We start from the raw sequence: 72,089 nt of genomic DNA, 5'->3' as shown, positions 1-72,089 counted from the left end.
CACACACACACACACACACACACACACACACACAATTGGTCTCATCACACCTGCCTTACAGTATTGCACATGACATAAGATAATGCATATAGTCATTCAAAACAAGGCAGATTACCTAAATAACAACCATAATGGTGACAAGGACAGATGTAACATAGAATCAGTGTTGCTAGAGGCATTGAAACACAAGCACTTTGGTCAAAATCAACCTATCATCTCACCTGTCCTCTAGTCTGTGAACTTCCCAAATACCTCCTGAGTACCGCTTTACTTAGTGTTCTTTTTTTTTTTCTTTCAATCTCTGACTTATCTCTGATCTCCCCGTTATTGGCTCACAGTGATTCCTTGCTTCGACTTCACAGGCACTTCTTCCAACTGGTTGTCTCCATCTGTGTGTTTCTCCTTAACCAACCATAATTTCCTTCAGAATTGGGTTCAGAAATGGGTCATCTAGAAACCTACCTTTTCCCTAGTGGCTAAGCTCCCCCTGCCCCTGTGAGCTCTTACCAGACAGCACTGCACAGTTTCTCTAATGTGACTGCTGTGTCACAAGCATTTCATATATATTTAGCATGTAGTGAGTGCTCTGCTCATCCTTCCTGCTCACATTCACACCCATATGTTCTGCTTTTATATTGGGTATGTCTCACAAACTCTCACTTACTTATCAATGTTTATACATCTTTAGAGTTTGGCTTGTCCCTTGCTTTCTTCTCTAGTGGAATCAACTGTTCTGGAATACAACAAACACATTATTACAGTTTATGTATTTTATCGTCCATGACTAACAATATGAAAGGTGATCTCTTTGTGAAAGACACCTTATTTTCTCAAATATTAGGATTTCTAATTTAAGGAATAAAATAATCTGTTTCAGTTTCAAAGACAATCCTCGAAAAATTATGTCAAAGGTCGTCTTGATTAACCAATCCATTCCAGACACCAGCTTCGTCTATTGTTGTAAGGTATTATATGAGGTACAGGTTCTAGTTCTGATTGTTTCACTGAGGACACAGAGTGAGCATCTCTCAGGACCATGGTTGAATGGCAGGACCTACAACCCTGAAGGACATACTTGAAACCTGGTAGCATTCTCCGACTTGTAGTACAAGTCAGTTGGAAAATAGTTGCCTTCCTGTTTAAGACAATCAACCACCCTGGTTTGTCCAGGATTTTTTGATTTGGGAAATTCTACACCTGTGCAAGGCAGAATGCTTGTCACCTTGTCTTATCCCTTTAAGGCATCAGTTCTTCTTAATGTACAGGGTCATATAGACACATTCATCCAATGTTTTTGTCGGTGTGAAGAACATGATGTACATAGAGTGCTTAAAGGTGACTTGACCATGAAAGCCATTGTTACTGAGCTTCACCCAATCTAGGTTTAAGTGAGCTCAAACTTACTTGCCTTTTTCTTCTCTTATTTTTTTTTTTATGGAAACACATCCAAAGAATGAAATTGATGCCTTTCAAAATTGCCGGTTTTGTTGTATCAATAAATAATCAATGTGCATTATTTGATATCACCTAGCATTTGTGAGTCCAAACTGAATAGAATGGATGTGTTTCAGTCATTTTAAAGGAGTGGTCCCTGAGCAGATGGTAATAGCAATGCCCAAGACCTTTCCTAAAATGTAAATTCTTAGTCTCTAACACATTTATTAGTTTAGAGACTAATAAATCAAAAGCTGGTTCTCTGGGTAATTCTGACATGTAGGCTAAGAACTGCAGCTCTCCTTGTGGCTGCCTTACACCACAGTCCACAGCCAAGGTCTTCTTCACATGGAGGTGATCCAGTGAAACAGCAGCTATAATGGTATGGAGACAGAATACAATTTTAAAGGCATCAATCATTTTTACCAAATAAATTGTATACAATGGTTAGATTTTCTTCATCATCTTCCCTTTCTTAAACACAGTGCTTAACTACTGATATATTAAAGATTGGCCTGTGAATAGTGTTGATAGTAGTTTCAATAAATAATAAATATCTCCTATGTAGCTTACATAGTACTACCTCATATTCACTGTAACCTTATGTGATTAAAACAGGTAAAAAATTTTCTTGTTAGCTTACTATTATATTCACTTTAAGCTAAGAGTTTTAAAACATGTCAGATAAATGTGGAGTAAAATTGCCAGTGAATATAGCCAAAATTGCCAGTTACGTGGTGAATGGCTGATAACATGGTTTACAGCTCTGCAAGTGTTTCCCAGTTTGGATGCTTAGCTACTGTGTTCCCTGTTTGAGATTCCCTGAATAATCTGCTTCTTCCCTCTCCTCAAACCAATGGCTTCTGTGAGTGAGGACTAATTTAATTTTCAGCCTTGGAAATAAAGCCAGCAAGGAAATGTAAACAGAGTCTGTTGACTGGAATAAATATATCTTAGACACAAAGTCTCTGTCAAGATGTTCAAAGTCCAAAACTATCCTTCCCAGTGTGAGAGTTATGCTATAGTTTAAACATGTAGGCCTTTAGACAATCATGGTGAATGTCATTAATGCTGAATTATCTACTTCGAAAAGTCAAGCCTTAGTGAGTGTGGTCATCTCTTTTCAATGGATAAGGAGTCCTGTGAAATGCGGTCTCCTGGACAGGACACATCCATTTAACTTGTAGATTCACGTCAGGTGGAGTCACCTACAGAAGATCCAGCCAGCTTCAATTCTGGCATAGATGATGTAGGTAGATGGTGAGGCAGATGATGGCCACACTCCTTATCTAGGAGCTATTGGTAGTTAAGCTGTTGGAGCAGGAAAAATTACTCTTTTGCAGAATTCTCATGCTCCAGTGGGTGACCCCATATCCATGAGTATATATGTAGCTCTAATTAGACTTGGGGTACAAAACACACATATGCACACGCCAAGTTGTGAGGGGTAGATACTGAGAGGAATATAGAACAAGTCAGAGGGGCAAGTGGACAGCTTAGATATGATCATATTTCATTGTATACATGTATGAAATTCTTAAGACTAAAGAAATCTTTGTTTTAAGAGGATTGCTTAGTTTATAAGAAGGCTTCTTTGAAATTCTCATTCATTTCTTTGCTCTTAAAGTACTCTTTGAGTTTATAAGGTTGTGTATTTCTTGAAACGCTAACATGCCTAGAAGTCCATCAAAATCCTGGATTAGATTTTATCTGACAAAGTCCAATCAGCTTTTAGTTCCTTATTCTTAAACAGAAACAGAGAACTGAAGATCACCAGTATTTAACATTAAAAAAGATACAGCCTGAAACTAACAAAGCATAAACAGGCAGTGTACACAGTGTGACAAATATCATTAAGGCTTACTCTTTCCTGGTTGTAGTCTCAGTGCTTGGTACACATAATTTTCTCATATATCTCCTAATATTCTATCCAGTGAATACCCTGTTCCATCTCACTGAGAAAAACCAAGGTCAGATTACTTGCCCAAAATTAATGGCAGGAGACAATGCTGCTGCTGGCTTTGGAATGACCTGCAGCCTGAGCTCTCAGCATTACACCAGAAACTAAGATCCCATATACAAATACATAGAAGCAATGATTTTAGAGGCAGAAGTAGAGAATGCACCCATGAAAAATAGCAGTGTGCTCTCTGAAAGGAACGTTCAGCAGGACAGAGCTCTCTGAATTTAAAAAAGGAAATGAAAAAAGAAAGAAAATACAGTACTAACAAGAAAACCAAAAGAATTAAAATATAAGAAAACTTTCATAAATAGAATTTAAAATAGAGATGTAAAATATGGTAATAACAGACATGTGTCTAAGACAGTCTGCAAGGCTATTGACATGGACCAGACCTATGACTGGAAAGATCCAGTTAGCTGTTCAGAAACTAGACATCATCATGTCGTGTAGTAATAGTTCCACGAGGAAAAGATGAACAGAGACAGCAGCATTATCAAAGAAAAAAAAGAGAGAGAAACTGTAAAATTGAACTGAGGTCACCTTAACGAATTGGAAGGGCTGATGCCCACATGTATATGAAGAAAGACTCAGATTGGGTCGTCATCAGAACGCTAGAGATAAAAGAACAACTCAAAAACATTTTACCTTTTTAGAATCAGGATCGGATTTCACTAAACTTCTTCAAGAGAAACCAGGATCAGGATTACATCCCTGTCTCCAGGATTCTGTGGGAGTGTGAGTTCCAACCCAGAAGTTCTGGCCACGTGAAACCACAGCCAAGCTTGAGGGGAAACTGCGGGTGCTTTCCTGGATTCCTCCAACACGTTTGCCTCTAACAGCCCCACAGAAAGAGGCTGCTCAACTATTTGTTTCTTCAAAATGGGAAAGTGAATGGAAAAGAGATGTATGGGATTGGAACCACAAAAAGGTTAATTAGAGATGAAGGCAAATGAGGTCTTCAGAATAAGCACCAGCATCATTTACTGGACTACGGACAGCTGCAGGAAGATGATCTTGGGAGAAGGTACCAGGGACAGTTCACTGAAGTAGATCTGAATTTACTAATAGCTTAAACTACCTGACTAATGATAGATACTGTAAGGAAACAAGGCTACTTTAAGGTCTATAACACACACACACACACACACACACACACACACACACACCACCACCACCACCACCACCACCACCACCACCACCACCACCACCACCACACACAAGCAATATCAATTACAAGACTGTACGGTTCAGATGTAAGTGATAGACATAGTCATAACGACGGTAAACTTTGACTTAACCCCAAAGTGTGCTATAAAGAATGAGAAAGTAAAAAAAAAAAAAAAAAAAAAAAAAAAAAAAAAAAAAAAATCTTGTTCTTGTACATAGCAGGAAGAGTGTGGCAGAGCCCTGGATATAAATTGTTGTCGTTATAGATGAAGGTCAACCATTCATACTGATGCCCCGAATTGGAAATCTAATAGAATAAGCAGGTAGTGGAGGCATCTGGGAAAGCATATAAACAAATCAAGGGTTTAAAAAACATCTTGCTTTTGACTTGGAATGCTGGAGCTCAGAAGTGATTCTCTTAATAGTCTTCATGTACTGGTTTAATTTTTTAAAGCTAGGATGTATGTGGCAAAACAAAACAAAACTCAAATGGAACCCAATGAAGAGTATTTATCTCGGTATCCAAAGGCATGACTATGAGTAGGAGCCAAGCCTTGCTTTACTTAGTACAAATGTCAGTTTACCAAGTGAAACCACGTAGCCAGGCTTTCCTTTGTAGAACTTCACCACAAGCGCATGCGTACTATCTGATCCTTGCGCCCTGCCCACAAGGTCTGCCTGCACGCTTATACAAAGACTGAAGGAATAGCCTACAGGGTCACCTAGGTGTCCTTGGTGAGGGTGGGTCCCTGGGAAGGAGTGAGGCATGCAGGGAAATAATATCCACAGGCCAACATCTTTATTCAAGTGTTGACCAGGCCCTTATTTTGGAAAACTGCTGAATCACCTCTGTGATTTCAGCCATTGAACAGACACCCCTGGATTTAAACACTTGTAAGCGGCAACCATAATTCACGTTGGAAAGATTTCCGAGCCTCTTTTTCTAAACTTATTTGCTTTGAGAAGATACTGGTCCATCAGGTCTAACCCAGCAGGTCATGATCTAAATGACTCTAAGAGAGGGGAAAGAAGGTAAGAGATTGTTTTAAACTGTAGTGGCAAAGGGGGCTTTTCTTTTTCTGCCTATTGAGAAGTTAGTAACATTTGATAGCAGCTGTCGGCACGTTCTCTTGCTGTCTCATCCGGTCTCCTGAACATAACTGTACAGCTACACTCACTCACACCAAAGATTTGAGGTTTTTTTTGTTTTGTTTTGTTTTGTTTTGTTTTTCTCCTGCAGGCCGACAACCTCAGGGTGTTTCTGGCCTTCTGCGGCACACAGTCTTTTTCATTCTCCTCCTGCTTTATCTCGTCATCCCTACTGGTTTTCAAATTTCTCCTATCTTTAACTAGATCAAGCATCATTTTTTGATCTCTTCCACTTCCTCCACCTAAAATTTCTGTCTGAGTAACTTCTGGGTGAAATATGAGCTACTCTTTAACAATTTCAACATTTTCATGTTGAGAACACATTGCAGAAACCTTAAATATGGATAGCAAGTGACTTGTAGAAAGAAAGCCTGAAAAGGCGATCAGAAAAAAAAAAAATGTGCTCAGGTGTTTGTGGTAGTGTTAGGGAAGAGCTGAATCGGAATGTTTTAAATGTTTGTCTATGGTAGAATTATTTAAATGTTTGTCTATAGTATACAGAATAAAGCAGCTAAGTGGGAATCGGTAACCAGTCTCTTTGACTGGTATGTTATTAATAGGAGGAGAGTGATCCTGTAGTGGGCTGAGGTTCTAGGAGCAGTAAATTATGGAAAGGTGCTAAAAGACCCACAGGAGAAGCAACGTTATAGTGGTGAATCTGAGCAAAAGCCATAGAAGTCTCTGATGGTCAGGACTTTTTCTCTCCTCATCAAAATGATGGAGCCTATTTTTAGGTAAAAAGGAGAGGGCAGAAAGCTCTCTCTCCCCTGCTGTTTTCCAAGTGATCTCACCTCAAAATAATCAACACACCAAAGGACAGTATGTCTGGAGCCCTCTCTGGAGGATCCTGTTTAACTTTAAATATATCTGGGCTTCCCTAAGGTCTGCCATCCTGCTGTCTCTATGAAGACACAGGGACATTTTTACCATAGTTTTCTTTGCGGGCTTAGGAAAACAGATAGGATCTGAATCTGTTTCAGTTAAATGTACATATATATTATGGCAAGTTGATATTGATTTAAATTCCCTGTACATTTTTCTTATAATTTCTTTAGTATGTCAATATATCATCGATAACAATTGGAGGCAAAAGCTAAGCAAAATTTGAATTATGAAACAACAATTCCAATTTTTTTAAGGGAGGCTAATAGTTAAAACCAGATATGATGGCCCATGGCTATAATATGTGGCCCATGGCCACATAAGAAGATCAAATAGGGGGCTGGGGATTTAGCTCAGTGGTAGAGTGCTTTTCTAGCAAGTGCAAGGGCCTGGGTTCGATCCTCAGCTCTGGAAAAAAAAGACAAAGAAGAAGGAGAAGGAGAAGGAGAAGAAGAAGGAGAAGGAGAAGAAGGAGAAGAAGGAGAAGAAGGAGAAGAAGGAGAAGAAGGAGAAGAAGGAGAAGAAGGAGAAGAAGGAGAAGAAAGAGAAGAAGGAGAAGAAGGAGAAGGAGAAGAAGGAGAAGAAGGAGAAGAAGGAGAAGAAGCTGAAATAGGATTACTACACATTCCAAGACAGCCTGGGCTACATAGTGAGTTTCAGGACAGCCTGGAATATTATGTGAGGATATTGATCCCTTTTGTCACCTCCCCACACAATTATGCTAAATGCTTTTCTGTACATTTTATAGAAATAATTTAGGCAAAGTATTGAAAGTGTAATATGTTGGGGACAGCAAACAATGAAAAGGACTGTCTGCAGTAGGCCGGGAAGTCCACAGCAGCTCCTTGTAAAGAGGATGGTGTCTGGGACCCTGAGAAGCAGGAGACACATCCCTCCAGGGGACCCACCATCTGAAATAAGGGTCTGCCTGCAGTAGGCTGGGGATGAAGACATCTCAGTAGCCTGCAGCAGCTCTTTGTTTAAAAAAAAAAAAAGTTGTTCCCATTTCTCCTAATCTTAGCCCTGGACGATGGTTGTATAGATTTCATTTGTGTGTGACTGTTTTTCAGTTGGCCTTGGTGTGCATAATTATTCTATTATTCTATTATATCTGACTTTCTTACTTCTCTCTCCTTCTGCTGTTGAATTCTGTGAAACTAGATGTTCCTTGATGTAATGATTTTTTTTTTTTTTTTTTGGTTTTTCGAGACATGGTTTCTCTGTGTAGTCCTGGCTGTCCTGGAACTCACTCTGTAGACCAGGCTGGCCTCGAACTCAGAAATCCGCCTGCCTCTGCCTCCCAAGTGCTGGGATTAAAGGTGTGCGCCACCACCACCCGGCTATGTAATGATTCTTAAACAATTAAAAATTGAGGCACAGGGCACAGCACAGCACAGTCCTAATGGCCCAGGTGCATGCTGTGTGTTCTCATCTTGGAAACATTGCAATAACTGCACAATGATAGTTCCAGATTAATGCTTGACTTGCATAGAAAGTTTGAAGAAATTATTAGAAAATGAAATAGAGCCAACACTGGGACCCCAAGAAAGGAAAAATCTATTGGAGTTATGAAATAAGTTTTGCATAACATTCCTAGATAAGTAAGTATAGAATACTTAAAATCTTATACTAGTAAAACTAAGTCAAAACACTGGGACTCTTAGGAGAGTCATTGTGTGCAATGCACAGAAGTAGAAAACTAGTGGAATTATTGAGTTAAGAATTAATTTGATTCTCTCTGGCCACTGCTTGGCAACTTTGCCCATGTCATTTATCATTAGAGCTTCACAGGAAAATGCAAGTAGCTGACCTCAGAGCTCTGAGCTCTGAAGTATAATAAGTTAAAAGCTAAAGTTTAAATAATGATAAGTTTGCAATTATTATTATTTTGGCTACAGGCCTGGGAATAGGGAAGCTTGAAACTTTGGGGAACAATTGCAATTCTTAATTCTTTGTGGGATGTGGTTATTCTTTTGAATTTGATTTGGCAATGATTATACAATGTCTTTTTTTTTTTTTTTCTATCTGCTTTTGGAGTATCAATAAAAGACTGGGACAAGAAAAAGGTGGAAAAGCATGAGAAGAGCGAGTGAAGAGAGAATATGAAGAGTGAGTGAAGAGAAAATGTGAGGTGTGTATGCAGAGTGTATGTGTGAGTGAAAGGAGACTGCATGTGGTGTGTGTGAGGTATATGTGAGATGTTTGTGAAGAGTCTGTGTGAGAGTGAGAGGAGAACACACAGGTGTGTAGGAGTGTGGGAGTTCAGGAAAAGAAAAGCACACAGAGAAAAGAATGCAGAGAGTGTGCAGCTTCTAGCTGCAAGCAAATGAGAGAGAGAGAGAGAAAGCAGGGTGAGAGAAAAGAGAGAGAAACTTTAAGACTTGAAAAATTACCTGTCAGCTTTTACTCAAAAGTGGTCTGTGTATATTTATTATGTGCCTTCCAGATATTCCTGCTTCCAGTTGAGAACTCTGATCCTGTGTTGAGGTTGGACCCCAACAGTAATGAAAAATACCATCATGAATCATTTTTATTGGATATTTTATGTATTTACATTTCAAATGTGATCTTCTTTCCCAGTTTTCCCTCCACAAACCCTTACCCCATTCCCCTCTTCCCCTGTTTCTATGAGAGTGCTCTCCCACCCACCCACTCCCACCTCACTGCCCTGGCATTCTCCTACACTGGGGCATCGAGCCTTCACAGGACCAAGGGTCTCTCCTCCCATTGATGCCAGAGAAGGCCATTCTCTGCTACATACTCACATGGGTCCTTCCATGTGTACTCTTTGGTTGGTGGTTTAGTCCCTGGGAGCTCTGGGGGATCTAGTGAATTAATATTGTTGTTCTTCCTATGGGGCTGCAAACCCCTTCAGCTCCTTCAGTCTTTTTCCTCACTCCTCCATTGGGGTCTCGGTGCTCAGTCCAATGGTTGGCTGTGAGCATCCACCTCTGTATTGGTCAGACTCTGGCTCTACTATCATGGGACTTAACCAGAACATGAATGCTCTTTGAAAGATGCAGTGTTTGCTTCTCATAAACAGAGGTGAGAATCACTCTGAGGTTTCACTACATGTACATGTTGGAGGGGAAAAGCTTACTGCTCTATGCTCCACATGTGAACTAGTGGGTGATCTGTCGGAATGCTGGAAATACAAGTGTGAGTTTTAAGTTTCTTCACCATACAGAGCTTTTTTTGAAAAACTCTTGTGCCTGTACCACAAATGCTCTGCTCATCAGCAGAAAGCAGCATAGCCTGAGAAGGAACACTGCCCAAAGGAAGATCAAAACTTCTGGAACATGAAAAAGGTATCTGCTGAACTGAGAGACTCAGACTTCCCAACATGAGAATGTGAGAGGCCTCAGGATGCTGGGAGTCCTGTGTCAGTTTCTAGGTCTAAACACAGCTCAATCGCCAGTAGCTCACAAAACTACCTCTATAAACTGTTGGGTATTTTTTTTAACACTTTGGAGTAATCATTGCTGATTATTAATAAGAACAAGTAGCTGGGTTTAGGACCGTTCTAAGCTCTGTGGAAACCAGTTTGGTTTCCTTGCAGAATAAGCAAGCCAACGAAAATAACTGGCTCTATTCATTTATTAGTCCAGATGGACAAAGCCGGTTTTATTCTAGGCATAATGCTTATCTGTGTGCCTGACCTGAACTGAAGCAGAGGGGAAGACAGAAGGAAACCATGAAAGGCAGAAACTGAAAAAGTTGGCCCATTGCCCCCAAAGCGAACTGTGCTCCAGAGCAAAGAGAAATATTACCCTAGTGCACTGCAATGAAGAGCGTGGGGCTCCCTTGTGCTTTGGGCCTTTGAATATAGGAAAATTAAAAGCAATTATCCTGCTCTATATAAGACCATTTTAAAAAGAGTTTCTATTTAGTTTCTCTCTTTTTCCAACATGAATGAAACATACTTCCTCGGAAAACTAAGTTATCATTTGAGACATTTTATTAATTTTGAGTCATTAAAAAGTGACCTTTTAATAAAACCAGTTTTGAGAAATGGTGCTTTGTTAATATGAACATCATGTCAAAGTTGCTTTTATTTGGTCTTTTATTGACCATTGTGGAATTGACCTGAAAAATGGCTTTTCTCCATTTGCTATGTTCTTGCTTTAATTAAGCATTTTAATAAAAAGATATTAGCATGGTGAAAGTTGAAGAATTTTAAGGCTGTGAAGCTGCCTTAGCTGTGTGTCCACCCACGAAGTAATAATCATTGTTGTACTTCCTTCTTATCTTTCTAGAAGTTTCCCAGGCTAACACACCCTTTAAGTGTAATGAATGAATCATGAGACACACAAGCATAAGTATGTTTATGTCTCACAAACAGGAATTTTCTGCCTTATCCCAATTTTCTTTTGTAGTTTTGACAATTTGAAAATCTGTCCGAGGTATCACTTGAAATAAAACTATTCAAAGTAAACTATTCACTCTAATTACTCACTGTAATTATCAGTGTAGCTATACCATAGTTTATTATATTAGTTCTGCACTGAAGGGGAGTTGGGCCATTTCTATGGCTCCTTTGTTTCAACAACAACTCTTCACTTAACATGATGACTGATGATGTATGTTTGAACACATATGTGAGTATGTGTGGTAGGATAAAGTTCTAAGAATGAAGCTAAAATAAAAACTCTCCCAGTTAGATTTGACACAACTTTGTTCCTTGAATAATTTTATAATAAAGATATGAAAAGTCATTAAGTTGACTTATGTCACATAATAGTAGTGATAGGCATTGATTTGAGGTGAATAGGATCTTTCCAGTGTGTTAAAATTAGAATATAGATGCTTTCCCACCATAAACAAGATGTTCACAAATTTAAGTCCTTCAGAATAACATCCAATGTACATTTTCTGGAAGAGTTTGTATGCACTGTGATCATTTCTAGACCACTGAAGTTCTCAAGACCTTCAGTCCACTTCTGTATTTATTGCTGACTACCCTTCACCATGATCATATGACTTGAAAACAAGAACTCTGTGCTAGCAAAGGCTGAGGGATGAGATAAGATGACAGCACTGTGTGTAATGAAACATCCCACTTGGAACCTGATTACAATTTAAGCAATATTAACCACATCTCACATGACGAAGTTAGGTCATGTGAGATGTGAAAGGAAAGGCGTGTTCTTACATCACTTTCCTCACAAGAAAGCTGGGTCATGCAGAGATGATGTAAGCAGAGGTACATTTCTCCAGTGCTTTGTATCTAACAACAATTATGCTTTCCGGGATGAGGGAGAGAGGAGACATGACTCTAGACTCTATTACTACTTTCTATGGATGTTGTCTTCCCAGGATTCCCTTTTCCACAGAGCTCTCTCTCTCTCTCTCTCTCTCTCTCTCTCTCTCTCTCTCTCTCTCTCTCTCTCTCGGCAATACATAACTTTTATGGCCCTAGCCTAACATTTGAACTTCCTGGAACAAGAACTTTCATCTCCTACCCCTCCTCCTATCCCCAGATAAATTCCTCATGCATGATTCATGGTAGAGTTGAGAATATTAGATCCTGTATGCATGTCATATGCTAAGTCAATATTTATGCAGTGGATTGTCTGTGTACTAACAGCAGATGCAATGGAGCACACTGATATGCTAGAAGGTCAGAAGATAGAGAAGGGCGGAGCACGAGTTCCCCTCCCATACCACTTTGCTCATGGCATTAAAAGACAAGAGGATTTGGGCTGCTTGAGGTCTCTCAGTCAGCTTTAATGCTAAGCCCATGTCAACTATGGGAACATAGGTTAATATATTAATCATCAATGTCATGGGACTGACACATTTCACATCTTCTTGTCAGAAAAAAAAAAAATCCAGATAGAGGTAAAAGGTGTTAAAATACCTATCCCATCGGCAAAATAAGAACACCAACAACCTATCCCTAAGCACTGTTGGACTAGGTTGAATTAAGACTTTATAGTTTCTAAAAGTAGACGGAAATTCGATATTCACCCATCCTCTACCCTTCTCAAAATACTCCTTAATAAGGAAAGAAAATTTAAGTAAAAACAAATGCAATGAAGTTCTGTGAAATTGCCTTTTTTTCATTTATGATAACAAAAACAATTAGTACCGGGGCAATGAGATGGCCCAGCAGGTCAGAGTACTTCTGCATAAGCCTAACATCCTGAGCTTGATCCCCGGGATCAATAGTAGGAGGAGAGAATGGACTCCCGCAAGCTGTTCCCTAATCTCCTGAAACATACACACAGAAAATAATAACAAAGACAAAAGTGTAAACTAAAAATCAAATGCCAGATTCCTTTAGACATGTTTGCAGGAACTTTCACTGTGGTGTCCTAGAAAGACTTAGTGTGAGGCAAGAGCTCACCCAGCCATGAGAGGAAACTTACTGCTTGATACTTCCCCTGGTACTGTACGGTGACTGTGACTTCAACTTATTTTTCTAACAGCTTCTTTTAATCAGTTCTTCACATACTTTCATGTTTGTTTCTGCAGGGCATGAGTGTGTGGGGTGTATGTGTATGACAAAACAACCCATTATTCATGCCTGTTACCCATCCCAGCATTACCCCTATGTCATTTCTTTTCAAGGAAATAGTCTTAATTAGCTGCAACACAAAAAATATCTTCTATAAAGTTTCCCATTACAGACACATTGGTAATATCACAGCATATTGCCTATTATAAAAAGGTCAAAATGGAAAAAGAGGAAGCAGGGAACAAAGGGAAAGAAAGTTGCATAAATGAGGAAGTTCAAGATACAAATAATGGATTGCTTTTCTTACTGCCACACTGTTGGTCTTGAGTTTGACTAAAGACAACAGGATTGCAGTGAGTCCCTCTCCATACTGTTATATTTTCTTACTAGGCACAGACATGAAATCGTAGGCAAAAGGGGTGTGGAGTAGAGGAAGGCTGGCAGTTTCATAAAGGAAGTATTTGCCAAGAGAAACCTTAGCATAGATTTGCATTACATCATCACAGAGCCCTTGATACTTCTCCTTCTACTATTTCTCACACAATTTTCCCATCTTCTGCTCCTCCTCCTGCTTCAGAAGATAGTATGAGGACTGGACCCTAAAAGACACTAGTCCAATAAGAGTTGTAATAAATGGTTCATGTTTCCTCAGTACTGCCTGCACATCTCTTTGTATCTAGTACAATATAGGAACTATATATACTATATATAGTTCCTAAAATAGGAACTACTGATAAACTAAATTTACAACTGAGCAAATGGAAGCATAGATGGATGAAAAAAAAAAAAAAAAAAAAAAAAAACACTTGACCATGACCCCAAACCCATGGTGTAGTTAATAGCCTCATTGACCAAAAAGACAGTGCAGTTTAAGAACAGGAGAAGAAGCAATTTTGAATGAAGGTTATCGGTCTTGGAACAAAACGATCCAGACATAAGTTTCAACTTTTTTTTTCATTAATTTTATCAAGCTAATTATGGGCACTATGATTCATCTTGACCTAAATAGACTACAACTTGAACCAACTCAGAGACGTGACTCTGAATTGGTCTGGGAGGATATTTCCAGGAGATGTAAAACTGGGAGATTTAATTTTTCCTCAGAGTAGGCAGCACTTAGGGGCAGTGGCTGGATAACTGGAGGTCCACGAAGAAAGCAGTGTTGGTTCCTGGCCCGATTTCCTTTCTTGCTGGTGAATGAGTCCATTCCATTGTTTTTGCTGCCATTTTTTTTTCTTGTCATCAGAACCCAGGTTTCTCAGCCTTCCAACTCGAACTGAAGACTAGATGTTCTCTAGGAACTCTCAAGGCCTTCCGTGTCAGATTGGTAGTGCTGATGAGTCCAGCTTCGTGGGTGGAGCAGCTACAGGGTTCTCTGCCATTCTCGCATTAGATAGCCACTGTTGACTGCTATGGTGGTTTGAATAAAATGCCCTCCATTGGTTCATAGAAAGTGGCACTATTTGGAGGTGTTGCCATGTTGGAGTATGTGTGGCCTTGTTGGAGGAAGTGTGTCACTGGGGGGGGGGGGGTTTGAGGTTTCAGAAGCCCAAGCCAGGCCCAGTGGGATTCTCTCTTCCTGCTGCCTGCCCATTGAGAAGCAGAAATCTAAGCTACAAGTTGAATATAGTTAGATAAGAATTTTGACGCAGTAAAAGTGTTGAAGATTATGCTATTCATATCCTTGGTCTTTCTCTGGGTTGCCTGGCCTCCTTGCCAGCCTTCTTAGTGAGAGGATTCCATGTGACTTGTGATGAACAACGAAGGATGGAAACTTAAATAGCCAGAATGCGATTTCTTAGTAACCTGACCAGAGACTATGTGTTCCAGAAAGGGGCTTTCTACTCAGTCAGGACTCAGACCAGAGTCAAGTGTATCTGTAATAAGTACACCTTTCATTTTAGGTCACTGACATTTTAAGAATTTTTGTTTTTAATGCCTGAGCTATCCGGAGTGGTCACTAGGAAAGGACTCTATAAAGGTTGGAGCTGTGCAGAGGTGGAGCAAAGTCCAAGCTTGAGCTAGGAAACCAATTTGAGTCATGACTATTTTTGGTTTGCTTTCTTTTAAGTGCGGAATGGAGGTGGATTGAAATCTTGGATGCATGCTTGGACCCTACACATTTTCCCCCCATATCTGATATTCCCTGCCATATTAATTGGACATGCAAGTAGGTAAACATAACGTCAGTTTTGAACACCAATACTATAACATCACAGCAAGAGAAACAGGCCAGGGAAATTAGGATAGAGTCACCTCAGCCTACTGTTCAAACTGAGAGACTTAACCTAATAGCTGCCTGAAAACAGGCTTCTGAAACACAGCTCAGAGTTAAATATTTACATGGTTTAAGATTAAGAACCAAAGGGCTTCAGGGTAAGATTAGAATCTAAGAGTAGCTGAGAAAAGTCGTCCAGTCATTGTCATGACTCCCCAGGACTCTGCTAACCGTTGACGAACCATGCCAAACCACCTATTTGGCTAGAGACCCGAGATGACAGGGTCACAGCACAGGATGATACTGTGCTCAAGGATTAAAGGGACTGAAGAAACACTTCATGATCCTCCCTTCTTGACTTTTCTGTCTCTTGTTTCTATTGTTGCCTTCTTTCTCCTTTCTTCCACCCTTTTATCTTAACTCCATCCCTATCCATAACCTCACATAGATGGAAGGAGCACTTTGACCCCAGAAGCAACCCACCAAAACAAAACAAAACAAACAAAGCTTATCTGATTTCTCAAGAATCCAATCTTGTTTTCGATCCATTTACCAAAGACACCAATAAGAAATATAAGAAGAAGGTAAGTTGGAGAAGGGGGTGGTAGTAAAAAAGCAGAAGTATAAAAATGAGGGGAGCTTTCTTTGTGCTCCCACGAACCGAATCAGTGAAGCTGTAGTAGTATGTGCCTTGTGCACAAACGTGACTCACCCTGGACACAGAGGAGTTCTAGTTCAAACCTGATTGGCTTTTTAGTTGGTTTGGACTTTTCCTCACTCCAGCTCAGGCTGCCTTCAAACTCACCATGCAATTCATGTTGGCCATGAGTTGTGGCAATCCTTCTGCTTTGGTCTCCTAGGGCAAAGGCTCAGCTTTCAGTTTTCTTACTCATAAGATAGGTCTCATGACTGGCTGGGTTGCGGGGAAATTCAATAAAGTGGATCATGCTGTCAGCATGCAGTAGTCATCAGATAAAAGATTAACAGCACACTGATTGTATAAAATTTCAGCACATCCCAGGGGGTGAGGGAGAGATGAGGGAGGGGCTGTGTGAAGGGGGAGTGGTGGAAGGAAAGGGCTGGTGGTGATCAGAATGCAAAGTGAATACATAAATTAATTAGTTAATGGAGAAAGAAGTTTTCAGTATATCTTGAGTTGTAGCTACAGCTTCTTCATTGCTTCTAAAATTGCATTAAAGTGAGAATCATTTTATTTTGTTATTTTTTCCTGCATATACAGCTTTGCTGTACACAGAAGACATAAGACATAGAATCCAAATGCACTCGTGTATTTCTCTAGTATTTTTTTAGTGGGTATATTTTGCTTTATGGACTCTGGGAACTGATAAGAATTAAACTATGAAATCAAAATGGAAATGCCATTATAGTGTTACTTTCTTTATAAAATAAGGAAGAGAGATCAGAGTACATTCTGTACCTGGTGTAAAACTGCAGGAAAGCATGCTGCAAATCCAGACAAGCGTACCCATCAAAACTGGAGTCTGCCTCCGGAACTGAGGAGATAAATTCCACTGTTCAAGTTATCTAGGCTACAATGTTTTCTTAAAGAATCCTATTCTGAGCTGAATAAGAATATGTTTATCTGTCCATGTGCCTGCGTGTCTACCATCTATATTTGTCTATCTATCTATCTATCTGTCTGTCTGTCTGTCTGTCTGTCTGTCTATCTCTATCTACCATCTATCTATGTCTATTGATCTCATTTTAAACTTCAAAGTTTGTAGTGAGTTAAAATGTCCTTTAACATAATTATACGTCATATTTATTTTCATATTGTAAAATGCTAGTTAATCTGTTGAACATTTTTAAAAACTGGATTCCTTTTTGAGAATTTCATATATGAACACTGTATTTACATAATTTTCCCCTTTCTCTCCCTCCTCCCACTTTTCCCAACCCCCCATACTTTTAAAATACATCTTATTATTTAATTATTGTTTATATATGTATACATGTATAAGTATGTATGTTTATACAAATATTGATAAATAAAGTGTTTTTAAAAAAAGAAAGAAAGAAAGAAAGAAAGCCAATACCAACACCCCTAATACAGAAAAAAGGAGTAGGCTACAGATCATCCTGGCTCTGCCTAGTAACAGAGCTGATGGAAGCAGCTACACATTTCAGACTAGTTACATGAGAAAACAAACCTCTATTTCTGTCAGTATTTGAGGTCATTTTTTTTTCCCAACTTGCAACCAATACTCTCCTAACAGACACCAGGAAACCAGATTGCCAGAGCAGTGAAATTTCAGGATTAAAAGGCACAGGACATAGAATTTCACTGACATGAGCATGAGTGAAAAGAGGAAGTTTCTCTCGGAATCTTTTTCTGGTTTTAAAATAAAATAGTTACTTTATCAAACAAAATCCTCACAAAGACAGCTGCAGAGTTGAATATAGGAGGGAAGCCGGACCACCTAGAATTTGCTTTTTGTGAGACAGGAAGTTACTATGTAGACCACAGACATCTGCCTGCCTCTGCTTCCCAACTGCTGAGATGAAGTGTGTGCCACCTCTATGCCCAGCCCGAAAGGACATACACTAGGAAACATAACATCCTGTATTTTGATTTAGGAAGGAGCTACATCTAAGAAAATAAAATATAAAGTGGTAGCTTTGTGTGGCTGTCTAATGAAAATCAAGTTATTTGGGGTAAACTTTTACAGGAAATATTGGTTTTGTGATGCTGGCGATTAGTACATCCATTCTACCTGCTATCTGCACGTCTTTCAGTATCATGCAAAATAAGCATGAGAACATTGCAGCTAATTTTATTTTAATTGGCTGCAGTCCAGTTTCTTCTTTCTAATGACTCTCTTCTTTCTGTAAGTGGTCTCCATGCTAACTGGATTGTTTTGAAGAACTTCCCTTGTTGTTAATTTTTACTGAGACAATACTACTCTCAAAAATAATAATTCAGAAGTCTGCAGTTTTGGTTTTATAAGTACCCATGCTTTATATTTCCAAGCCTATAGAGAAACTTTAAAGCAATCTTGCTAGTTTGCATCTTTGATCTGGGGGTTGTGTGGGTTGGGTTGGGTGGGTTGTACAATATAGCTGGACACTTCTTCACCCTGGTCTTCTGAGTTCCTTGTAGACTGGGATTCCTACATTTCTAATTCACATTATTTGTTCATTAGAAAATGTTCTAATTCAACTAACATTTTGATCCATTATATTTGTAGATATCAGAGCCAAATTCAAATGTACCAAAAACATCTCTCAATATGTGTGTCTGTTTAGTCATGGCAGCAATTTGGACTGTGTAACTAAATGTGTAAATGTGTTTGTCTTTCCAAAATCTGACTGACTCAGAATTCTGACATAGACTCATGTTTTAGTGATCAAGAAGTAATTATAATGAATTGATTCACTTGTTAATTATTTATCTCGCATGAGGAATGTAGATTATTAAGGGAAAGTGGGGATGGGGAACTCCTGAGAATAGAAGGGGATCCAAGGGAGAAATACTGTTCTTAATGTTTTTAGTAGTGTTGAAGTTTGAACCCATTGTCTTGTGTAAGCCAAGCATATATACTCTGTCAGTGACTTCTAGCTCTAGTCTCCAATAGCCATTCTAATCAAGACTGAGATAAATTTTTCAAAATCATGATTATTAGTAACTACTGCTTAAAATGTTTTGGATATTGCAAACATGACTAAGTTCAGAATCATTATAACATTCTCTGAATAAAAATACAGTACATTGTTTTAAAGTAAGTTTAAAATAGTCATCAAGTCTAAAGCTCTTCTAAAACAAAGTGCTTAGGGTTATTTTTGAGTTTATAATTACATTTGTCCCCTTCTCTTTCCTCCATCCAAACACTCTCATGTGCCCCTCCCTGCTCTCTCTCTCAAATACATGGCTTCTTTTTCATAATTGTTGGTATATGCATATACCTAAATATACCTTTCCCAGCCTATATTTTGTTACTTGTATGTATGTCTTCGGGGCTGGTGATTTAGTATAGGACAGTATAGGAAGTGTTCTCCTCCTCAGGGAAAACTATTTCCCTCGCTCTCAACATTCCTTAGTTGCTTGTTGTTTTTTTTGCAGAGGGTTGAATCACCATGGACTTTCCCCATTCACTTTGGCAAGTTTATGGATGTCATCCTTAAGTGTTTAGTTTTTAAAGGAGGTTTATTTAAGAAACAGTAAGCAATGCGCCTGCGTGTTTTTTGAATCTTGGGTTTTTCTCTTGGTTGATACACAGCTACCACTGTCTCGGCAGGAGAAAAACTGGTTTCTTCTTCCATCTTCAACCTATACAAAAGGAAGTTTTAACAGGCTGGCCTTGCTCCGTCCAGTGCCCTTATTTATCACAATATCTGGCATATGACATACACTACATAAATATTTGTTAAATGGATGATATTTCTGTTCTCAAACCTACACAAATCTCTCATTCTCTAACATTTATCAACGTTTTTCCCTCTAGCCTCCATACATACCCCCTTCTAGCCCATCAAGAACTCTAAGGGCCTTACCTGATATCCACCCCCACCCTTTAATGCAAGACATGCCTACTATAAATCCTGATTATTTCTCCCCTCTCCTGTGTCCACATCCCTACTTTTGTAAAGACTCATCCCTTCTGCCATTGGGAGAGTTGTGTTTTGTACACTGATTTAGTATGTCCTCTATGGCACTTGCCTCATTTTGCTTTGCATTACATGTTTCCATTTTTGTGTTGTCCCTCATAATCTGCATTGTGAGCTCCTTGGGGAGAGCGATAGTAAATGGTTCCATGCCACAGTGCACACAGTAGGCATTTTATTGTGACTCAGGAATATATATATATATATATATATATATATATATATATATATAAAGATATATATATATATATATGTTGCTGAGTGTTCAGATTATGATAGATCATTGCTGTGAGAAGGAAGGTACTAATGTAAGGTATATCTTATTAAAGTTGCAGGGTGTGGTTTTGGATATAGTCTTCTGTAGCAATCTGCATGGGGTGGATTCTCACTCAATCTATTCATTTGCTTTGCATCTTTGGGTAACTTGCATCATTTTCTAAGCTTCATCTGTAACATGGTACAATATTGCCTACCTTCAAGGACTTTGTGCAGCTTATGGAGTAACATATATAAAATGCTTAGTGCCCATGAAAAGCATTTCTTAACATTCACTCAGTGTCATTGTGATTTGAGTTTAAGATGTTGAAGTTATTAAAACTGACATTCTTGTTTTGCAGTACTGGGTCACAGAAACCATCTCTGTTTTGACTAATTCTCCAACAGCAAATTAATAACCACCACCAAATAATTTAGCATCTGATATAATCTGCTTTGAAAACTCAGATATTTTCTATAATTCTCCATTTAATTAGCAGTAGAGAATTATGTGGCATAATTCTAACTATACTATTTAATACTCAATAAATACTCAACTAGGCTATTAGCAATGATTGTTCATAAGTATTTCTGGTTACTTATTTGGTACTTATGAAGCACATTAGTGAATGCACTGCCCTGTTGAACTGAGCTGATGGTAAAATACCTGCTCTTAGTGCAGTAGACCATAAAAGGCACAGACATTAATCAGAAAAGCATTTGAGCTGGTTTGAACTGCTCAAGGAATTTTCAAGATATTACCATTTGCTTGGCTCTAATTAAATAATCTGGAGTTCTTATAACATTGAGAAGCTTTGGAAAATAGTGTATTTACCCAAAGGGAGCATAATAAGAGCCCCTCCCCCATTTTGCATTTTGCCAAATGTTCTTTTTTAACGAACAACGCTTTTCTTATAACTGTGCACTGATTAAAGAAACTTAGTTAGCTATAAATGAGAATCATGTACTTCTGGTGCTACTGTACCCAGAGGATTTTAGTTAAGTAAAGTCTAAAGCTTTAGGATATTTGAAATATACTCAATAGTGTAGTTGGTTCTCCACCAACTTAAGTGTGTAATTGTTACTGTAGGGGAAAAAAATCTGCCAAAAAAGTTATGGTAGAGATAAAACCACACTAAACTATTTTCCAGTGTTCTGATTCTGATGATTTTGGGGAGTTATGGCTGGAGAAGAACAATCCATTCTTGAAACTGGTTTCTTGTTTAACACCCAGATTAGAATGTCTCTACCCAGGCTTTGAATCTTTAAAGGACCAAGGACGAGGATTGGAAAAGGAGCAAATGTCGACTCCGGTTTTTGAAATGAAGACATCCGCGTGTGATGGAAGACAAGTGAAAGATCAATCATTTGTTTTTCCATCTGTTAAGACACAACGAAAACATTCTTCCCATTTTTTCGTTAATGTTTTGTTTCCTGGCAACAAATGACAAAAATTCCCAATCAACCACAGCTTTCACAATGTTCGCTTATTTTAAAAGGCTACTCTGGTGCTATTGTTTAGATTTCTGGGGGGAAAACTTTTATTCAAAATTTATTTCTCATAGACATAAATGTCTATGTATGCATATCATCTCTATGTAATGCATACATAGATATGTACAGTTATGACCATGAGGACTTACTCCGTGACCATCCAGAAAACTATTGGGCATCATCTGATAAATAAGTTATAAATCAGCAATTTTAATCCTAAGTATTTGCCCAAGACGGCTCTTTCATAGACTTTGTAACCAGAAGGTAAGTATACAGCATGTTCTTAGTCTTTCTTACAAACATGTGTAACAGAATTCTTAAATATTCATCAAAAGCAGAGTGATGCAGAAGAACATACAAAAAAATAGCAGTTTGATAAATCACAGCCATCGGCAACAGTATCAACAGCAACAGCATGTGGAAATCTTGTATATATTGAGGGGGAAAATATTACATGTACAATGCATATGACTGATATATGAAGCTCAAAAGTGCATGAAATTAACCCACATAAAAAATGTGGCCAAATTCTGAAGGAAGGCAACAAGAATGAATAACATAAGAGTAAGCAAAAAACTCTTGGTCTACATAGGTCATTCTTCATTTTGCCATGATTCTTCATATAGTGTATGCATTTTATGAATATTCCTTAGGAAAATGTTCCATATTTGGTAAAAGTATAAAAAGGATATAAAGGAATCATTGCCACTCATATCTAAGCAAAATGCTTTTAAAGAGATTCAACATTTAAGTTACTAGGGCTGGAGAGTTGGCTCAGCACTTAAGAGCACACTGCCTGCTCTTCCGGAGAACTTGGGTCCAATGGCAGTTCACAATTGACTGTAAGTCCAGGGGATTTGATGCCCTCACACAGACACACATGGCAGGCAGAACACCAAGGCACATGGAATAAAAATAAGTAAAGTTTTGAAAATATATCTAAGCCATCAAGTCATGTCTTCTCCGAGATAATGGAGATGTTTAATTACTGTGAGAGAGAGGAAAAGGTCAGATGAAAACGAGTAAATCCAGTTTGTTGTTTGTGATACCATAAGGGATCACATTCCACATAGCAAACTGACAAGTTGTCTCTAGACTTCGGTGTCTGACAATCTTCAGACATCAAATGTGATCTGGAAATCTCAGTCCACACCATCATTTTATACTATATACCTATGGAATCATTCCACAAATGCAATATGTAACCTCTGAACTTCCACAAGTGTTTTTGTGTTATAATATAATTAGATTATAAGACTCACAATTTTATTTTTACATCAATGAATTTTACCATCTCACCTTAGTTTGGCTGCTGTCAAGAATACTTTATCTAACAATTACTCTTTCTCAACCACAGTTTATGTAATACGTAACAGAGACTATTTTTGTATCAAAATTGGAGTTGTAAATTTGTGTTTATATATTTTAGCTATAACTAAGTACACAAAATTATTTTGTTAAACATTATAAAGCCCAGGGAAGAGATGGTACATACCTTTCATGAAAGCATTCAGGAGGTAGAGGCAATCAGATCTCTGTCAGTTCAAGGCCAGCCTGGTTTATAGGGAGACCGGGTTAGAAAAAAACAAACAGCCAACCAATCAACCAACCTAAAACTCAACTTAACCAAACACAAATCAAAAAATCCTCAAAACAAGAACCACCCCCAAAGTTATAAAGCATTACTTTGTAACATATTAGTGTGTTAAAAAATTATACACTGTCTTACCAATTATATAAAATATATGTTTAAGTCTTCATTCTTTTTCTATGGTATGTTTATATAGAGATACATATTTACATGTATATTCAAATATGTATAACTATTGATAACCTCTCTCTCTGTCTCTGTCTCTCTCTGTCTCTCTGTCTCTCTCTCTCTCTCTCTCTCTCTCTCTCTCTCTCTCTCTCTCTCGGTATGTACGTGTATGTTTGTGTGTTTCTAGGTGTCAAATCTAAGGAAGTGCTATTCTAAGGAAGCATGTTCTAAGGAAGCACTCCACCACTGAGCTGAATCTCTAGTCCTTCAGGTATAATTAATGTACTAAAAGAAACAAACTGTCAAATGGTGCATTGTACTGACATACATTTTTACTTCCTTTTATATGTCTGGATCCTATATTCTTTTGTACTTTCAGTGTGGAAATCAGTGTATTTGTTTTTTGTTTTGTTTTTGTATGCTATTATGCTTCATCATATCTTATGTTTAAAGGAATATTTATATGACAAAATTAATAATTTTTGTTTAATATATTTGAATGTATTGTAAAATGTGTCTGTAAAAATAAACTTATCTGGCTTAACTTTTCCCTAAATTCTTACTGAATGACTCAAGTAGAAATTGAGGAAACAGAAACTTCAGTGAGTGTTGTGATGACTACCTTTGGTTGTCAACTTGACATACCTGTGAAGAGGGAGTCACAAATAAAAATCTGCCTCCACCAGACTGGCTTGTGGGCATGCCGTAGAGTATTACTTGACTGGTAACTAATGGAGGAGTGCCTAGCCCACTGTGGGTGGCGCCATCCCTGAGAAGGTAGTATGGGGTTGTATAAAAAAGGAGACTGAACAACCTATGAAAGGGAAGGCAGTCAACAGCATCCCTCTGTGGTTTCTGCTTCAAGTTCCTGCCTTGCTTTCCCTCAATAATGGACTACAAACAGTAAGAGGGAATAAACTCTTTCCCAAGATGCTTTTGATCAGTGTTTTATCCTAGCAACAGAAAGATAGAAATCTAAGCGTAAACTAGAGGCGCCGATGTACTCACGATGCTTCCACTTTTCTCATGCTGTTACTTGTGTATCTCTACAACAGCCCTGCACCTCCTCACCTGAAACATTACAGATGTGAATTCCAGGGACAACATAAGACAGCACAGCAATTATTCTTGGCACAGTGTCAGTTATCAGCAAACATTCTTTTTTTCTCCCACACTCTAGTTCAAAGTAAGAAGTAAAATTTTCTTGGAATATAAGGTTATGGCAAAATATTATATGCCACTTCCTTATCTTTTAAGGCACTTGGTGTTATTTTAAGCAATAAGCCTCAGCGTTCACTAGGCACTCTACTGCCTCTTAATGTTGGTCTTCCCATACAGCTGTCTCTCTTGCCCTTGGCATTTGAGAAACAAGAGGAAATAATTGTATCAAGAAAGGCTGGAAAGCACACAAGTGTGTTGTCACCATCAGTGTCAGAGTACCACTGGGGAAGGCTCATGTGCCTGCGCTGAGTCTACCATCCTATCTTTGTGAAATGCCAATGCTACCACGCCCAGCCTACAGCTGGGGACTAATTGTTCAACATGCATTTCTTTTGAGTCATTTTTTTTTTCCTCTGTGAAAGTCAACAGGATCATGAAGACAGGACCAGACATAATAAGATTAATGTAACATTATGCTTATGTCTGTTCTGTATGTGTCTGAGTACATGTTCATTCATATAGATGCAGGTGGAAGGCAGAAGTTGATATCAAGTATCTTCCTCACTAGCTCTCCATCTTATATGAGCCAGAGTCTCATTCAGTCATTTAGCAAACCCCAGAGCTCCTCCCGTGTCTGCCTTTCTATTAGTGGAATTACAACTGCAAACAGAAGCACTGGGCTTGGGCTTCTGTTTTTGTGTTTGTTTTTAAGGTGGATGTTGGGAATCCAACTCAAGCCCTCAGTCTTGCACAGTACAGTAAGTACTCTATTGGTTCAACCATCTCCAAAGCCATCTATGCCTATTATAAGGATTTTTTTCTCACACTCATCTCTACTCCCTCATGTGGTAGCCAAATCTTAGCAACCACATTTCGTAAATACCCTGTAGTGGGAGCTCTATGAGAGCAATAGGGACTTTAAGCCATCACGGGTGTCCAGGCTGTCATATTCAGACTCTGGTCTCAGTGTGGCTTTGGCCATGTCTACATAGTTTATTTTGTTTTGTGTTACCACACAAGATGAATGTTTTCTCAGTTTCTTGTGCTTCTTATAAACCAAAGATTTCTCAAGGCACAGATAGTAGATCTTAGACTTTGCAGACCATGTGGTCTCTGTCACAATAGCTTAAAACTGCCACTGTAACATCAAAGGAGCTGTAGACAACAGATAAATGAATGGATGGGCCCCTCTTTCAGTAAAACATAATTTACAAAACTAATTTTTCCAGGAATTGGATGTATTTGCAGAGCTTGGTAGGGGCACATTATGTTGTGCTATCTGAGATGCTTTCTGCTCTTAATCAACATTCGGCAATGCGTAACATTAGGGGCTCACTTGTTGCCAATGTAGGGTCAACAAAACCAACTACTCTTTTTGTCTCTGTCAGCATCCTCTTGCCTGTCTAGTTACAAAGGTCAGACTCATCTTATAATCATCTTGGTCTATGCAAGCTGTATCCTGGGTAGTTGAGTAATGACATTGAAATCATGAGATGTTACAGCATGCTTCCTGTGCTGTGCTTACCCTTCTCCTAATTCAATCTTCTGCCTCTTAGAAGCCTTCTGTTTGTATTTGTTGAAATACCAAACTTAAATAGTTTAAATGAACTCTAAGATGTGCTGGCTTAAAACAGCAACAAATTAATATTTCCGATGACTTTGTGCACTGGTCAAATGGTTCTCCGATTGATTGTCTAAGGTTATTCCCAGGTTGCACACAGCTGGCACTTGGCAGGGAGATGTGTTCAACTGGAACTTCTAGGATAGAGGGAGGTCTCTCTCCCACATCTCCCATTCTCTGCATCTCTTTCTCTCCCTCTTTTACATGCCCCCTCCCACCACACACACATACGCATGCTCTTTCACTCCACACTGCTTTGTGGCATGACCAACTCAGATGTACATTCCAAGGAACATTAACAAAAGGTAAAATGTTTCTCTTAGATTCTGCAAGTCATAAAAGTACTTCCACCATATTTTACTGGTTGAAGTAAATTAGACTGATACTAAAAGGTCATAGTCAAGAAAATGAATTGCACCTCTTTGTGAAAGGAACAGCAAAGTTAAAGTATGAAGACTGTCTTCCACACATTCAAAGGCAAATTTTTAGGTTACTTTTCATCCCTGGGGTTCTCTGAGGACAGTTGGTGCAAGACTAAATGCCTGGTGGGACAGAATATTATATTCTATGGTAAGAAAGTATCTTGTAAGACAGGATCTGAGTGGAAGCCCAGTTTCCCTTCAGCCAGCTGAACCCCACTGGATCACTTCAAGTAAGGGGAAGTGCTCATTCACTTGCCAAATCCTGAGTCCACATGAGTTCTTTACAGGGTTTCATGACTTTCCTTGGGGAAATGTACAGATATGTCTATTCATTCTAGATAGGATACCAACAAAGTAAAGAAACAACTTCAGACCCAGCTTTAGAAAACCAATGAATAGCTGGAGTCACTAATAAAAGCATAATTGAGAAATTACTTCCAGGAGCATGGATAACTTATCAGATTCATGGCCAAAATTCAAAATTAGCATGGGGTACACACATAAAAGCTTCATCAGTAGAATCTAGTCAACACTCCATTTTCTGTATATCCTAGCACTTCAACATACAGTTGAAGACAACATACAGGCTTATGTGCAGCTAGCAGAAGAGCTCAGGAATGTCAATCAGTTGGATTAAGTGAGGTTATAGACTGGATTGTCACAATTCCTCTGATTTCAAGACAGTAATGGCTGGATCATTCCTTGGAGAGTAGAGCTCCACAATACATACTGATAACATTTTTTTAAGACACACATGAGACCATCCAGACAATAGCATTGATTTGTTGTCATGTCGCTGTGGTGAAATACCTGTCAAAGGTAAGTTAAGGAAGGAAAGAAGGACTGGAGTAAAGAAGGGAGGGTGGGTTTATTTTGGCTCACAGTTTTAGGGAGTACAGTCCAATCTGGCAAGGATGGTACAGTTGCAGACACAGGAAGAAAAGAGCCTAAGAATAATGAGTACTGTCACTTGGCTCCATTTCTTCTCTTTGTTCATAAACATTCAGGATCCCAGCCCATAGAATGGCACTGCTTCTTACATTTAGGGTAGGTCTTTCTACTTCAATCAATTTAATCTAGAAAATCCTTCAAAGACATTCCCAAGGACTTTCTTCCCATGGTTATCATCAAGTCCATCAAATTGACAAACAAAGTTAACCATCAAAGCCACACAGACCTTGTTGGACACTGTGTTAGTCACTGTATGGTTACTGTTAAGACATATCATGACCATGGCAACTCTTATATAAAAAAAATCATTTAATTGGAGTTCACTTCCAGTTTCAGTGGTTTAGTCCATTATCAAGGCAGGAAGCATGGCAGTGTGCAGGCAGACATGGTGCTTAGAGAAGTAGCTAAGAGTTCTACCTCTAGGAAGCAGAAAGAACTGAAGGGGCCTTATCTGGCATCCATGGGAGGAGAGGCCCTTGGTCCTGTGAAGGCTTGATGCCCCAGTGTAGAGGAATGCTACGAGGTGAGGCGGGAGTATTTAAGTGGGTGGGGGAGCACTATCAAAGAATCAGGGGAAGGGGGAAACCAGGAAAGGGAGTAACCTTTGAAATGTAAATAAATAAAAATAATAAAAGAAAGAGACTCAGCTTGGGATGAGTTTTTTGAAACCTCAAAGTCCACTCCCAATGATGGTGATTGCCTTCAATAAGACCAGACATACTAATACTTTCAAATAGTGCTGCTCCTTGATCAAGTATTCATATGTATGAGCCTATGGGAGGCCATTCTCTTTCAAATCCCCACAGACACCATCCTTCTATGAACCAATGAAACCCAAGATCTTAACTACAAAGTTGAAGCAATTGTGTAAAATCTGTACAGAGTTGAAAATATTTGATGCCACTCCTGGTTTAGCTCTTTTTCTGTGTGCTTTCTGAAATGAAGCCTCTTTGATTAGACCTTGTTGTGGAAAGTGTCCCAAACATCCACCCCAGCTTTTCAGGGAATAAGCCACGTGGCTAATTTATTTATGCTTTACTCTTCTCTTTCTCTCCTATAATCTAAGGTCCTTAGCATCTTCCCACCGTACCATCCAACCCCCACCCTCTATCTAAATGAATACTATCTAAGTGAATTACTGAGTCAGTATGTTGCGCGCGCCTCCCGTGTCCCCCCTCGCCCGTGGGAGAAAAACATGAGAGGCAGAATTCGGGTAGTTACCACAGACCAGGCTTTACTCTGTATCAGCAAACGTGGAAGACGTGGAAGGGCTGAAGACAGGAAGAGGCACCGCTTAAATACACCCTAGAGTGACGTATTCACTTCTGATTGGCTGTTCGCTCACTACCCAATATTATACCTCAGGATTGGCCAGTGACTTTGGGGGGCTTTCTGCCTTTGCAGCTTCGCAGTTACTTGTTTACTACTGGGAAGACACGATGCCAGCGCCATCTTGGAATGGCGAATGTATAACCACTGACCACGGCTTCCTACATCAGTAAGTTATGCTAAAGAAAGATTGAGGCAACAAAACAATTCCCCAAATTACCTTGCCTTCTTATTTAACATGCTGTTTTCTGTATTTCTTTCTCTACTCTTACAATGTCATTAATAATAAACTATCTGAAAATATATTAATAGAAAATATTCGAGGAAGCTTGAATGTAGCTAAGTTGTAGAGTATTTGTTGCCTGGCATATGAAAAAGTCCTAAATTCAATACCCAGCATGCGCGTGCACACACAGACACACAGACACACACACACACACACACACACACACACGCACACACACTGATATATATCTTGCTATGAACAATTTTGATTATTTTTAAAAGTAGCTTTTCTTAGCTTAAAAAAAAATCTTTCTGTGGTGAGTATGAATTCTTTTGCAATGAAGAATACTCACTGTACAGAAGAAAGGTCAGTCTAGAAAAAGTGCAAGCCAGAGATAGATCTCAGAGGTTAACATCATGAAAGACCATTATCATATTTTTCTGTGAAATGTCCTTGTGTGCCACCATCAGAATTCAGAGTGAGCTAGATCGAATATTAACCTGACTCAGCATAGCACTTCTTTCTGCTTTTATGCTAATGCTTAAAAGCCTGAAACTCTGCTCTCTATTCAATATATTTCATCAAATATTTATTGAGCACCTACTATGTGCCAATCATCAAGGAAAAAACATTAACTACATAGTTCTATTGCAATTTAAGTCAATAAGATGGTTTCATGGAAGTGTGCATATTTTTTCAAAATCCCGGATGGTCATCCTGAGACTTTTCGTGAGACAAATAAAACAAAACAAAAACAGGAACTCCAAAGCTGTCCAAAGATGAATAATATGAATGATGTACTTCTGATGATTTCATAATATCAGATTATGCTGATTTGTTAATTTTTTTCAATTGCTCATACATCTGTGTCACTTTGATGATATAGCACTACTTTCTCCTCTTTGAACCAATAGCATTTCCAATCTTTTACACCTTTTGGTAGAAATTATTTCAATCTGTTCGGCCTTTCAGCCAAAACTCTCAGTTAGACTTTGAGCTCAGAAGGAGGATTCCGTGAGGTAAAACTGTCCTAAAGTCTAAGCCAAGGCACATGTTTGGAACTGCAGTGAGTGAGTCCTGATGCATCAGCAATTAAACAATTAACAAGCTAAATAAAAAGACTGAATATTGGACAAAAGCTCCCAACTTTACTTATTAAACTATATAAATATTTTAGAATTAATTTTTACTAATTTAATTTTTATCTAAGTTATTTCAGTTATTTCTTCCTGTTCATTATATAATGTTGGTTTTTTTTTCATGATGATTCTCCACCGTATGCCATTTAAATGAATTTGACTGTAGAAGAATTTTGTACATATACACATTTTACTTTTCATAAAGAAATGTGTCCCATGGGAGGGAAGGTGCTTTACATAGCATCTTATTAAAAAAAGGTATCTGAAAATTGTTTGCTTTTCAAACCAAATCCTTTAGATTACCAACCCACTACTTTTTTCTTGCCCCAAATTATTTCCCTATATGTGGTTTTAAGCCAGTCATTTTTCCCATCTGTATTGTGGTCAAGATGCCTTACACATTGTGGTGGTGTTCGTTTGTTTTGTTTTCTTTCATGGCATTTGATGGACTTATTCAGTTAGCACATATTTCCTGAGAAGCTACTGCAAATCAAGTAATGATCTAGTTTAGATGTTAACAGAAATGATTAACCAGTGAGGATCTAAAGTTATACATAACTTAGCAACTTCTAACTAACTAGTCACAAACTAGTGTTTGAACATTCATGTATGTGTTGGGGGAGAGAAGAGGTGTTTGTGGCACATCTTTCTTGTGTGAAATCCGGCTGGACTCCTAACTTAAATGTAATTACTTGTCAAATATGTACTATTAAACAGACTTGTCTCAGAGACACGTGCATGCACCAAGCCTCTTAAGTTATTCTTACTTTATGATGAGATGTTAATTTTACTTCTATGAAATAAATGTTTCATTTCATAACTTGAGTAGAATGGTACTTCCAAGATTCTTATATCTGACTAGACTTAGGATATTAAACATTTCAGTACCATAATAGTTCTTCTTGGCCTCTAGCCTTTTAATTTTAATATGAAGCAGAAACACTTTTAATTAATTTTTAAGACTTTCCTTTCAGAATGATATGAAATAACAGTCTCAGATACCCTATGAAGTGAAGCAAATATGCTATATTCAGAAACATTGATAACCTGGTTACCATCTCTGTCATCATAAACCTGGCAGTGAATTTTTTTTCTATAACCCAGAAACACCTTCCATATCTTTTCTTTCCACTCATCTTGCAACTTGGGGCCTATTGTCTCTCATTCTCTTTTGGTCAGCCTGCCCTAGCTGCTCTTCTCAGTTGTGTTTTTGTTTTCTGGTCTGACTAGTGTTTACATCAATGCATCTCCACCTGTGATCCTATGATTCTATGCTGCTATCTGATACCACCTGCTTTGACTCTGCTCTTGTCAGTGGAGATTGTCACTCAGCCTCCTGGTGAGGAATAAAAACTGACCATCATCAGCTCCAGGCCTCATTTAGGGTGGGTAGTGCACAGGAAGGGGAGAGGAATGTTGTGGTTTATACACTTAGAATTTCTTCCAGATCCTCTCAAAGATGAGCATTAATCTCTCTCCATTTAAATACAAACAGCAAAAGAACCAACACAATAAAATGAATTTTAGGAAACTAATGTTTTTAGTTTCGGCCTACAGACACACAGTACATATTATTATGGTAATATACACAATACACACGTGCCTCTAAAATCTTTATTTTCAGGGGGAAAAAAAGAAACTTTCAAATGATAATGCTAAAGTGTCATACAAAGGTTCTCAGATGCCTACAAAACAATTGGAAGTGTGTGTGTGTGTGTGAGAGAGAGAGAGAGAGAGAGAGAGAGAGAGAGACCTAGGTTGTCAAACTATATGAAGTGATACTATACAACGAATGCTGCACACAAGCCAAGTAAAACTAACACCTGTTGATTATATACTAAGATTTTAAAACCTTAGTTCCAGGTCACATATAAAACTCATAAGCTAGGAAATAAACACGTTGAGTGTCAAAATATGGGAGGAAGGCCTCCGTTATTCTTTATAGGAAAACCCATCACTGCGCGATCAAACAGGTCGCCCAAAGTCTTTAGCTGTTTTTCCACTTCCCGGCATACTTTTGAGAATAGTCAAATAAAAAGTTCATAGAAATGTGTAAAAGCAATTTGAAGTCCTGGTTTTGGGTGTCAAAGTCTCGAGAACAGAAGGCATAGTGAAAAAGAAAGGGGGGGGGGGAACACGCCTTATGTGTCTTAAACGCACTGGCAAAACCTAACATGTTTAAGAGTGTAAGTTCTCACCTTGCAGAACAGATGTTGGCTTTTAATCTACTCTTCAGTGAAAACAATTCCTTTCCAGGAAACCACAAACTCTTTCCAAACCCTGGCAGAGGGGTACTCCCGAGGGCGCTGCTATCCCTCTCCTGTGGCTATTAGTTGGCCTTGCAATAGATAGCAACTCAGGAAGGGGTAGCGGTGGACCTCAAATCAACGAAGCTTGACCAAATACCAGAAGAAGCTCTACTTTGAAAAAGGGAGGCGCCTCCTTGGGACGTGAGGCTTCCCTACCCTAGCGCCCGCGGCCAGAAACGGAAACCACTAGCTGCGCTCAAGTGAGAGGAGTGATGAAATCAAGGCTACAGGGGAAGGAAGCTCACCGACCTAACTGGTGACAAAGCTGTTGAGCCCCGGGAGGAAAGCCGCACGGTCTCACAGGGGTCCCCCCGAGGGGGTGAGGGGGACGCTGCATCCCTGGCTTTGGAGCCCTCAGAGAGGAAGGGGAGCCGCGTGTGGTTGGGGGTAGGGGGAAGTACGGCTCAGATTTCGCAGGGTCCCCGCCTGTGGGCTCTGGGTACCAGGTGGCCGCGGCGCGGGGCAGCGCAGGCTCGGCACTGCGGAGGCTGGCGCACGGCGCGCGGGCTGCGGAGGAGTTTGCTCGGCGCGCGCCCGCTCGGCCGGCGGCTCACCTGGAGCGCTCAGGTAGGACCGGGGCGGGGCGCGGGGCTGGCGCGCAGGCGCGGGATCCGGCCTCGCCCCTGCCGACGTCGCCGGCGGGAGCTCACCTGGGAGACTCGCAGAGGAAGAGGAGCCTCGGCGCGGCCTCGCTTGGCAACGCGGGAGGCCCGGCGGGAAGGCAGGAAGCGGCGGCGGAGGAGGAGTTGAGCCGAGCGGCCGCTGGAGCCACAGCCACCCGAGTCGCCGGCGCCGCCACCTGCACTTGGCTCTGGGTCCCCCCCCCTCCGCGGGCAGAGCCCCGGCCGGCCGCCGCTTCCCGCCGCCTGCCCTGCCCACCTGCCAGGTAAGCCGGCGTCCTGCCGAGCGGGCTCCCGCGGTCCCAACGGGGGACAGCGTGCGGGACTGCCCCGGAGCTACCCGCGGCCGGTTGGACGCGGTCTCGAGAGCGGGTTTCAGTTGCTCCACCCCCCCCCGCCCCCCAACCCCTCGGGAGAGGCCGGCGGGGACAGCGATCACTTCTGTCGCCGGTGCCTCTCGGTAGCCCCAGAACCTCACCGGGACAGAAAGTGCCCCTAGTCCCCCTTATAGTCCTCGGGAGGGCGGGTCTCCGACGGAGACGCAGCGCAAGGCTCGCCAACTTGGGCTAGCAGGTTGCCTCCCCACTCCCGGGTACCAAGTGGGCCAAACCCGCGACGGGGAGGGCTGTGGCTGTACCGGGCAACTTTCCCCGCCAAGCCCAGACAGTTCTAGACTGGAAAACGGCGGCAGCCAGAGCCTTCGCGAAGCTTGCCGACTGGTTTGGAAGGCGCTCGGTGGTCGGGACACAGGCATCCCGCGCACTGCACTTTTCCGGGGGTGCCCTCCCCGGAGCCAGAGCTGCGCCCACTTTCCGGTTGAAGGTGGCAGAGTCCAGGTCTTTGTGGCAGGAGGAAATGGAACTGTGGTTCGTTCACCAGCTGCACACCCTCCTCTTAGAGGACCTGTTGACTTAAGGACCAATGTAATGTATCTCGGATCTGGTGTGCCTGTGGCATATGACTCAAAGGTTCAAAAAAAAAAAAAAAAAAAAAAAAAAAACTTTGTTTCAGCATCCTGCCACGTCTGAACCCTGGGAGTGCCAACCCAAATTCCTGTCTACCTAATTAGGATTTTCGAAAGCCTAAGAATTAAGGTTGAACTACTCTTACCATAGACTTAGACTTAATTCCTTTGGTTTTGGGAACTCCATCAAGTTATTCTCCTCCATCCCCGATATTTTTTTTTAAGAAAATGTTGCTAACTTATGACTTGCTTTTGAAGTTACACTACATAAGGAACATCTGAACTCAAGTACTTTTCTAAAAATTCAGAAACTTACATTTGAATTTGAGAATTTCTGGTTGGGAGAAATCCTACTTTTATCATCTAACTTTGAGTTTGTTACTTAGACATAGGAGTTCAAAACCACACCCTGTAATTATTTCTTTTTTAACCTTTAACATTAACTGAAGTCTAACATATGTTAGTTGAAACATTCTGGGCAGTGTTTTCGTACTAAGCACTTTCTTATACACTGTTTTAACCAACAGTTTGTCATAGAAAATTTTAATAATAAATTCCACTCCCTAGGTGTGTTTAGTTCTGCCTTTACTAAGTTTTTAATATATATTTAAATTGTACATGCTTTATGTATATATTTAAATATGTAATTTAAATATATATATTTAAATTTTAAAATGCTTTAGCCAGTACATGGTTTTGTAATGAGGTATAATTAAAAATTTTTTAAAAGGAAGAAAGAACCTTTTCTCCCACACACACACTTTTTTTTTTTTTTTTTTTTTTTTTTGGTTTTTCGAGACAGGGTTTCTCTGTGTAGCCTTGGCTGTCTGGCTGTCCTGGAACTCACTCTGTAGACCAGGCTGGCCTTGAACTCAGAAATCCGACTGCCTCTGCCTCCCAAATGCTGGGATTAAAGGCATGCGCCACCACCGCCCAGGCACACACACTATTAACAGCACATAATTGTTCATCCAACCAAGGGTTTTCAAAAGCCACACCTACCATCTTAGTCATGTCTTCATATTGAGAAACTGATGTGCTATTTGAACACCGAGTAGGTATTACCCCCTAAATTTTGACTATTTGTGTTCACTGGCTATTGGGCAGGTATTATCAGACCATCTTGACTCTAACCATTGGGGGAGGGGGGAAGTAACATGTTCCTGCTAGTTGTGGTAGCAAAGGAACATTGGTTTCTATCTGTAAAGGATTGGGGGCAGACCCGGTTTTCTACATTAAGATAACGAAGCCTTAAGAACATTACAGTATCTCCTGGTGCTAATATTCTTGGACTCCCCTTCCTGCCTTGGCCATCCAGTCAATCCATCCCAACTGAATAGCTGAAGCCCAGAAAGGTGTTCTAACTGTAGTGTACCCTGCAGGTGCTAGAGATAGCATTATTCCGGTGGCTTGACCGAGGGCTCCCAGATCATTGTATTTCACCACTCTCCTTCCCACTTATCACACGATGCTTATCTTCTTTTCTTTCATGTAGTTTGTAAGGGCTTTGTAATTATAGGATAGTCAATTGTTCTGCACCCAGCACTGCTTTCCTCCGATTTCCACCTTGCTCTGCGGAGACTCTGGACATCATGCTTTCCCCTGGCTGAGAATTTCATGTGTATATTGTTGGTGCCATATGAACTGAGATTTTTAATCCCTTTTTGGTATTTCCGAGACACAGTTTTTTTTTGTTTGTTTTTTTTTTTTTTTTTTTTTTTTTTTAGCCAGTTTGGATGACATTAGTCAGTTCTGATCTTTTATTATATTGGCTTAAACCATATTTTATAAGGCATAGACTCAATGTCTTCCATCCACTTGAAATAATCTAGACATTTGGTTTCAAGCACACTTCCTTAATACCAGTGCTGTAAAAACATAAAAAAATAAAAAATAAAAAAAAAAAAAACCACATTCCTCTAATTTGAAATAATTCTGTTTCAACACAATACATGCTGGTGACCATGTATATGTATAAATGAAATGAGTTTCACAAAACAATATTGTTGGCAAGGGTGTATTCATATATATATATATACATGTATATATGTGTGTGTGTGTATATATATATATATATGATTTTCAGAAAACAATATCTAACCTTAGAATATGGATGCTCTTTCTTTTTTTTATTTGCCTTAATATGCTAGATTGATTTCATGTCCGCTAATGGCTGGTACCTGTAATGCTAAAATGGTACTCTCTTGTGAATACACATGGTTTCAAGGCTCATTGTTCTAAAAGCTTACTGTCACACACACAAATAAAAATTTTATAAAATCATATTGCACTCCTACTTAAGCATTAGATGGCAACTCTAGGATATTGACACCAGATTAATACATCAGGGCTACACAGAATCTCATTCTATATTATTATACTTTAAGTGGGTTCTTGTGGTGTAGTATATTTATGGACAGGGAAAAAATGAGAAATGTTTTTGTGAGGGTATGTTGATGGTAACAATCAAGTCAAAGTTTGAGGCAGAAAAGTAATTCTGTCACACACACACACACACACACACACACTCACACACACACTCACAACCAGTGCTAATTTTATTTGAAGTTTATGGCTGAGTTATAGTTCTGTTGGAAATTATGAAAAAATACTTACTTTTGGGAAAGCATAGTCCAATTGTGTGTGTGTGTGTGTGTGTGTGTATTCTGATCTATACTTATATAAATACATTCTGTAAATATATATATTCTGTTAATGTTTTAACTTTTATGAAAATGTTTTATGTTATGAAACAGATGTAAGAGATGAATTATAGGAATTATTTCCTCTCCTCCATAAAATACTAGATTCAGAATTTAGATTAAAGTGCTGATTTATTGCTTGACAGATAAGAGCATAGGCTGCTCTTCCAGAAAACTTTCAGTTCCTAGTACCCATATGGTTGCTCACAACAATCTTACACCAATTGCATGGGCGTTCTCTTCTGGCCTCTTTGGGCCTATACACATAAGGTGCACACATACATGCAGGCAAGCCATCTGTACATATAAATGTATACAAATATATTGAAATAAATCAATGAATTAGATTAAGACTGAGGGTATTGGCATGTACCTTTATCCCAAGCATGTGTGAGGCAGAGGCAGATGTGTTTGAGGCTGATCTAGTCTGCATAGTGAGTTCCAGGCTGCCCAAAGCTACATAGCTGAGATGTCACATTTAATGCTCACCCCACTCCATTAGATCCCTATGTGATTTGTAGTGATACAGTCTTGGATTGTCTGATTGGGGATAATTAACATTTTCAAAGACACTTTTAACTTTAACCCATTTTCACATTCTTGGTGGAAGGAAATTTTCTCTTTCAGAAAACATTACTGTATTTTATAATTCGGAAATGGATAACACAAAAAACATTAAGATACATTCAGTTCTCTGGTCCATAAAGTATAGTAATATATTTGGAATAAACAGATCATTTATTAGTCTATAACCTGATCAAGAAGGAGGATTTTCTGTTACCTATTCAGATGCACATCTAGTTAATACAGGGTTATCAGTATTCTATAATCTGAGTAATTTAAACATAAGTAATGTAGTGTCAGTGACAGCATTGAGGTTAAATCAGTTCCAACAATGGCAGGAGACCAAAGTACATTAATTTATGGTAAAAGAGAAGCAAGTGAGAAGTAGAATTCTAGGTCACTAGTGGCTACTGACAACTAGACAAAACCTTCCTTCATCACTCTCTGAATTGAAATCATAATTCTGTAATCTTTTTTCTCTACTTGCTTGAATTTCAAACCATGAAAACTAATTTGCTTATCTATATGATTGCCTGTTGGGTGTCTTTTACTCATCATAATAACTGGAGATTATATGTGTATAAACCAGGACCTTCATCATAGCACAATCAAAAACGAAAAAGTTTCACTTCCTGTAGTCTATTTATAGATGTTAGAAATTTTACCATGTCTTACCCACAAAAATTGTGTGTGACTCATTTGTTAGCAAAACTTGAGTTCACTTGGAGTCAACCTGAACTGTCAGGAAACTGCCATCTATATACTACTGGAAAAATGTATCCTGACACAGAAAAAGTGCTGATTTTTATTTCATAGCACTGCCCTAGGCCCCAATGGATTAGGTACATCAATCATGCCATTATCCTAATGTTAAAAAAACCTTTGGCTCAAGTACTATCTGGGTATCAGGCCACAAATGCATAGGTTATTTTTTTTTAACCCTGATTCATCAGCTTCTACAATAGTTACCATCTAAATATTTCTGTTCCTCCAAAACACATATATAGAAATCTAATTCCATGTGTGTTGGTGTTAAGAAATGAGAACCCGAGGCAAACACATTTAGTCTGAACATCGGGGAGCAGAGACTTGCTGGACTCTGTGAGTTTAAGGACACGGCTGGCTTACATAGCACACTATAGAATAGCAAAGGCTGCATAGTTTAGAGTATCTCAAAAAACAAAACAAAACAAAAAAAACCTCTAGTGATTGGGTCATGAGGGCTCTCTGCCTTCATTGGGGTAGGACAGTTGGAGAGTTGGTAGCCTTTTGTAATTCTGCTATGTGGTGTGTACATACCAGTGTGTCCATTATGGGAAGGGGCCTGCTCTGCACATTAGATCTGTCAGCATCTCAGCCTTAATCTTCCCAGTCTCTAGAGTATGGACACTTCATTTTTGTCTACAAATCAGCCAGAGCAGAGTACTCTATTATGGCCTCGTCAAAGAGACTAACACAGCAATAATCAGCTCACTTGTCCACACGGTCTGCTTAACGTTGTACTGTGTCCCCACCACTACAAAGTCCCCTCCCTCTCTCCCCTTTTTCAGACTGTTAACAGGTCTTATCTAGGATACCATCCTCACTTCCTATCTGACTCCTTATGAGCTCTTGTCATCCTCTAATCCATCCTCCGCTGAATCCCCAAGGCGATGATTGGAGAACAACAAACTCTGTAAACCGGAACTGCTTTCTGCAAGCTGAGTTTGGTGGGGGAAAGAGCCAAGTGATGCCAGCTGGGAGGGTGGCTTAGTGACAGGACCACTTGCCTCTTGCTGTGGGGGCCCTGGGTTTGATCCCCAGCACCAGTTAAAAGAAAAAGAATGTCACAGAGGAGGGGAAAGCATTCGGAAATGGCAATGTTCTGGGGGAGCCTTTGATGGAACTTGACTGTTTACCTTCAACTTCGACTGCTAGTATGTCCATCCCTTTCCTTTGGGTTCTGTTACTGTGGGACTGTTGTGTTCTTGTCAGATTCGGTTTTCAGAAATGAAAGGTTAACTTTGTGGTGGATTGACCACGCAGCTTTTGTTTGTAACTACTCCTCAACTGAGAACATGCTTCTGGTGAGGAAGACTGAGAGGGCAGGTCTTACTCAAGTATAGTGTAGTTAGGCTAAACCAAAGGTGGAGGGCGCGGACAGAAAAGAAAGAAACAGAGTTCTTGATATTAGCTATTCTCCTTTAACATTTCTTACTAGTCCCTGACCAAACCCTGTGTATTTTATCTCTTACATAGATGCTTCCCAAATGTGCCTGGTTTTTCTCCAGGCTCAGTAAGACCATCATCTCTCCCCTGGACTTTTGTGATAACCAGTCTTTTCTGAACTGTTTCTGATCTCTTCCTGGTTTGTTCTTCACACTGCATCCAGAATGAGACTTTTCAAAATACTTGGCCACAGTGATCCCTTCTCAAAGCCCTTCCACGCCCTTAGGGTAAGACCAACTCTTTAATGTGGCCTGAGGTCTGGGCCTGACTCAGCTGCTGCCACCCCACCCCCACCCCCTCCTGCCTGAGCTCTGGCAACCGCTTTTACTGCCAGGTTCTTCTTGCCTCTAGGTCATTGCCAAGTGTCATTCTCTCTTCATGCCTGTAATAAGCACCTCCCTGTCTCTGGGTCTGTCAGCTAATTCTCAGCCTTCAGGTTCCAATCTGAACTCCTTTGTTTTCACCTCTAACCAATAAGGGGAATTCCTAAGCACTTCCCCCACTCCTCCTTGCATTAAACTTTAGCCTAAAGAAATAAAGACCTTCTTGGTACTCAGGTATATATCAACCTTTAAAATGAATTACCTCCAGGAAGAGGGTAGCCAACTTTAATATCTACCCCACGTGTTAAACCATGTTTATCAATTTGCATGTAACCTTAAATTTCACAGCTATCTGTGACATATATACTGTTTTTCTCCTTTTTTTTTTAAGAGAAAACAGAGGTTAGTTCATTTACGTCAATCTAGAAGGTTCTTGAAATCTCAGAAGACACAGAACCATGAAAGTGTGATTTCTCCACCTATGTGTAAATAAAATTAAATGGGACTACTAAATGAGTCGAAACTGTAACAAGGCTCCAGTTACTCGGCCACCCTCTCCTCAGGCGCCTCTAACAGTATTCACCTTTGGAATAATATGCTTCGAGTATACTCTTTCTCTCTGGGATTTGTCATTGCCTGCTGACTTCTCATTATGGCAGATAAATATTTATCTCTTTCAGTTACAAATGTTCCTGCTATTCCTTCCTCAGCACAGAAGCCTCATTCTTTGTTTGCACTGTAATATTTATTTGTTAGGATTATATAGATATTCACTACACATGGAAACAAGCCCATTGAAGTTTTGTTTGGTATTTGAGACACATTCTAATATATAAGGGTGACCTAGAACTCAATGTGTAGTCCAGGATGTTTGCAAGAGTCTCTTTCCTCAAACTTCTGGGTGTTTTGACTGCAACTATCTGTCATCACACTCAGCTAAGGATTAGTCTTTAATGTAGTTTTTCTTTTATTTGATATAGATAGAGTCTTCTTGCTGTATATACCTGAGACCAGGTTAGCCTCAAATGCTTCTTACATAACTAATCTTTATCTTTCATCCTCCAAGTAGTTGAGACTGCCAGCATATGTCCTGTGACTAGCTTAGAGATTGCTTTAAACTATAAGGTTAGTACTTAAACAGTTTAAGAAGAATGACTTGCCCAACTTATCCATATTTTAGTTGGGGCCCAACTTTGTATTCCAAGATCTCCTCAGTTTTACAGTCTGACCATCAGATTATTGGTCCCTTCTCTCTGTCTTCTTGTTCTGCTTCAACCATTGCTGTATGGGCCTCTTCTAGGTCTTCTGTCTGTGATTTCCCTTTGAGGGCGTCTCTGAGTTGCTAGTTTTCAGATACTGTGACTCTTCTTATTTATTCCCTCTATTGTTTTGTGTAATGTGTCTTCCTCAGCAATGGTCTGTGGGGTTAAGAAACTCTAGATCCTGCATTATGAAAAGCATTATCACCTTTGCATGTTATCTTCATGGTTGATTTCACATTACTCTTTCGTGATAGTCATCATTTTCAAAAATAGCACGCAATACTTTTTTTTTTTTCCATTTTTGCTGTCTCACAAAATTTTCCTTCTAGAGCAGAGAGTTCACTAGCAAGTTCCTTCCACCAAGCAGAGAGTCATCTTCAACTCAGATTGAATTGCACGGCCTCCCTAACAACTGATTTGCCGAGTACAGCTGATTCTTAAGTCTCTTTTCTTTTATTCATCTCTTGCTCAGATTATTTTTAATTCTCCCATAATAGCCTCTACTCTCCCATCTGACCTTCCCTTTCTCCAAAAATAATTTATGTCCAGTACAACTTGTTTGTTTTTTTAAAAAGATTTATTTTATTTATATTAGTATACTGTAGCTGTCTTCACATACACCAGAAGAGGGCATCAGACCCCATTTCAGATGGTTGTGAGCCACCATGTGGTTGCTGAGAATTGAACTCAGGACCTTTGGGAGAGCAGTCAGTGCTCTTAACCACTGAGCCATCTCTCCAGCCTCTAGTACAACTTTAAAGGGTAATCATTTTAAACTTTCAGTTTTAGTTATCATATTGCTTATAACCCCCTAAGACCTTACCCATTGTTTAAGGAGTTAAGTCTAAATACCACAGGATTACAGACTCATCCCTACTCTGTTTGGAACTTGGCATTCAGGACAAGGACACACAGCTTCAGTCTGTGACAACTGACTGCTCCTGGCCTTAGGGAAAATGACCCTATCTGAGGTCAGCTGTTAAAGTAACAGTTAAATTTTATGCTGACACTGGTTTATGTCCAATGTAAGCTTGTAATAAAAGAAGCTGTTGGTTGCCTAGCCACCGAGAGAAAGAGGTGTAGAAATACCAAAGATGACTGGAGCAGTCAAATAAATCTATTTTATATTTCATATTCAGCACATTTGCCCCCTGATCTCAAAAATGCTGTAAATGATTTGAAGTATTGAATTTGATTACGTTACAGCGAGGTTGACTAACTAGGGAAGGATTAATGGGGAAACTTACTAGGTAGAAATTCAAATCCTTCAGGATGTTTAGATGGAGAGTTAGCAAAGTACAGCCCCGGGGCCAGATTTGGTGCACAGCCTGGTTTTGTACAAAACAAAACAAAAAATAACCCCCAGCCCCGAAAACAAACAAACCAAACAGTTTAGTACGAACACAGACACGATTATTCACTTTATGCTTTGTCTTTTTTTTTTTTTTTTTTTTTTTTTTTTTTTTTTCTTTCTGGCATTGAATAGTCAAACTAGAGACCCTAGGGTCTTCAAATCAAAAGAAAGGAAGGTGGGAGGGAAGGGACTAACGGACTCTTCATGGAGAAGTTGCTGTCATGTCTACATGCTGGTCGCCACTGAGAGGACAGCACGAGATCTAGGGAAGAGTGGAAAGTAAGCTGGTAGGAAGATGAGCACGGCTGAGCACAGCTGAGCACGGCCGAGCACGGTGGAGAAACAGAGCTTACTAATTAGTAAGATCTCCACATCCCTGTCCTTTAACACTCTCTGGCCTTCAAAGGAAGAGTGAATGGACAGAAATGGCCTTCTACTTAGGAGTTTTGTACCCCCAAGCCCATAAGTGGAACAGCTGATTCTGCTTGCTAAGTGCATCTTGGACACTCACCCTGCGGCTACATTCCATAGGCTCGATCAATATTCCTTCCCCAGGTGTTGTGAAACACACCCAAGGGCAGTGCCCTCTCACCTGTGAAGGAGCAGTCGCCAGGATGAGCTTCCCAAGCTCAGTGGTGTTAATGGGATCCAGTAGGCAGTAGAAGCAAAGAGGTGATGGCAACCATTACTCACCAAAAGGCCAAGTAGATACATCCTTCCTCATGGAAGGCAGGGAGGGTGGAGAGGCATCAGAAAGCATTGTCTTCCATGTCTTTTCTGGTGCCTGAGATGTTTCTGGCAGATTCCTAGTGGGACAGGAATGAATGAAACAGATGGGCAACTTTTAGTTGTCAGAACTGAGAATGATAGTTTGTGCCGTTTTCCCAACCCTAAGCCAGTTCACAGAGCCAGTTCACAGTTCCTCAGCTGGACTGACAGCCATTTACTAGAGAGTAGCCCTGGGAGAGAAGGAAGTGCTCAGATTTGAGCACCAGTTCCTAGAAACCGAAAATACCAAAGTAGCAACTTACCGTGGTCAAGTAGCAGACGGAGTGGCACTCACATTCGGCTTCGCTTCACCAACATTCTCCCTCCTCTGAACGGGGCAAGGGCAGGCCAGCCTTTAACACGGTTCCCCAGGTGACACTTTGCAAACCACAGCACATTGTCTCCTTCAGCCTGTGTCTATGAGTTCTTAGGGGGATTTTCTTAGTCCAGATGGTAGAGAAAGAAAACTCAAGCCTGATTTACAAATGAGTTTGCAGTTATCTGGTAGCCCCGAGAATGGACCAGTGCAGAACTGAGCCCTGCACATTGTTAGTTGTGAAAGATTTCAAAAAAAAAAAAAAAAAAAAAAAAAGGAAATTTTACCTAAAGATAGAAATTGTCCAGTATGTCTAGGATGAGGGATGTCGGAGGTGTAGATCTTTATTGACTGCCTGGGAGTTACTAGTGGTCTATGTGGTTGGGACCTTGAAAGACTCGAGCTGATATCTGAGGATATGTATTTAACCCTTTTAGCAGAACCTGAAAAGGTTTCTCTCTCATCTAAAGACACCAAAAGATTTTTGACTTCAAGAGAAAGCTTTGACTGATCAAGTAGAGGAAATGACACACCCATAGACCCTCCTAAGTATTTCTCCTGTGACAACTGAAACAGTGCTCAGCCCTGTCATAAAGTGCTTCAAAGTCACTGAGGATAACAGGAGATTCCCTTCTCGGCTTCTGGGCTCTTAATGAACACACTTGTGCCGCCGTGCAGCTCCATGCATGGCTTTCCCTAGTACTAGGCCCCTCCAGGGAATGGCTTTTCTAGAGCTGGCCTCTCCCCACTCCATTCTTTTTTGGGGGGCTTGACTTGGGCAGTAGAGCTGTGTCCTCCCAGCCTAACCCACAGTTACCCAAACTTTCCCAGACTTACACAGAGGTCTGAAACAATTGGTCATTTGTGGAGGCAGCTCTCTACCCCAGGCAGCCAATCCAAAGTTACGTTGTCCTCAGCTGCACACAGAAAGAAAAGAAAAAGAAAAAAAAAGTGCACATGACTTCTGAAGTCAGCACGGCACCTCAGTACCTAACCCATCCTAGGAACCTGCTCCTCTGTGTGAATAGCCTCTTCCGGGACTCCCAAAGGCAGGTTTCTGACAAACCTCAGAACTGTTGACTATCTGTGTTAAGTCTATCACTGAATGCATCTGGCTCCTATTCTCTTACCAAATGCTACTGAGTAATCCTGTCGCTGGAGCCTTCCTAGACCTCCCTGCCCTTCTCGTGCCTCCCTGAATATTGCCTTTACTGGCTGACTTTTCTAATACATACAGTTGGTTAGGATCCTCCCTTAAAATCATCAGCCCCTGAAACAAGAAGAAGGACAGGGTAAATTGCAGATTCCCTGGAAGATGTTCAGGTGTGTCCTGACTTGGACTCTATCTGACCTCGCTGTGTAATCATGCGCTGTTTCCTACCTGGACTTCCCTTCCACTGCTGTGTTTGGGTCTGGCCACGGCCTTTCTTCTAAGCCTTCAAAAACACCTGCCATCCAGTCTCTCATCTGTGTCTTGTCAGTCTACCTAAAAGTGTACTATCTTTCAAGATTCTGTTCAGCCCTGTCAGTCACTGGTGGGCACTTTCCCTTAAGATTTCTGGAAACATACCCTGCCTTTTTAGTCTCCCCATAGCACAGAAGACCCTGTTTTGCCTCTTGGCCTGCCTTATATTACCTTGAGAAGGCTCAGCCTCTGGTATCTGAGGGGAAAGGCCATATGGAATGTGGTGGCCCCACCTAGAACAATATTTGACACATAGGAAATTACAGAGCTATGTGAAGATTTGAAAGAAACGTGAAAACGTCACAGGTCACTTCATTATAACATGAGGCTCCTAAAGCTAGAAATGACCAGAATTATTGGAATCTTACTTTTATGGACAATAGACAACATAATTGAGGCATCGTTTGGGGCCAAGGTTAATGTGCTTTTTTTATTTTGAATTTTTTCTTAATAACTTAGGAACAAATGTTGACTAAAGTGTCCAAGTTAGTTTTCACTGTCACAAATGACATTTTCTTTCATTGTTTTGAAGGCCGGGGGCCAACGGCCAATTTTCCTTTTCTCACTCCTCCTAATGTGTTGGCTACAACAGTGCATGGCATGGAGTCACATACTGAGCCCTTTTACAGAATATATTTTAAAGCACCATGAAGAAAATCAACTTCCAGCCTGATTCAGGCTGTCATAAATTCACGTTGGCCCAGGACCTATTGAACACGGTGTTCTCCCCTCATGCTCAATTGCAAACAGCCCTCCATCAAGCCAACTCCTGTCCTTTAAACTCTGCATGCCCAGAGACACCTCAAGTAAAGCTAATGCATTTCACATTGTACTTTTAGGCTTTGCTTTTATGAGACTTATGGAAATAGCTGTTGAAAAACAATGACTTAAGTGCCTTTGCTGGCCTTGCTGTAGAGAATCTACCATGACCCACAGAACTGTCACGTGAGCACATCTGAGAGAGAGCAGCAGCTGATTTCCTGGTAAAGCTGCTTGATCTGTTCCCTTAGCTGAGGTGATGTTCACAGGTTAATGCCCAGCACAAGAAAAGGTCACTGGTGAGGATGTTTGGCAGCACATGCTAGCATGTCTTTACTTTCCAGTTAGTCTGTCCTGTTTATAATCTGCTTAATGAAGTCTTTGACTCCTTGGTTATCAAGTGAAGATACTCCTTTTTCAATTCTAAAAATATATTTGTAATACAGTATGTGGTGTATATTACATAGTAATAGTAATCGTTATTGACAGAATTAATAAAATGTGTGTGTGTGTGTGTTCGCACGTGTGTGGTTTTGTTTGTGTTTGTTTGCTTTTGTTTTATCTGGCAAGAAAGTTGTATTCTTTCAGCGGCCCAGTAGATCATAGTCAATTACCATAAGTGGTTTCTTCTTGAGGTATAATTTTCTTAAGGTTTAAATGTCTGTGTATTCTTTAAGCCATAAGAGTACATTGCAGCTCATGTTCAGTTGTTGGTTGAAGTAATGAGTTGTGCCCTGACTGTACGAAGGAATTGCTCCTAATACTAATGCCATCTATCATCTCTGTTTCTAGGTATTACCATTTAAAGAAACCCTTTTACCGGCAAACCTATGCTAAAGAGTATATGTAACAAAGGAAACCATAACTGTTATCTGTCAAGGAAGAAGCATTTAATGCCAGAATGGCTCACCTCAAGCGACTAGTAAAACTGCACATTAAAAGACATTACCACAGAAAGTTCTGGAAGCTTGGTGCAGTCATCTTTTTCTTTTTAGTAGTTCTGATTTTAATGCAAAGAGAAGTAAGTGTTCAATACTCCAAGGAGGAATCAAAGATGGAGAGAAACTTGAAAAACAAAAACAAAATGTTTGACTTTATGCTCGAAGCTGTAAATAACATTAAAGATGCAATGCCAAAGATGCAAATAGGAGCGCCCATCAAGGAGAACGTGGACGTCCCCAAGAGGCCCTGTTTGCAAGGGTACTACACAGCAGCAGAGTTGAAACCTGTTCTTGACCGCCCACCTCAGGATTCTAATGCACCCGGGGCTTCTGGAAAGCCCTTTAAGGTCACTCCCCTCACCCCAGAGGAGCAGAAGGAGAAAGAGCGTGGGGAAACGAAGCACTGCTTCAACGCCTTTGCAAGTGACAGAATTTCTCTACACCGGGATCTCGGACCTGACACCCGACCGCCTGAGTATGTTCAAGAATATTCACTTACCGTTTGTCAGCCGAGTTTCCATGGAAGAGGCGCTAACTCGGGCTGATTCTTTAGGCACCTGGAAGCAGAATATCGGGCAGTGCTGTTTGTCTGATGTTTGCTTTGTTCTCGTTGATAATGCTTGAGGTGGAGTATCCTTAGCTCTTACTGGTTTGGCAGTGGAGGTATGAAATGTACCTTCTGAATTAGGAAACTGAATTCTAGACCTGCTGTGTGCTGGGGAAAAAATTTTTTTTTCTCAAATGGCATAATTTCTTTGTCTATTTAGGAACATTCGGACACTTTTTGTAGAAATGTGGGAGGGAAAGGGGTTGTTTTCATGTCTTTGATTTGCTGTGGAATAGAAATGTTTTTTACAATGTGCCAAGATTTTGAAGCTCTTAGGTAGTTTACTGGTTTGTGAAGTGTGTCACATGCTTTGTGAGCACCGTCACTACATGACTATATCTCAGAATACCCTGTGTCTTGTACACTTTGCTTTAAGGGTGGATGTTGTTACAGCTACTCTCCACTTGCTCAGAGCTCTGCTGCTGCTTTCTCCTGTCTGTAGAATTAGCTTCCAGGTACCGAGAGGCAAGTGTCCCTGGTGTCACTTACATACTTGTCTCAACTGTACAGGATCTTTCTCTGCTAATTAACTATTCGGGGGCTGGAGAAATGGTTCACAGGGGAAGAGCACCAACTGTTCTTCCAGAGGTCCTGAGTTCAATTCCCAACAACCACATGATGGCTCATAACCATCTATAATGAGATCTGGTGCCCTCTTCTGGCATGCAGGTAGAATATTGTATACATAATAAATATATCTTTAAAAAAAAAAAAAAAACCAAAAACTATTTTGCTAGCTCTAAGGAGACATTTAAATGCTATATTTGAATTACAAAAGGTGAGATGAAATCCAGCAGTCCCGATCCATCGATGAAATGTTGAGAGCACAAGACAGGCACACAGGCAACCGATGCCGACTGTATATTTTGTTACCTAATGGTCCTAGTAGACTGCATTTGCCATTGAATCAAAACAAACAAAAAACGCAGACTTTTGTAGATGGGTTTATTCTTTTACTCAGATTTGGCCAGATTTGTGATTGTGAGTCCCTGCTCCTGCGTACATGCATCCCTGCATGCTGAAGTTGCAGGTGTAGATTTACGTAGCTATTCTAACCAGTGTGGCTCAAGGACAAGTTGCCCATCACTTCAAGGTAAATGTGGGAAGAAACGGTTGCTCTGTAACATATCCCAGCGTTTCAGAGTTCCTTGCTTGTATCACTAGATTCTGATGCAGCATTACGTTTTATTAATTCTGGGAGAATTCATGACTGAAAAGCGACCCACATAAAAATTCATGAAGCATAGTTTTTATTCATTGAGATGTCACTTACAATCAGCTGGAGATGCGCATTTTAATTCTAGCATTAGCAAACTCCAGTAATGCTCAGTAATGTAATTACTGAGGAAAGGACAATCAGCTGAGCACTTAAAGGCAGCTAAGTTTTAGGAGTTGGTGCTCTCCTCTACTACTTCCTGGATAGCACTTTGTCAGGAGTGGGGGCTGGGTGTGTGTGTGTGTACTAAATTCCAGTCATTTCCTAACGTTGAATGTAACCAGTGTTAGCACAAGCCTTTCTTCGGTAAAGCTCATAGCCTTTTTTCAAGACTCATCAGTCATTTGGGTCTAGTTTCTCTTAGAGCTAGGTGATAAACTGATTGATAATTTAAGCGGCTTCTAAATGCTGAAACATACACATTTCCTTACAGTAAATATAGAATCTCTGTGGCAGCTCATTTGATTGCACTATTTTAAAAGAAGTGAATTGGCTTTTTAGCATAAATTTACTATGTACATTATTTCAGAATGATTGCAGTTTATAAAATCCTACTGAGAAATGTTATTGCTTTCATTAATGATATAGCTAACACTTTGCTAAGACCCTCCTGCTGTCACTTTTACTAATTCAAATTAATAGTTATCTATAAGGCAAATAAATCCTAGCTTACTTAAATAGAAGGAAAGCCTTGCATGATTAAATTGATAGCATTTTACTAGTAGTGTGTGCGTGTGTGTGTGTGTGCGCGCGCCTGCACACTGTTTTGTATATTGCATCTTTAATGTTATATAACTTTTCATTGATACTGTATTGACCACATAGCAAATAAAGGTATGTAAAAATCCTTTATTTCCAAATCCTCTTCCCTCCCTATACCATAAGATAATACCATGCCATAGAGTTCGTCCAGAAATCTTATTTAGTGTTTATGTTGGTTTATAAACTATTATGTGTTAAAATAAGAACTTATATTTAGTAACTTCTTTCTGTGTCATTACTGTAAGGTAAGTGTGTGTGTGCGTCTGCATGTGCATGTGCATGTGCGTGTGCGTGCGTTTGTGTGTTTTATTCTTACTTGGTAGTATATTCGGAATTCAGTTTACAGTGTGGCATTGTACCTCCAATGGTGCATTTTTATTGCCCTCTCCTTTCCCCTCAGCTTAGCTGACATGACCTCTTGACAGGTCACTCTGATCTAATTTCTTTCCTCTTCCATAAACATTCCACCCTACTGACCTTCTTTCAGTAGAGTCCTAAACACGTTGCTACCGACATATGGATATAAAAGCTTTTTGTGAGAGAATTTGATTCGTTCGGAGGCCCAACTGCCACGCTGGAGATGGCCGTATTGGCCATTCAAAGCAGCTGAAGTTTCTTGGGTCTTATCTCTACGAGTGAATGATTTACTTCCTTGCCTTTGAGTTTGAGCAGCAATGTTTGATTGTCCATGTACTGTTTTTATAGGGTGGGAAAATGATAGAGTCTGCTGCCCAAAATGATACAACCATGTTTGACATTTACGTGACCATATAGACAACGTTGCCTTATCAGCTGCTCTCCTGCACAGAACACACATGGTTAATTTTATGCCCCAGTGTTGTCCTCAACTCCAAAGGCTGGCAACTGTGAGGATCGTGGTATCACAAGGGCTGGAGGCTGTACTGAGCACTGTCACTCTCCTGTCTTCATTAATTTATAAATAATGTTTGCTGCGAAGAAGACAGTGTCACAAAAGTGAACTCGATAATAATAATATGTAACTTATGTAACTAATGCTTTGAGGTAATTGATGCTAACACTCGTTAGTCATGTTAAGACCAGTTTGGAGTCCTTTTCGTGTATACATCTATGTAACAGATAGTCATATGCATGAGACTCTATTTTAAAGACAGGTCTCAGTATGTAGCCTTGACTGGCCTCTTATTTGCCGTGCAGACCAGATTTGGCTCAAGGTCCCAGAGATGTGCCTGCCTTGACCTTCCAGCTGCCGTTACTGAGTCATGTATGATCATGACTGTTCCAGTGCGATGCTTTTATCACGAATATGTAGGTCTTTACATTTCTAAATGTGTCCTGTCGAAGGACAGCTCGAATATGATAGGTCTTAATTAATGAGCAAATCACATTATCAGAGTGAGTTCCTCAGTACAGATGGGTAAGCAGCACCAGGCATTTGAAGATCATAAGACCCTGGGTTTTATGGTGGGCTTATTTCCTATTTTGAGTCCATATATAAAGTAAATTGATCAAATCAACCTGGGAAGTGCTTAGGAAGCACACATCCTATACACACAAACATGTCTAATGTCAAATCATTCCAGCAAAACTGATCAATGAAGTTATACAGTCTAAATCAAAGATAAGGAAAATGGGTGACTTGGACAAGAAAACAAAATATTTTGGTTCTTATCAAGCAGTAGCTAGAAAGCTTGTTTTGTGTGTGTGTGTGTGTGTGTGGCTTCATTGATGGGCTGTATTTCTTTCTAAAATCAGACTGTGTAGGAAACTGAACCGTCACATACTGGACACAGTTCGGCAGAATGAGCCGCCTACTGAGCTTTGCTTTAACCTAGTTATGTTTATATACCACGAAGATAACTTCATATAGGACGAACACCACCTGCTGTCGTTTGGGACGAGGATGATGAAATGGTGACAGCTTGAGCAGCGGTGTAGAAACGGTGTGACCACAGTGAGCTAAGTCAAGAGTCATAACTGCTCTCCCACTTCTTTGGCTTTTTCTAGATGTATTGAACAAAAGTTTAAGCGCTGCCCACCCCTGCCTACCACCAGTGTCATAATAGTCTTTCACAATGAAGCGTGGTCCACACTGCTTAGGACCGTCCACAGTGTGCTCTATTCTTCACCTGCCATACTGCTGAAGGAGATCATTTTGGTGGACGATGCTAGTGTAGATGGTAAGAAAGCACATGCTTATCAATAAATTCGTGTGATCATGTCCAAAGTCTGCCTGGTTTGCGTTGTCCGCCCTAGGTATCACCCCAGAACCTGATGGGGTTGGGTGGTGTGTGACGGGTGGTGGAGTCTGACTTTCAGGATGTCCCAGTTGGACGTTTGGGGTCACGAGACTCTCTGAACACCCTTAGTCATCATAACTGTAGGTCTGGGTGTGCGGATGTTACTCTAGAGCACAGTGACTAAAGACCCAGAAGTGAGCCTGAAGTAAAGCTGCCTGGGCTAGAACCCCAGCCCTGGTCCTAACCGGCTATGTGAATTTGTTAAGTTACTTCCTCCTCTTCAGCCTCAGTCTCTTTATGGGTAAAATGGAGACAGTGTCATGCTGTTTCGAATGTAAATGATGTCATTGCCTTCTAAACCATTGAAAAGGAAAACTGCAGTGAGTCTAATCAGTATGCTGCTGACTATATGAAGCATCCCACTGTATGATTCAGAACTGGAGCATTGTTGGGTTTTTAAGTATGAAGGAATTCATGTAAGTACCATAATTAACAGGTGATGTTAATAAGTGCCTGATGCCACAGTGTCACTCCATTCTGGTTTATTCAGGCATATCCCCCATTGTAGCGCTGAGGAACTAATAGAGACCGTGCATGTCAGGTAACTGCTATACCACAGAAGTGTGTCCTCAGACCTGGGCTTTAAAAAAAAAAAAAATGCCAGTATTGTTTTTAAAATTAGCAGTGTTCTTTAAATGTCTGTTTCTACTTAAAAATCATAAGTCAGATACCAATTAGATATTTTGAATCAGAATCAAAAGTCTAACAAATATTCTGGTTTCCAGTTTTTCAAAAGTACAATTATGAAAAGTGCAAAACAATTTATTTCAGTGATTACGAAGTTTACTCCTGAGTAAACACAGGTTTGCAGTTGGATTCCCAGAAGCTTAATCCAACTTTTAGTTGTTTCTTCATTTTATAAAATTGGTACAAAATGTCCTCATTAAACCCAAAACATTGTTATGTGCATCATCTTGTATGCACAAGAAAAGAAAAGGGTGAGTACCCGTTAGGTTACATTACTTGTGTCCCTTGTATCCCTATCCAGACATGGTAATGTGTGGGCATAAAATAAAGCTATTAACCTCATCACATCTCCACAACTCTGTGTTTCCATGGTTTTACTTAAACATTGAAAATAAAGTCAGGCTGTATTCCCAATAAAGAGAAACATTTGGGCAGGAAAGAAAACGCTTCCCAATTCAGAGATTTTTGACATGAGTGTGATAACTAGTCTCCAAATGAGGAAGTTTTTATAATTCTTGTCTTCTGGACTCAACTTAGACTCCATACATTAGATGTGGTGTTGGGTGTCTACAACACCAACTGATACCTGGGGCTGTAGCAAACAAATAGAAAAAACAAAGAAACAAAACCCAGAATGGGCTAAGAAAAGAAAGGGGAAATGGAGTTACACACCATGTTGATCTTTGATTCTAACACCCTTTCCGATTACTTTACCACTTAATTGTAACTAGCTGGTATTTTGCTGCTTAATCCGATTTTGTGGTTCTTCCTGTCTGGTTGGACAGCAGCCAGTGGGTTTTAAGTCATGCTTGATTAAAATCTGTGTCAACTCTAAGTTTACCTGGAAAAAGCCACTAATACAGTCTTAAGGATGTTTTCTTTTCTTTTTTTTTTTTTTTCTCCTAGATTTCTCAAATGTCCTTTCATTACACAGGGTTTATTCTGTGTGATTGTCCCAAGTAGTGAGACAATAGAGGCATGGCGAATTTACTTCTAGTGGGCATTCAGTTGAAAACCGCCTCTCTATTTAAAAGCTCAAACAACCATTGAATTAAAGGACACAGAAATGAAGACATACCCATCCATCTTCTTCCTGTTTCAACCATTCCTTTTATTTTTCTTTCTTAATCACTTTCAAAATAAAGCTTACCTAGTTACATTAGCGCCATACTCATTTAAAAGTTAACATTTTTCACCTAACACTGGTTAGTGCCCCCCCTTTGGGCTTCAGAATATTTTATTTGATGAACTAGACATTTTCCCAATGGCTTACCTTGCTTCTCCATGCCACACAGGTGGCAGTGAGTGCTGTCCAGGAGCTTGAGTCACTGGGTTTACTTTGCCCTTCACATCTACCTACACACACACACACACACACACACACACACACACACACACACACACACACGAAGAGAGAGAGAAACAAGAGACAGGAATAGACAGACAGAGAAACTAGTCCCTGATACCAGTTTGTTTAGGAAAAGCAGCATGAGATGTGGACATTCAAGTACCAATACGATAGTTAAATCATAGTGATAGCCAAACTAAAGGTAACATTTTAAGAGTAGCGCCACCTGGTAGGCCTTGCATTCTGCTGTCCAGGAGTCCCATCTCATTGTCCCAACCATCACCTGTGCTGCTAGTTCTGTCATGTCCTCCCTGGAGATAAGGAGTCTGAAGTATAGAAAGGTTACAATAACTTGTCTAAGGTCAAAAAGTTAAAGGGAATACTGCTCAAACCCAAGATCTCTTATCTGATGTAATTTTAACACTTATCTTCCCCAAATGGAGTATGGGTTGGATAAAATCTAGAGAGCAGATAAGAATTTGAACATAATGTAGATGTTTGGGTTTTCTCATTTGTTTCTTTGTTAATGATTTTCCTATATTTTGAGTGTCGGTGTTTTACCTATATGTATGTTTGTATACCACATGCCTGCAGTGCCCAAGGAGGCCAAGAGAGGATGTCAGATCCCCCGAGAGTGGAATTATAAATAGTTAACCAGAATGTGGATGATGGGAATTGAACTTCAGTCCTCTGGAAGAACAGCCAGTTCTCTTAACCTCTGAGCCATCTCCCCAACCTCTTTCAGAGGTGGGGGCAGGATGTATTGGAAAGATATGCCACAACTCTAATGAGTAAAGCCACATGAACACCTTTGAAATTTGCAAGTCACTGAAAGTATTTTATGGTTTTGCATGTGGGTATAGTGCAGCCTCGCATGTATTGAGGAGACTATCCCCGGCATACCTACAAGGAGTAAGGATACCAAGTCAGTGGTAGCAACAGGGAGATAGTAATGCTTAGATTGCCTTTCCCTGGGTGTTCTTCCTGGAGTACCTGATGGATACTTAACCTTCACAACAGCAGCATTCCCCCTTTGTATCTTTGAGGATGCCTATGTCATCCAAGCCAAAGCCAAACTGCTGTGTTGCCTTTGAAATATGGCAGGAGCAAACGCACACACGCCGCAGGGTGTTACTTTCTCCATACACTCCCCCATGTATGTCAGTCCTGAGCCTAACAAGGTCACTTAGACTCAATTACACACTTAACAAGAATTCAAAAATTTAATGGCGGGCTAGATGCATTGGTATAAGCTGTAATCCCAGCAACTTTGTAGGCTGAGGCACGAGGGTTGTACATTCCGTTCTAGGCCAGCTTGGGCTTTGTAGCAAGACCATGTCTGAAACAAACAACAAAACAAAATGCCCACCACACCAAAAATAATTTAATAGCACAGAGTAGACTGAAGGTGCTTAAAACTATAAACAGCCCTTGATGGACTTGATTCCGTTTCCTTTCATCAATATTCTCAACTTTTGCTTCTTATCTATCTCATCCAAACTCAGATGTTTAGTATCCTGAATCATGTATACTACTGTGGCCTTCTCTGTGCATCTAACTGCCTGATTTACGTGCTCCTTTTTAGTTCTGTATTGGGAAAGAAATCAAGAGAAGCCACAAGTTTTCTGCTGATGGTAGAAATGCCCCCCACCTACCACAACTCTGAACATCCCCTACCTGTCTTTTCCTTGGTGTTCTGGTATTTACGCTGTATTGATCACTGCCTAACAGCTAGTGAAACTGAAATGTATTGGTGGCCCATCATTCCTTGCCGTGATTCTCAAATTTTTTAGAACCAGCTTAAACATTTATAGTTCTGTTTTGTGATTTAAATTAAAATCTATCTGGCCTCCATAATCTCTCTCTGAGAGCTTTCTAAACTCCTAGGGGTCTGCTCCATGTAAGCTTCTCAGATGCCCCTGACATATTGTATGTATTTGTATGCACTGGATGGAAGAAGTCCAAGCCATAGCATTAGGTAATATGGGAGTTATAATTTGTATACAAAGTCTCATTTTGTTGAAGAGTTAAAGGTAGCAGAATGCTTTTTTTTTTTAATTGACAGATTGAGCAAATGAATTTAACAGACTCTTGACATGAATTTAGAAGGGTCAGTGACTGGTGATTTCGTTAGCTTTCACATGTTATATATGAAAACAAATTTCAATAAACGCTAATTTTATTTTTTTTCTCCTTTACAGACTATTTGCATGAAAAACTAGAGGAATACATAAAACAGTTTTCTATTGTGAAAATAGTCAGGCAGCAAGAAAGGAAAGGCCTGATCACGGCACGGTTGCTAGGGGCAGCTGTAGCAACCGCCGAGACACTCACGTTCTTAGATGCTCACTGTAAGTGCCTGTTTACAGATGGCTTGTAACATTCCTCCTACTCCTCTTCGTTTGAAAGTTAATTTTCTTTAGATGACTAATTGTGTTCTCCTGAATAGCATCTTTAACTGACGACAGCCATGACAGGCCAAGCAGCTAGCGGCTCTGCATCAGAGCTTCACCTATTGAGCTCCTGACTCCTCGGTGTTTACGGAACTCAGCTTTCCCTGTGGGTGATTCTTGCTTATGAACCCCCTGCCCCAGATGTTCATTCTTTAAGAAAACAGAAGACAGGAATGTTTCCTTGCTGTTTTTCATTCCTACACTGTGAGGTTGAACTTTTATCTAGGTATAATCAGCAGCATCATTAAACTTTGTTTCAATACTCCCACTTTTATAGTTCTTTTTGTGCCCCCCCGCCCCCCCGAAGAGTTGTTGAATCTCTTCTGCCCAGGAAGGGGTATCCTGCTATCTCATCCATGAAGATTGCAGTTCTACTACTTTTGTTACACTGGGGTGTTTTTCCTGTGTTTCCATTGTTTTCAGTGGCACTGTTGATAGTTTTAGAAAGCCATTTGGAGTCAACCTGCAAGGGATATGCTAGTCATTAACAAAGCACTTAGTGCCCGGTACTGTAAGCTTTGAGAGTTTATGAATGCTTGACCTTGTCCTGCCCAGCTCTTGGGTTACACTTCACCCAAAATCTGGTTGGAACACACACTAACTATTACAGAAAGGTTTTTGTATTTTGTTGTTGTTGTGGAGAGCTGTCACATCTAATATTCTCTTAATCTAGCAGTTGGAAAATAAATGGAGATTGAGAGGTGTTTTTCACTGATCCAAAACTGCAGTAAGATCTGGTTTGGAATTCTTCTTCTGCTGAACAATGGTTCTTCTGGTCCACGACTGCGACATTTAATTTAATGAGGGTCTCACCTGTGTGATATGCAGTCTGGTTCAAGACCATGATTCTGACTTTGATGGGACTCTCTGGCCCAGGCCCACTTCCATCAGGACTATAGCAGCTTTGGATAATTTTTCTCTAGTCACTAAATTCAGAATATTCTAACTTTCTGACTCCCTTTTTCATAAGACTCAGGAAGAGAAATTAAGATTTCAGTTACTGTGCTTTAGCTATGGAGAGGAAAACTTACTTAAATAACTTAGACTAATTTTAGGGCTAAGTGCAAAGGTTACCTTGATTCATAGCCCTTTCTTAAAGGAAAAGAGGGGCACATGTATTAGTGTCTACTTCCTGTTCTTGGAGAAAAAGGTCATTGTCTTTTAGAAGAATTTTCCTTACTTTATTATTTTTTTTTTAAATTTTATTCTTATCACAAGAGCCCTTAAGATGTCCCTTCTTTTAGAGGTCTGTTGTACAGTATGTACAACATACTATAGTTCACACACACACACACACACACACACAGACGAGGTGATGAGTAGAGGTTTTATTTATCATGATCATAGTTAAATGTGTGCATGCGTGGGCATCAAAGCAAGCTGTGTACTGTACATGCATCATTTTTGCCAATTACCCATGTATATATATTCAAGACACAGATGATCTTTTCCTTCCAGTTTCTCCATAAACTTTCACGCAATACCGAAGGGTGGGGCATCTTTGAGCATCTCCGTTAAATTGACATTAGCTTCTGCGTTGTACAGGTGAGTGTTTCTATGGTTGGTTGGAACCTTTGCTGGCCAGAATAGCTGAGAACCACACTGCCGTGGTGAGTCCAGACATCGCATCCATAGATCTAAACACATTTGAATTCAACAAGCCTTCTCCTTACGGAAGCAACCATAACCGTGGAAATTTTGACTGGAGCCTTTCCTTTGGCTGGGAATCACTTCCTGATCATGAGAAGCAAAGAAGGAAAGACGAAACCTACCCAATTAAGTAAGACGCTTCTCCCATGCTAACACACCGTAGCACCAAATGCTGCCTCCGTATATGCATCTCCACAGCAGCTGCTCATGTGATAATTCTTAATAATGGAAAAAAGTTCCCTTTATATGGATTGGAATGTACTAAGTTCTTCTGTATGATATTATTGAGCAGCCAGTAGGATTGAGTGAATCCTCATGTCTTCATAAATCATAGTTTTTTAAGAAAATAAAGCAGGTTAAAGAGAGATACAATAATAATGGAATATGACATTTTTTAAAAATTAATGCCCTTTATTGAGATAACATTTTTGTTCTACTATTTATTTTTTAAATTATTATTATTTATTTATTTTTACACTCCAGATTTTATTCCCCCACCCCTGTCTACCCTCTGACTGTTTTGAATCCTATACCTCCAACCCACCCACAACCCCCATCTCCACAAGGTTGTCCCCCCCCATGAAATTTTTTTAAAGTATTTACTTCCCCAAAACCTTAACCTTGAGGAACTTTTAACTATTCATTATCTACATGAGATTTTAAATATACTAACTCCTTACCTGTAATGTCAGTTTGGTTTTTCTAAATGGCTTCTTTCATCTTGTCTAATCTATATAACAAACTATGCTGATCTATTTCTTTTAGGACCCCCACCTTTGCAGGAGGCCTTTTTTCTATATCTAAAGAATATTTTGAGCACATTGGAAGTTACGATGAAGAAATGGAAATCTGGGGAGGTGAAAATATAGAAATGTCATTCCGAGTAAGTTTATGGAGACTAGACACCGTAGCATGCATGTCAAACAGTGTGAGGTGTTGTGTTCTGAGCAGCTCATACCAACTACAGCAGATGTATGCTGTCTTTATGTATTTAGTGCTTTCTATAATGTAATTGCTGGAAAATTGGCAAACGAGGCTACGTCTGTTTAAGTTGTAATTTGATATATTTATTCATGGTTGCCAATGTAACAAGAGGAATCAGTTAAACTCCTGTGTCCAGGCAATAACACCAATTAATGCACTTGTAGCTACTGAATCCCAGCCAAGACAAATATAATTAAGCCTAGTGCTTCAGGAAATGAGCTGATTATCAGGGGAGTCCGTATGGAAAACATTTATTTATAACTGTAAAAGACACTAGACGAAATTCTTTGCATCCTATGAGCTGCTCTCCTCCTTTTCATAGTGCATGTTATAAGTTAATAGAAACCAAACAAGGCTTTTAGTAGGCATGGTGCATGCTTGATATATTCAGTTTCATGAGTTCATTTCCGTGGCAGCCATGTCACTCACTCTTAGTCCTTTAGATTGGAATGTATTGGGGGGTGGGGGAAGAACTAGGAATTAGAAGGTTTAAGCTTTGGCTCTGACTTGCATACTGGCAGTAGTGGCCTTAGCCTCTTCAGAACTGCTGAGGGGCAGGGGCCTTTTTAAACTCTGCTCAGCGTTTCCAGCCCCTAGCAAACACTGAATCTCCATGCAGTTTGCTGAAGTGAGCTTCTGAATGATCTGATGTGTTTAAATGAGAAAAGAAAGAAGTCTGAGCACCTCTCTCCCTTGTAGCATCTACTGTTAAGCATGGCTTCTTTTTAGGTCTTTTACTTGCTGATGGTTGGCAGGAGAACCAATTGCTAAGGCATGGTATTTACAGCCACTGGAACTGGTAGGCCCATCCTGGACAGGCACAGCCTTTTAACTATTATGAGCAAGTTCCTTTGAAACTAGGATGGGTTACATTTTGTTTATAATTGCTTTCTTGAATGGTTTTCTTTGATACCTGATTGACTATCTAAGGAGTAAATAGAGTCTGGATCCCTTTGTCCTGTTTGGCTGCTTCATTTCTGGCCAAAAAAGAAACTTGGAATTAGTTTTTTTTGAAGGACTCAGAACTCATGATTTTGCAAACCTACTTAATAGAGATGTGCCTTTGTTCTGTTTCTCGGTACATTTGATAAAACTATTGTTTACATTCATAGAACATAAATTGAACTGGCATCGAGACTATATGACATACCAGCAAATCTCTATCTATATTTTGTACTTATTGATATCTTAAAGGTAAACTTAGAGCAACAGTTTGTTTTTCCCCAAATACTGTAAATTGAAACAAATATCATTAATTATCAGGTATGGCAGTGTGGTGGGCAGTTGGAGATTATGCCTTGCTCTGTTGTTGGACATGTTTTTCGCAGCAAAAGCCCTCACACCTTTCCAAAAGGCACTCAGGTGATTGCTCGTAACCAAGTGCGGCTTGCAGAAGTCTGGATGGACGAATACAAGGAAATATTCTATAGGAGAAACACAGACGCAGCAAAAATCGTTAAGCAAGTAAGTGAGGGCTACGTTCTGAAATGACAGTTAAAAACTATTTCAGACTCAGAAGCTTGAATCACCTCAAGTTAAAAAAAAAAAGAAAGAAAGAAAGAAAAGAAGAAGAAGTTTAAAAAGTATTTTTGAAGGTCAGCTTTTAAATTTTAAGCCTTCAAATAAATAACTTTGGGCCATCAAGATGGTGTAGTGGGTAAAGGTTGCTTGTCACCAAGCCAGAGTTCTATCCCTGGGGTCCATACCTTGGCTTGTGTATACACACAGACTTACACACACTACCACCACCACCACCACTAATAATAATAATAATAATAATAATAATAATAATAATAATAAATAACAGTAATAATAATAAATAGTATGCTAGTTTGCTCTCTTAAGAGGAAAATTTAAACAACCTTATAAAATTCAAATGTTTACTTTTAATATAAAAAAATATTTTTGTGACTGCCTCCAAATATTTTTTGACTAAGTAGGACTTCCTTTAACCATTCTCAATTGACATGAATAACTCTTGACTAGAGATGTGAAGTGGCATTTTGAGTCAGATATGCAGATGGGGTCTTAACTGTGGCTTAACAATGATCTGAAAGTAACAACGCTCTTATTCCTCAAATCCCAACTCCCTGCTAGAGATGCATGAGGCAGCCCTCACCCCTTTAAGAATGCACAAGGAGGGTTGTTGTTCATGACGTGATTGCCGGGGACCTGGGCTGGGTTTTGGTGCCTGTTCTTTCTTTCTCCTTCCCTATCTTGAGAGAGGCCATATAAATCCTGCCCGTTTCCCAGAGGAGCTATGAAAGAGGGCAATGATAGCATGTAAGCACTAACAGACTTAGGATTCTGTTTGCATGTGTGTTACACATACATGTACATAAGCATTTGCAAAACGTGTGAATGCACACGGCAGTGCAATGTTTACTGTCGTTTCTCAGATGCCATCCACACTTTGTTTGTTTGTTTGTTTGTTTGTTTGTATACAGGGTCTCTGTTTGCTCAGGGAGTAGTATTAGGTTGTCAGACCAGGGAAGAGATCCAAGGATCATCCTCCTTTAGTATCTCCAGCTCAAGGATTAAAGCCCTTATTGCCATGTGTGGCACTTTTATAATGCGGGTTCTGGCAACTAAGCTACCTTATTCAGCTCCTAAATATATGATACTCTTACTAGTGACTGTTCATAGATTCCAGTTGGCAGAATCATGAGACTTAATGCATTAGAACTGAGCTCCAGCAGCTTTGTCTGGGAGTGATGAATTGACGTAATAGTTTAAGGACACGTCTATAGGAAGCAGCACTAACTTAGAGAAGGCATCTCTCGGGAGTCAGGCATCTGCGCATTGACTGCTAAAGCGAAGAAAGATCTTTTACCCATTTGTTCGATCTACAGTATCTCCCTACAAGTCGGTAGGGTGCACTACTCCAGGTTGGAACTCTTAACTAAAGGTGACTAAGACAAGTTGAGCAAATCTGTACTACATGCCTAAGCAGAAAGTGTGCACTAAATAAAGCTTCTGTTCTGCTTCTCACCTATAGAGGGGCTGTGAAGTGAGCCAGCCAGTACCTGTCCCGTGACGGGACACATAAGCTAATGTCCCTAAGAATCATTCTGTTTTACTGAAACACCCAAGCTCGAGATACTGGCATTGGTATAAGAAAGTGTTTTCCGTGGTTGAACAGATTATCTCCATCACCCCTGCTCTCATCCCTTAGGTGTCCACTGCAGTTCCCCTCTAAATGGTTCCTATGAACGGGATGCTTTTCAGTTTATTTCGAATTGTCTTCCTTGCCCCTTTGAATAAAGGAAAATAAGATTCAATTAACTGAAAATTGCCTCTTTCAGCCCAGCATCCAGGTGGGAATTTTGTTAAGATTAAAACATTTAAATTAGAAGAGATATTGATTTCATTGGGCCTTAGCAATGCCTGTCTGCACTGTGTTTCCTCACACTTGACTATGTAGGTCATTTTAAAGGAAAGAGCCAGCATGAATGCGGAATGCTGCCACAACCAGCCACGTGCTCACAGCTTACAGTAATAAAATGTATTACAGGCTCTGGCCAGCACTGCAGTATGACTTTTGATTCTCTTAAACTACCAGTGACCAGGCCGCTAGCACACCTGTTGGTTACATGAGTGGCATGCATTTAAAGTCCACCTTACATTCCCGTCCAGAACTTTAGTTAATAACTAAACGTAAATACAAGTCGCACCCTCTGAAGTGTGTATCAGAGACTATTTGACTGAGCATTCCCTGCATCCCCCGCCCCTGTCTATTTCTAGAAATCATTTGGTGATCTTTCAAAAAGATTTGAAATAAAGAAACGCCTTCAGTGTAAAAATTTTACATGGTACCTGAACACTATTTACCCGGAAGCGTATGTACCAGACCTTAATCCTGTTATATCTGGATATGTGAGTATTTTTATGTTCCTCCTTTCCGTTGATAAACTCCCTCCCATACCTTTTAATTTATTGCTTTTGAACTTTTCCATTATCAATGCCACTTCCCTAAAATTAGTTAAAAATTAGAAATTACTCAGTTTAATTTTTTTTATAATTTAAATCTTTTGCTTAGATTAAGAGTGTTGGCCAACCTTTATGTCTGGATGTTGGTGAAAATAACCAGGGAGGCAAACCATTGATTCTGTACACGTGCCATGGCCTCGGGGGAAATCAGGTAAGCATGGTATGGGAAGGCCTTTTTTTTTTTTTTTTTTTTTTTTTCAGAGCACTTGCAGACACAGTCAGGTGCTGTGTGTTTTCAGAAGTAATGGCTGAGGTAAACTGGTGTGGAGAAATCCTTAAGCTACACATAGTAATATTAAAGGCATAGAGTACTTTACTATGGTTTTCACTTTGGATCAGAAAATAATCTGAAGTTACCCACTTGATCAATAGAAAGGATAATAAACAATAGAATAATATCATTGGATTGAATGTATGCATGTGTCTATGTTTGCATGTATGTGTGTGTTTAATGTGATTTTTTTTTATTTGTGTGACTGTTGGTATGGAGGTTTTGTGAGCTGTCAGGTGAAGAACATATTAAATGTAATATCACGTTGCAGCTAGTGTTAATACTGACACAACTGCATTGTAAGTTCTTTCCGGGGGCAGAGATTGCTTCAGTACCCTGCATCCAAATGCTTCTCTCCCTCCATTACTGACATCATCCAAATGCTTTTCTCCCCACCCGTTCCCCATTACTGACATCTTTGTTTTTACTATTTTCCCAATTAGTGGCAAATGTGAAACGTTACTAGCTGACTTACAAGAAGTAGAAAATACTAAGTTTCTTGGGTTTAGCTTATTTTTAACCTTAGCATTTTTAGACTTTCTCCACAGTTAGTTGGCATGTTTCCTGACTGACCCCTGAGTGCTAGCTCTGTTGGGCTGAGTCCATTTGGGTTCCCACACCCATAGGAAACACCAGTATTGCAGAACCAGCATTTATAGTCAATAACATGAGGTCTGGCTGGAGTAAGGAATCTAGGGTGCTACACAGATATATAAAACCACATCAGAATTAGATGAGGCACCCATGGGTTTTCAGAGAAAGATATAGCATTTTAGTCTGTACATTGAGAGGTGAGTTAAGATCCAGAGAGGTGCTTGATGGTAATGGTAATGGGATGAGAAGAGCATGAGGAAGGATGTGGCAAGAACATCATTCAGAACCTTTTCCTGTTGAGGAATTGCCTGTATTTTGGGGCAGGATTTTCACCATAGTATATACTCGTACTACATTGTGCACACGTTGATAGGACTCTGTAAGTATCTGTATTAGGAAGAAAGGATCAGTTTATCTCCTCGGCAGTTTACTTCTACACATCTTCCTGTTCATTAAACTCAGCTTAATCTAGTGTCAGTCTTTGTTTGCATAAAATAACCAGACTGCATGGGATATATAACAGAAGCCAGAGCTGGTGAAGGATCTTCGAACTGACAAGGAATTCTTAAATGGATGGGAGTGCTTATAGTCATATATACATATACATATATATGTACATAGATACCTGTTTTAGTGTGTGGGGGAAAGAGAGAGAATACACACATACACACACATGTCTATATAATGTTATTTGTATGCATGTATGTTTATATATATGTGTGTACATATATAATCTTTTAATTTTCCTTTCTACATAAGAACAATAGTTACATAAATAATTATATTGTTTTATAATAACAATATGCTTATTTCCTAATTTATAAATATATTATCAAGGGTTGTTAATACTTAGACATTTCTCTCAAGCTCTCCCAAATTCTATTTATCTTAAATTATATTATTACTAATCTTTTTGTTATAGTTTACTGTAGATGCCATCTTAAAATTGAGTGTGTATATTATTTTGTGTGAGGGTTTTTTTTTTTTTTTTTTTTTTGGTATCTTTTCCAAGGAGATGCTGTCATAGAGAATTATAAATTGTTTTAAAATCAATAGAATCAATAGAATAGGCTACCTTTAAGAAGTTTAGGGGGGAAATAAGTCATTAAAAAGTATTTGTTTAAATGTGTGACCCAACCTGTGCTGCTACAGGAATTGACAGTCACTGACTTTGGGAAGCTTATGTCACAGAATTTTTTTTTTTTTTTTATAAGAAGCAAAAAACAAGCATGCATTTTGGGTGCTAGGGACAAAAGAGCAGGCTGAGATAATGTGAGTGATGGATTCGGAGGTTAGACTTAGGTAAGGAAGATCTTTGGGGACAGTCCTCTTAGATGGAAGCGAGCATCAGATTGAAGGCTGGGGGAGAACAGCCTTGGAGCACATGTTCACAGAGCACACGGAAGGCTGGGGTGGCCAGCACAGAGTGCTCTAGGCAGGGCGTGAAGGAAATGAGGTCAGAGATTGTGATAAGGAACCTGGTTGTACAGAACTCTGCAGAACCTGTTAAGGAAGATGGATTTAGTTCTGAATCCAACAGAAGCCATCAAGAGGTTTTAAGCAGGAGAATAATGTCTGGTTTATATTTTCAGTTGGCTCTGGCTTCTGTCATCCTAACACAGCTACTGATGATATCTTTTACTTGTTGGTTTTTTTTTTTTCCTTTCCTTCCTTCCATCCCTCCCATATGCCCCTCCTCATTCCTCTTCAAATTTATGGCCTCTGTTTTCACTAATTATAGCATGCATATACGCATATACATACATATAACTAAATATAACCTTTTTAGTCTGTATAACGTTATTTGTATGTGTGTTTGGCACTAAACAAGCAATTGGTGTGCTCTTTCCTGGGATAGACCACCCTGCTTCCAGTCTATAGTTCTATAGTTATCAATCTGCAGAGTTGAGGCCTCATGGCTTTTCCCCTGTCCACTTTGACATGTACATTGGTGTCATCCTTGTTCAACTAACATTTAAGCAGATTATTTTTAATTAACTTTTTATTGCTTTTATTCTTATTTATTTTTTGTGAATTTCGCATGCACCCCAATCCCACTCACCTCCCCGACCCTTTATATCCTCCCTGCACCCTTGCAACCTCCCTACCCAAAATAAAAAAATAAAAAAAGCAAAACAAAGCATTAAAAAATACCTTGCTGTGAAAGTTGCAGTGTGTCACACAGTATACCCCTTTGTCCACACTTCTTTATTTGCAAATGTTCATTACAGTGAATCATTGGTCTGCTTTGAGACCTCTGACTTACGCTACACCATCAATACTGGATCCTCAGTGGGACTCCTCTCAGATAGTCTGTTGTTGCCCTGTGTCATGGAGATCCTGTAGCTTTGGATCTGCAGGCATGGCCCTTTCATTGGCTCCAGCAGTTCATAGAGATGAGGTAGATGTTGGGTGTGCCAACTCAAAGCCCTGGATCTGGCCTTGAATAGTAGCTAAGTTGGTCAGTCACCAGCTTTCCTGCTCCTGCACTGTCAGGGTGGGATCTCTAGCACTGCCCTGGCTACTTCACCCCTCACTGCAAACCAGCAAGAAACAGGGCCAGCTGTCCTGCTCTCCTTCCCTTAGGCCTGGCTCACCTGCACCCATGCCACCAGAGCCAGCTCTGCTGCCCAGTTTGGTGTGGGACCTGCAATCTCGAGTGCTGCAGCTGACAAGGGGCTGGACTAGCTCTCCCTCTCTTCTAAGCCCTGAGCCAGCTCTCCTGCCGCTGCAGGTGGTGAGAGGGGAGTCATATTCTTTCAAATCAAGTATTTCCCTCAACTACACTGCAAATTTTAGTTCCGTGAGAACTCAAACTCAGAAGTCTTGAGCATTTTCTCATTTTCTCCCATTTTGATCATATCATGGGGTTTCATGGCATACAACCCTTTATAACACTATTTCTGAAGACAAAACAAAGTAACTATTTTTGTTGTTGTTGTTGTTCTATGGCTGGATTGGAGACTATTCTGGTCTAGTGCACTACTTCATTGCAGCCTTATGACAGCTAATACTCTATGCATATTCTCCTCTAGAGGGTGTGTCCAGGTTCTGAGTGACATGTCTCTCACATATTTTCAGCTACTTAATTATATACTTTGTTGTTCTTGTTGCCAACATGTTTTCTACTCTTCTCCTTTCCCTCCATGTTTCATCTTAGTGACTTTTTGATAATAGTGATATAAAATACTGGCTAGCCTTTCTTACCATCCTTGAAAGGTTTTAAAGGTTTATTTTAGTTTAACTTAAGTTAAACTAAAAGTTAATATATTTAAGTTATAACTTAGTTACAGTTAGAATACTGTTTCTTTCTCCTTCAGAAGCTGGTTTTTCTGGTTTTTTTTTTTTGGTTTGGTTGGTTTTTGTTTTTGTTTTTGTTTTTTTAATGCTTCTGCCTGAAAATCAGGTTACAAAATCAATTAATGTTTGACTTTCAGGAGAAGAGAAATTAAGCATGAGACCAAGCTAAGGCGCTTGGGATCAAGGCTCAGAATTCTGCTCATGTTTATGGAGTGTTTACTCTCTAGCACAGTGTCTACCTAGTACATAATAAGGGCTTGATAAATACTAGTGCTAACAAGAATTATTGCGTTATTGAAAAGCAGTTCTGTTAACTCATTTTGTCCTCAGATTGCCAACATTATTAAATATTTGATTTATAATGGATGTTACTGTGGTACTGAGAAGATAGTTCAGTCAGTAAATGGCCTGCCATGACAGTGAATATGAGTTTTATTCCTTAATATAGTGCTCAGCTTTAGCTCACAGAGAATCCAACTAGCTACGCATACAATTCTGGTAGTATAGTTTATGTTACCTCTGCTGTCCTATGGAAGCCTTAAAAGTTACAGTTTTCCACCAAAGGAAAAAATTGAGGAGAGATAAACTGGTAAAATACTACTTGATGTAGCTCTTAAAGAACTAGCAAAGCAGGGAAGGGTTGCAGGATGTTCCAAGCAGCAGCCTGGCCATAGAGCAAACTTTGTAGAGGTAGATTTCTGTGGTCCTACTATAACTGAGGCAGTGACTGCTCTAAGCAGGAGTCCTGAACATTGCACGTCAGGGGCATCACCATGCTAATCAAGTGTATTAGCACATCAAACCAGAGCTTTAAAGGGCTATCAAAAGCTGCTCAAATTTCTGCATCACAGGGCCCAAAGGTGGCACTGCAGTATATTAAGTGGTGACTGAGTCAGAGAAATGAGGCTAGAGCAGGAATGAATGAAACAACACCAGAGAAGAAACCCAGCAGAACTTGGAGACTTGATAATTGGACATGAAGAGCGAAAGAGATTAGTGAAGAGAGATTTGTGCAGAGCTATGACATACCAAGTGTTGACTGTGTGTTGATCTTTGCTGAAAGTAGTTATACCTATTGACCCATCCATTTGGTGATTTTTGGTAATTTTGTGGGCATGGATTATTGGTACCCATGTCATGAGGGGGCCTTGGGGGAAACAGACTGAGAATATGCATTATAGTTTGGACATTGGTGAGAATGCTTTGACTGAGACGAATAAGAGGGCGAGAAAAGAAGAAACCAGTTAGCTGCTTACTAGAACTGTCCAGGCTGGTTTCTATAGCACACTTCTGCTAGCCTCCACCCTATCTTGTAATTTCCAGTTTCTAGTTTGGAACAGAAAGAACACTGTAGACAGTAACCACTGCTGAGAATGGAAGACCTCTGCATGAGTTTACTATGTAGGGGGTAGCTGGTTGGTTTTGATCTTGTTTTATTTTGCAGCTAGGCACACGGAGTTCCTTTGTCGATCACGACTCTCTCCTTTTCACAGTACTTTGAGTATTCTGCTCAGCGTGAAATCCGGCACAATATCCAGAAGGAGTTATGTCTTCATGCTACTCAGGGTGTCGTCCAGCTGAAGGCATGTGTCTATAAAGGTCACAGGACAATCGCCCCTGGAGAACAGATATGGGAGATTCGGAAGGTGACTGGCTGCAGTTCATTCATCCATTCAATAGCTTACTTTGAGTAGCTCTGATTGCTTTACTATGCTATATATCAGAATTTCTTCACCTTTACCAACTCTACTATTATTACATGTCTCCCCATGGGATAAGAGAATATATATAGGTATTAAGTACCCACAGGAACATCTAAAAGTTAAAGCCTGGCTTATTCAGGTGAAAAACTTCTATAAAGTATTAATTCATGGTTTCTTCTTGACTTTTTTTTTTTAAATTCTTTAATACTTTTTTTATAGTCCAGTCTTCATTCCCTTCCTGGTCTGCCCCTCTACCACTCCCCATTCTTGAGGGGTTCTGAGTTTTTTGTTTGTTTGTTTTGTTTACAATGGATTTTGAAAATCATGGGGTTTTTTTCTTAAAGGGCCAAAGAGAGTGTTTTTCATATAAAATTGCTAATTATGCCTTCCTCTGTGCTAGTACATTTTTAGTTAATCTAGAACTGAAAGAATAGAGAACAGATTGCCCGTTCTTACAAGTGTTTAAGAGTTGGCTTGATCATTTAATTCTTATCTAAAACTAACTTTGTGTGATAGTAGCACGCCATGAAACTGCTTCTCTGATTTTGAAGTCGGTCCTCTGAACACGAGTGTGTAGGAGGAGCTAAGGTGGGAGGAGTAAAGAGAGGAAGAGGAGGAGAAAGAGGAAAAGGAAGAGGAGGAGCTAAGAGAGAGACAGAAAGAGGGGAGATGGAGGCTGATGTTCGCTTGTCTGTAGCAGTCAAATGTAGTTGGTGTATCTGGGTTGGGTATTGGGTTACACCTCTGATTGTATTTCAGGTCTTGTTCTCTATTTCATTCTTCATTTTGAAATGTCTTGCATTGACTAAATTGCAGTACCGTGAATTATAGTGTTATAAACAAAGGCCATCAATATATTATCAGCCTCAGTTGATCCTAGATTTAAAGTTAGGAATCAGATACATTTGTTATGCAAATCTCTTTTTACCTTTAATGAAACCATCAGATCGTTTTCATATTTCTCTTTTAACTGTGAGTCTTGAAACTTAATGTTTGACCTATGTTTTCTTTCTTTCCTAGGACCAACTTCTATATAATCCATTATTTAAAATGTGCCTTTCATCAAATGGAGAGCATCCAAACTTAGTGCCATGTGACTCAACAGATCTACTCCAAAAATGGATTTTCAGCCAAAATGAATAAGTGTTCCTTAAAATTAAGGAGTTGAAAAGGACATACTCTTCCTCATAGAACTGTGACTAGGCGTACACTGTAGTTGTTGAAAATTATGCAAAAGCAGCTAATTGTAACTTATTCCAAGTGCATTTCCTTATTTATATCTTAAGATGTCTATGTAGTAATGCTGCAGGAACCCTGGGGGTTTCTGTCTGAGAGCACAGCACCTAGAATACCAAAGACGATTCTGAAATGTCCAGATGTAGAAGAGAGATGTTTACAATATGAAGAAAATAATTTTCCTAGTAAAGTGATGTGTGTTTGTACATTTGGGGATATGCACACCTACATCCACACACTCACAGATTAAAATGTCTCCCCTAATTTTAGGGGCAATAGAAAAAGATTTGATACTGTATTTTTATAACTATATGAAAATGGATCAATGAAGGTCAGTCATTGGCCTTTTGGTACAAACCAGGAGATTTTTATAGATCTAGAATTTATTGTTTTAAAATCCAGGTAAACTTTTGTTGTCTTTTGTTTACTTGTCTGTCAAATATTTCCTTAAACATGAAGTTGAATAAGGAGAAAACTATTTTTAACACTTAAATTTTTGGAAAATTTACAAATATTTTTTAGTCTGAAGCCCACTCCACTTGATGCACATGAGTCTTCCCTAAATGGCTTTTCTGAAGTGACTACACTGTGTTCCCAGAGTACTTTTTAAAAAATAAATAAATAAACTTTATAAATTATTAGCTGTTAATAATGGTTCCTTTTTCCTTTCTAGTAGCTTTATTTTCTTAGCAAAATTCACTAATCTTGAATATTTATGATACTGAATTTCAAATGCAGAAACTTGACTCAACTCTACATGTCATATCATGATTGATTCATTATATAGGCTGTCTTTGCAATAGGTTTATCTCATCAAATTAAAAATATGAGCCTTTTATCTACATGGAAAACACACACACAGACACACACAAAAAAAACCTTTAACACTATTACAAACCTTTGTTTCAGTTTTGTCTAATTTGGAGTAAGATCCGTATTTGGGGGGTGGGGAGCATTCATGTTTTTTATTCTAGGTTTTAATCATCTGCTGTTTGTGGAGCCCCAGATTCCTTTAAGGAAAATGTAAATTGTGACAGCAGTGTGACAATAGAAGGGAAGTTGCTGGTAGATGTGTGAATGTTACTTTGTGGATTCCTATTTTAGTTTAAGGAACATGTACTGTGTTGATAACTTTGTATCAGAGGTTACAGAGGATGTAAAACTTAGCCATTCCTCTGTCTCTTTAGGGCAGAGAGAAAAAGTATACCCTTTTGAAACAGTATGCTACTATGTTATATTTTTATGACTAAGATGACTTTCTACATTTTAACTTTGATGTTTCATTAATGATAAGTGTTTCTCTATTGTAGCTAACAGTGATAGGATTTGTAACAGTAAGCATACTGTATTGGCCACTTAGATGTGCAGTTTCTCTTCCTCAGTTTGTTCCACTAGACTTGAATGATCATGAGCAAAAGCTTCTCTCAACGTTTGTTATCTCTGAAATCAACACAAAACTAAGCAATTTCCCAATGATATTTTATAAGGCGAACTTGAGGAAAACATGTTTTGAGGAAATGAAACCAACATGCAGATCTTCACAAAGAGTTGTATATCGATGCCTTGTGTTCTGAGTAAAGTCTCTCAGGTTGGACTGATTATGTTGTGGCCATGTTAAACACATCCTCTGGAAAGGTTCTTATCTGATGTACAGCAATCAGGCTGTTACTCAACTGTTAAAAACAGTTATTTGATTTAGGACTGGCTTTTGGGTGTGTGTGTGTGTGTGTGTGTGTGTGTGTGTGTGTGTGTGTGTGTGCAGGGATTCCCTCTTACTGTCTTGGAAAAGACTTAACAGTAATTCATGGTGCTTGGCTCTCATCCACCTCAATGATTTGCCTGCACTTGAGTGTGAAATTGTGGAACTCTTGCTCAATTTGAAGCTGCCAAGGCAAATGGTCTGGTTCCTACTGAAGACCTGGCATGCTGCCTTCATTCCAGAGGACCATTCCAGAGGCCATCAGAACTGATTCCAGTATTCTGAAGTATTCAAGGTTAGTTCCATGAACAGGCTCACCAAAAGATTAGAAGTGCCTAATTAGTTAGCCATAGGAAAAAATAAGCAATGCATTAAAACTATCTGTTGATTATGATGACCTTTGTATCCCAGTTTGATCACCTGCCTGTAATCCTAGCATTTGAGAAATAGAGGCAGGACGATCAGAAGTTTAAAGTCATCCTCGGCTACCGAGAGAATTTAA

General features: G+C 39.7%; 1 protein-coding gene across 1 annotated transcript; it reads left to right on the top strand.

The window, feature by feature from the left end:
• Positions 1-33,106: 33,106 nt before the first annotated feature.
• On the top strand, positions 33,107-70,526 carry Galnt3 (polypeptide N-acetylgalactosaminyltransferase 3). The gene is made up of 11 exons (XM_034494530.2): positions 33,107-33,448; positions 46,660-47,283; positions 51,380-51,552; positions 55,909-56,058; positions 57,706-57,940; positions 58,576-58,693; positions 60,058-60,258; positions 62,539-62,670; positions 62,834-62,935; positions 68,443-68,595; positions 69,673-70,526. The coding sequence occupies exons 2-11, from the start codon at positions 46,769-46,771 to the stop codon at positions 69,793-69,795; spliced, it is 1,902 nt and encodes a 633-aa protein (XP_034350421.1). The 5' UTR covers positions 33,107-33,448; positions 46,660-46,768; the 3' UTR covers positions 69,796-70,526.
• Positions 70,527-72,089: the final 1,563 nt, after the last annotated feature.

The sequence above is a fragment of the Arvicanthis niloticus genome, chromosome 2 (genome assembly GCF_011762505.2).
Source record: "Arvicanthis niloticus isolate mArvNil1 chromosome 2, mArvNil1.pat.X, whole genome shotgun sequence".
Classification (NCBI taxonomy): Eukaryota; Metazoa; Chordata; class Mammalia; order Rodentia; family Muridae; genus Arvicanthis; species Arvicanthis niloticus.
This window is presented reverse-complemented; position numbering and strand designations above follow the sequence as displayed.

Coding starts and splice junctions, on each gene's coding strand:
- Galnt3 (XM_034494530.2), top strand. CDS start 46,769: ATGGCTCACCTCAAGCGACTAGTAAAACTGCACATTAAAAGACATTAC. Junction 47,284..51,379: donor CCTGACACCCGACCGCCTGA/GTATGTTCAAGA, acceptor GGCTTTTTCTAG/ATGTATTGAACAAAAGTTTA. Junction 60,259..62,538: donor CAGCAAAAATCGTTAAGCAA/GTAAGTGAGGGC, acceptor GTCTATTTCTAG/AAATCATTTGGTGATCTTTC.